General features: G+C 38.2%; 1 protein-coding gene across 1 annotated transcript; it reads left to right on the forward strand.

The window, feature by feature from the left end:
* Positions 1 to 549: 549 nt before the first annotated feature.
* On the forward strand, positions 550 to 28,794 carry kcnj3a (potassium inwardly rectifying channel subfamily J member 3a). Its single transcript, XM_042495109.1, has 3 exons — positions 550 to 2,056; positions 3,771 to 3,987; positions 27,697 to 28,794. Exons 1-3 carry the CDS (start codon positions 1,379 to 1,381, stop codon positions 28,287 to 28,289), a joined length of 1,488 nt encoding a protein of 495 aa, XP_042351043.1. The 5' UTR covers positions 550 to 1,378; the 3' UTR covers positions 28,290 to 28,794.
* Positions 28,795 to 72,089: the final 43,295 nt, after the last annotated feature.

The raw sequence follows: 72,089 nt of genomic DNA on the forward strand, positions 1-72,089 counted from the left end.
TGCAGTCACCCATGGGATGAAAGCTGGGTCATCACTGACTGTTAGCACAGGTGACCCAGAAAACAAGCAGTAAACAAGGTACATTTGTAAATGTCCAGTACAGATGGAAGGACTTTTCCTCGAACTGCAGATATAATGGAGAGAAAATTAGATGAACTAGTGAAAATATTTGCTCAGCATTATGAAATTAGTATGCATTCTCGCAGTGTCATTGCAACACAGAGAAAGATGCACAGTATTTTTTATTTGTATTATTATTTCCATTTTATGATCATATTTAGTGTCATATTAACCAATTTAGTAATGCTACAAAGAGGCAGAGGCCCATTTATTCTCTTGTTAAAGGCTAAATGTGGCTTTCAGTGTGATCATTTAAAAGTCACAATGACATTTTGGCTGCAGTTTCACATATTTGATCACTTGGAGAGAAAAAAAAACCTGTCAAATCAGGCGAACCCACTTCCCTCCTCCTCCTCTCTTCCTCCTCCTCCTCCTCCAAATTGTCTGTCTTTGTAGTACCACTAGGCAACAGTGAGTGCATCACTGGAAACGTGGAAGTGCGCAGGAGCCGCGCAGAGAAATCGACGGGAAAGAAGGATCTAAGCAGCCAAAAGAGCATCTGGTGGATCTCTACCGCTGAACCATGAGCATCCAGTCGACATTTCTCTAAGAGAGGGGGGGAAAGGTGGCCGCAAAGAGCCTGGCAATCAGCGTCGATGCGCGCAGCCAAAAATGACGACAGTGGGACAGTGATTTTCTTCCTCCATCTCGTCATTTTTTACACTCATATGCTTGGATGCAATTCATCTCCTATGTATACAGACCACAAAGGGAGGACTGGAAACCGACTAATCTCAGACGCAAGTGCGCACAGAGACGTTTCATCCTGGGAACCGCTTCCAGCGACTAATTACGCAGAGATATTGGTGTTTTATGGGCCGTTAGAGGATTTTGAACTTTCGCATGAGAACTTACTCTGTGAGTACAGTTTTGAACAGGTCGATATAGCCCCAACCTTCACGGGCGATGAGTAATCCACGACGCAGTAACTGATAAACCTGTAAAACCTGGACTGCGACTGGCGCGTTTGGATACCTTATCCTGTGCGTCGTTTATTTTTTTTCTTTTTCATATGGCTTCTATCTTTATAAAGTACTCGTACATTATTGATATTTCATGGCTGTAGAGTGTAGCAACAGTAGTGTGTGGCGAAAGAGGACGGTGCAAGACTAACTGGGGCGAAGACAGCGCACTTTTATCGCCTTATTTCCAAAGAGGAGACATTGCGCACGGGCATTGACGACTGCAGCAACTACAACCCAGACTTTTTTTATACAATTGAATCCTTTGTTATTTCTTTCGCTGCTGTCATCGTAGTATGTCTGCACTTCGAAAGAAATTTGGGGACGATTATCAGGTAGTGACCACCTCATCTAGCGGGTCTGGATTCAATCAGCCTCCCCCAGAGAAAAAGAGGAAGAGGCAGCGATTCGTGGACAAGAACGGGCGATGTAACGTCCAGCATGGGAACCTGGGTGGTGAAACCAGCAGATACCTCTCAGACTTATTCACAACACTAGTAGATTTGAAATGGCGCTGGAATCTATTTATTTTCATCCTCACCTACACGGTGGCTTGGCTCTTCATGGCCTCTATGTGGTGGTTCATCGCGTACATCAGAGGAGACCTCAACAAAGCCCATAATGACAAGTATACTCCATGTGTGGCCAACGTCTATAACTTTCCCTCCGCCTTTCTCTTCTTCATAGAAACCGAGGCCACTATAGGATATGGTTACAGATACATCACAGACAAATGCCCCGAGGGGATCATTCTCTTTCTTTTCCAGTCGATCCTCGGATCGATCGTCGATGCCTTTCTGATCGGCTGCATGTTCATCAAAATGTCTCAGCCCAAAAAGAGGGCCGAGACTTTGATGTTCAGTGAACATGCGGCGATTTCTATGCGAGACGGGAAACTAACTCTCATGTTCAGGGTCGGCAACCTGCGTAACAGCCATATGGTCTCTGCACAGATCCGCTGCAAATTGCTGAAAGTAAGTGATGCTACTTTGAGTCGGGAGGCATCAAATATTTTACTTCTTTTGCCATTAATATCATGGTCCAGTCCATGTTTTTTTTTTTTTTTTTTTTTGAGAAAACTGAAGCTTAAAGGCCTACACTCTGACATTTAAGCCTACTCTTCACATAAAGCCATAAAAGCTTCAAAGATGATGCAAATAGATACAAATAGACAGTACAGTAAGTCACTAAGACCAGTAGCTAAAAAGCAAGCGATAGCACAGCGGGACTTTTATCTATTTCACAAATGACACATTTTGCATAAATGAAAAATTTATCCATCAAGTTAGCCAAGAGACCTTCACTTCCCTTCATCAGCCCTCGAGAAGAACATGTTGTTCATTAGAGCTGCAATGATCAATCAATTAGTTGTCAACTATTAGATTAATTTCCAACTAATTTGTTAATTAGAATTAGTAATTTTTTCAGATACAAAGTCAAAATTCACTTATTTCAGTTTATTAAATTCAGCAGAATATCTTTGGGCTGTGGTGATTTGAGAACATCATCTTGGGCTTTGGGAAACAACTAATCATAATTTTCCAACATTTTATAAACTGAATAACTAATCAATTCAGTTTGAGTTTGAGTTTGAGTATATTTTTTTTTAAATAAAAAAGTTAAAATTCTCTTATTCCAACTTCTTAAATGTAAACTATATTTCTTTGGGTTTTGGACAAAACAAGTCATTAAAGGGCATAATCTTGGGCTTTGGGAAACCATTTTCAGAAATTTTATATACCAAACAACTAAGCTTTTAATTAGTCTGAGTTATTTCTAAAGAAAAAAAAAGTTTATATTCTCTGATTTCAGCTTCTTATATGTGAATATTTTCTTGTTTCCTCTACTCCTCTATGACAGCAAACTGAATATATTCAGATTGTTGACAAAACAAGACATTTGTAGCCTTGGGCTTTACAGGGATCAACATTTTTCACTCTTTTGACATTTTATAGATCAAACAACTAATTGAATAATCAAGAAAATAATCATTATTTGCGACCCTATTGTTCATATGCTAATTTGAAACAGTTTTAAAGCGGCGGTGTGTTACAGCTTGGTGTGAATGTGCTGCTGTCCCTTCATTAGGTGAATATCATCTTTGGATGTCCCTGCTGTCCACCTCCTGGCTTCACAAAAGTCTAAAGCAAACCTATAAAAACATTTAAATGCTCTAAAATGCAGATATCCAACAATTATGTAATAAAAAAGACATACTATAGGAGATTAAATGTAAGGCTGCCATAAAGTTAAAGGTAAGTATAAACTCATATTTTACCAAAGACACACTGCAACCTTATCCATTGTAGCAAATTGATAAAACTGTTATTTAATCAAGATGATTAAATGTTATTTCTAGTTTCCATGTGTTGTCCCAGCAGATGACTGTAAGGCGGATGAATCCAACATTATGATCCAAATCAGTCTGATTCAGTTGTTTTAAGTCCCAGTGGTACATTAAATCACACGCTGAGATGGATATTCTTGCAGTATAGATGCTTCTTTAGATGTAATTTAAGAAAATTATAGCAATTTCTCCTGATAGACTGATGATTGGTTGCTCTGATTGCGTTTACGACATGAACAGCTCCCACAAAGGCTTGTGATGTGCTGTAGATAAGTCTGTCTTACCCCTTCCTTCCCCCACCAAACATCTCTGTCTCTGTCTCTTCCTGTACGCTTCCTTAGTCTCGTCAGACGCCCGAGGGCGAGTTTCTTCCGCTGGATCAGTTGGAGCTGGACGTGGGTTTCAGTACCGGGGCAGACCAGCTCTTTCTCGTCTCACCACTCACGATCTGCCATGTGATTGACACCAAAAGCCCCTTCTACGACCTCTCCCAGAGGTCCATGCAAACAGAGCAGTTTGAAATTGTGGTGATACTAGAAGGGATAGTAGAGACTACAGGTGAGTAACTGCAAAAACATGCATTTTTATAGGCCTGCTGTTGTTTTGCTGCATGTTGTGGCTGCAGGCGAAGTAGCTGGAGATGTTGTCTTTACAGTGGTTTTTGAGGTTGCTGTGATATCTATTTCTGGAATATGAATTGCATTGAGTGCTATAGGTGTTGATAGCTGGCATCCAGGTACACTCACTGCTGACCCCTTTATTGCATTTATTGATTTTTGTTTCTGTGTCAAACATACAGAGAAGCTTGTAATATTAGGAAACATCATAGATGATTAATTTTGTGTTGCAGGCATTAAGTTGAACCAGTTTTAATCGGTGCATTAAAACACCTTCTGGATTTCGGAGGAGTAGAGCCAAGTTTTAAGCCGAACACTTTCAAACTCTAGCAGGGTCACTTTTGGGCGACATACATTTTCTTTCTCTCATCTGAAATAAATTCTATCCCTCCGACTTTGTGCCTGTGCAGCACTTACCTCATGGCTGCTATTCTCAGAGGGGATAATAATTTGCTTTCTAAGGTCCCGTTGGAATTAGGGAATTCCATTTCCACGAGATGAGTAATGCCCCAAGTAAAATTCTCCACTGTGGTCATTTTGAATTCAGCCGTTTATTTGACACAGCTGATATAGTGTGGGGAGAGCTCCTTGGGTGTTTCAGAGTGAGCAGAGGAGCGGTTGTAAAAAGGGTCGGTTCAGAGAAAAACAGCATATGGAGATGTGACAGGGAGGCTGACACTGCAGACAGCAGTTAGCAAAGATACTCACTTCCTATTGATCATTTAGTGCAATTTTATTAAAGTCTGTTTGCAACTGAGAGGGATTCGACATGTAGTTCTTAAGTTCATGACATGAAGCATTTATGTCATGTTGATGAGACTTGACATGTTCTGAAGCATAGTGTGCATAGATGTTAATATATTACAGTATTAGTATAGCCTGGGTACAGTGGTAGATATGTCCCTCAAAATTTGGTCGGAACACCTTTGTTTCTTCTCTCTGAGTACATTATTTATGCATTCTATTAATAACCAATAAACCCGTAATGTCAAAATGATGTTTTTATGGGAGGAATTGTGATATTGCTGCTGTGCATTGGTCGCTTTAGTTTTAAGGTATGAAAATATTCAGTGTGGCGATACAACTGAATTATCATTGACAAATTTATTAATAGTATTACAGAGACTGTCACAGAGGTATGTGTCATCGTATCATTTATATCAGTCACAGTCTTAGTTTGAATTCATGTTTCGGGTTTGTTGTGCTCACGTCTTTGACGTAACAGACATTTCTGCACGTACGAACAGCTGTGGTCATGTGAAGTCGGTGGGAAAGGCTGATGTAGAAACAATCTATGGTTAAAAATTTATGTACAGTGAAAGTCTAAATCCTCAGACGCTTTCATTTCTGGCCAATGTAACTCTGTTTCCATGGCAACCTCTCCTTGAGTATTCAGGATTGCAGCACTGCACCTAAACTTAGGTTTTTTATTCCTATGGTATAGGAATCATAACACAATTTCAGCAATAAAACAGGCAAACATGCGATGCTGAACGTTAGATGAAATTGCTTTTGTTGACAACGTCGCCTGCTATTGAGCAGGATCTCTTCTGAAATGTGAAAAGCACACGGAGGCGTTACTGTACCATGAAGTGCTTGCCAGAACAGGTGTTACAGCAGGGAAAGAATAAAATGAAATATTTATGAGGCTTGGTGTTTACTAGTGGAGAAGCTGCCCAGCTCCCCAAGATCTGTGTTGTTGTTTTTTTTGAGGTTATGTGTGGAAAAACTGTCATCTGGAACACAAGTTAAAATACTCTCCGCTGCAGATTAAAGGGATAGTGTGGAATTTTTGAGGTGGGGTTGTATGAAGTACCTAGTCATTGTTAGTGTATTACATACCATAAATGTCAGTCGGCACACCCCCAGTTAGGAGAAGCAGGCAGGAGTCTTACGTGGGAGCTAAGCAATGTACTGCTGTGGATGGGGGTCAGCAACAAAATGTATTTTAGCCACTTAAAAAAAGTCCCACCTAAAAATATCTAAAAGTTTAAGTGTAGGCTATGGAGGGCCTCAGGGATGACATTTTTCTGTAGGCCAGCCCAGAGGCTAGCATCACCCTGGTTTCCTAGTCAAAAAGCCTATGGGATTTTTCCTTTGAGGCAGCGGTAGACCAGTGGCTCCTGTGTTCAGACATATTAAATCACAGTTTATTTTAATGGAGTGGAAATCACTGTCTGAAATTGAGGTTAAGCAGTGAAATTACTCTGGATATAACATAAACTTAAACAGATTTTTTTTAGGTGGGACTTTTTTAGATGGCTAAAATACATTTTGTTGCTGGTCCTTCTCCGCAGCAGTACATTGCTTTGCTTCCAGACTGCTTCTCCAAACTGGGGATGTGGCAACTAACATCTACTGTTTGTAATACAGACTATTGGTAAGTACCATATACAACCCCACTTCAAAACATCTGAACTATCCCTTTGAAGCTACACAATGACTGGCTCTTTGTCCTTTATACTACATAATAACAGACACTCTTTTTGACATAGTAACCTTTTGTTTCCAGAGATCACAGCAAAATGTTTTGACTGACCTAAGTTCTCTTTAATGTTCAAGAAAAGTAAAAATGGAAGAAGTAGGAGCTAAGAATTGCTCCATTTTGCTGTAACCTCTGACGACCTCTACATTGTATAAAAAGGCATGAGCTATTTCTTATTCCTTTTGAATAGGAGCCCAAGGGGTTTTTGATCACCACCTCAGTATGATGCACCATCCAAATGAGACATGTAGGATGTCTGGTAGCAGCAGATTCTCTTTTGGAGTAATGCCAGTTGTGGCTTTGTGGTATCGAGTTTGGTTTTTTTACGCGGCTGAGGGAAGATGCCGCTGAGGTTGAACTGGCTTTACATCATGTTGCAATTAATGCACTGTACACGCAGTCTGACTGCTTGCCCTGCAAAACAGGATAGCTGTACAGAGAAAAAAATGCACAAACAAGATGCCTGTAGTAACACGTTTTGGTTGAGTTAACAGCACTAACAGGGATAATGTCTGACACAATAACAATCAATACGAGCATCACAAACCGCATCACTCACCAACAAGTATCTTTATAGAGTTGCTACAGTAACAATGGCTACAGAGAAAATATGCATGTCAGGCTCTGCATGTGAGCGCGTCATCCCACTGTCACTTTGTTGATGTGAATTTCTGCACAATAACACCAAGCTGAGTTACTCCTGCATTATTTTTGTGTTGCAGCCAGGGCAGGTCTTTGGATAACAAAAGACGAATGTAACACTGCAAGAGTGAATAACAATTTATGACTACAGCTCAGCTGGGATTGAATTGAATTTTGTGTGCGATTCATAATAAATACACTTTATACAAGACATTAAAATTTTGAATGAGATTTTATAGTTGAACATTAGTGTATTAATGCTCACAGAGTCCGCAGTGCAGTAACATCTGCTCACTTGTCATATGATGGAGTCTGCTGATCACAGTTTCTGTTTTATTACCTCCATATTGTATCCTCAAGAAGCTGATATCTATGCACAATACATACGGCGTATTTGTAACAGCAACTTTTTGTAAGAAATGCAATGCTGCCCAAGCTATGCTTTTTATGTACATACTGAAGAAATTGCAAGTTACAAAATGTTTTAAACTTAAAAGCAACATTTTAATTGACACTGTTTTTCATTTGTTTACTCCACAATAACTCCTCCTGTAATACAATATCCTTTTTAAAGAAAGCATCATGTAACTTTTAATTGTTATATTTCAAAACTCAAAGCACTTGACTTTGGTTTAATATTGAAAAGTCAAAAGTAACTTGAAATACAAGACATGACATCTTTACTTTAATAATGTGTGACTCAAAAATAATCCCCTCCTGCCATTAGGCACTGTCTTTGTAGAACTAAAAATAACCCAGCCTGTTTTCACTCCCAACTCGTCAAATACCTCTGCTTTGTCAGTGATCTCAGCATCAGGAACAGATGTAAAGAGGCATGCACTGGGATGCGGGAGTTGTTGACGCAACGGCCTATCAACCAACTTGTCAAGCTTCTTCAGTGGACATTGGCATTAGACACTGATGACCAAAGGCACCTTTTCAAAATGAAAGGCACTAGCTCATGGCAACTAGCGTAGTATAAAAGATGAGTCGTGGACAGGTCAAACAAACTCTGGACTTTTACCTGGGAGGCTGCTGTTCATTCCCTGTGTGAAACTAATAGTCAGTGGAGGTTCATGTGCTAGTTTGTATTATGCTGTGGTAGGAACACATGTCACATGACGGTACATGACACTGATAGCAACTGTAGTTATTTTAAGTCAAGCCATGACTAAACCTAGCCACACGATTTTGTTGGCTAAACTTAAGGACATAAACCTAAAAACGAGGTGTTTTACGTGTGTCGTAAGTTTATTTTGAAAAAGACTGTCTGCACATAATGAGCAGAAACTGCACATGTCCAGTAAAAACAGAAGTGTATTTTGAGAAGACACAATTCATGTAACAAGTGGATATTGACATGCCACCCCTGAATGTCCGAAATTGACGCAAGAGGGTACGTAGTCCGTTGTCCACTGACAAAGCAGCAGCATTTGACGAGTTGGATCAAGAACACTGATGCTTACTACCCTGAAAAAACAAAGAAGTAAACTTGAAACTTAATTGGCAAAACAAATTAGTAGTACACTCTGTAAATGTAATTTTTAGAGTTGATTTGTGGTTAGCCAAGAAGCTCCCTCTAAAGGGTGTTGAGGTGGTTTCAACATTCTCATTGGTCCATAGAGTTTTGTGACATGATAGGATTTCCAGCATAGCTCCACCTGTGTAGTGGTCTAATCAGACAGGGACTGAAAACACCTGTGGGTGTACAGGGCCTTTGATTATCTGTGTAGCTGTGTAACAAGCGGTCATGTGTCTGAAATCAATTCATTCACTCTCTGCTCACTACCTAAGGAGTTCTATGTTAGAGGACCTTATAGTGAGCTCACCGGCAAAATGTTTTTCTCTGCGCCAGATCAACGTTCATAATAAATACTAAGATGCATTTTTGTGATAAATACATGACATTGTAATGAGAATATTTACCTAAATTAATTTATACTAAGTAGTTCGCTATCTTCTCTCATCCCTCAGGGATTTTTCTTAATTTTATACTAAAAGTGATCAGTACACTGATTTTCACGATAAATTATGGGATACTTTAAGTCCATTATATACAAAATGGCAGATAATATATATAGTTGAACATATAATGAGAAGTGAGTGATTTTGGACTCAGCCCACATGCTTTTTTTACAGACCAAATTCCATTGTATTTAGATAAAAGGTGGGCAAATGGTGGGAGTTTGTGTGTTCTTGTATTGAAATGCTGCATACATCTTAACGGCTGGACAAGTGTGTGTTTGTCTCACTCCTTTAGACAGAACTAAACAAGCTGCAGTAACTTTGCTCAGCTTTGTGAAGCCCAAAAGCCAATTGAGCTGTTTCCTCCCCTTGGCGAGAAAGGGCTTGAATCTGTGTATTGCTGCTTGTGGCTATATTTTTCATTTTATTTTTCATTTTGAAATAGTGAAGCTAACCAACAGAGGCTGGTAGCGAGTGAGGCGACAAAATCCAAAATGTAAACTTTGTATGCAAATATAGTTTATCTTAATTGATTTTAATGATACTGAATTGACAAGAATACCATCAACATATGACACCTTTTATCCTGTCTGTGTATAGTTATGTGTTTTTGCAGACAGACAAGAAATAGTTAACATGCCTTTTTCTTTTCGGGAGTTTGGCATAATATTTTCCACAAGCAGCAGGATGAGAAAAAAATTCAAAAGGAATCTAGTCATAGTCTTGCATGATCTCAAGTCTTTGCACAGTCTTGTAGTGTGTGACTAAAAGCGAACAATGTCTTTAGATGTGACAGGATGTCAGACTTTGGTCTTTTCAAAGTTTTCCGGTGTATGGTTCTAAAATCACAGCTAACCACAGCTGTATGTGGCTTATAGCTTAAAACTATAGACACCGTCTGTGAAAAAGGTATCTACCTAAAATGTAAAATTGATCTTGCACATGTGAAAAAACAAACAGTTTGAGATACAATGTCATATTAATAGCATTGTGGGGTCACTTTCATTGAACCACCACAGAGCTCGAAGATGACCCGACTTTGAATCAGCTGATTCAGAACTATTACATGCAGTCTTAAAATACGTCACAAGTTTAGATAAGTGTCCCATTAACACCAGTAATGCTGCTCAACACTGCAAAGGCTTAAATACCAAGCCAGAGGCAATCTGTTCATTAGTGGAGCTGATTCTGGAGAACCCAAAATAAACTGTAGCTGCCAGTAACAGACGTTTAGGTTCCTCCATCCATGAAACTAATCAGTGTATTGCAACTAAATTCATTTTATGATTTTTAGTGTTGTATTTGTGCATGATGCAGTTACCCCACGACAGTCCTATCTGACTGGTGCAGCTCCTATATGCTGAAGATCTAATATTTACATAATTCAAGAGCAGGCAGTTTTCAGATTAGAGAAATAATAACTGACAAAGATAAACAAGCTGATTTATTTCATGGGGACCTCATTTTCATTACAAAACAGAAAGAGGTCTGTCAGCACATCAGTCAATCCCTGAAATTCTGTATAGTATTTGGGGTTTAACGTGATGGCAGATCTTCACAAAATGTGCAAAGTGTTTTTAAATTTGCTCATCAGCTACGAAAAGCAATAATTCATGAGCATAAACTGAATCATCAGCATGAACCATTTTTTATATTCAGAGTGATACGACTATCATGCAAATGTGTGCTGTGTGATCATTACATTTGCCGCTGAAATGCATGAAATTCAGAATATAAGTCACATTTAGACATGTTTTTTTTTGTTTATTTTTTTTAAAGTTGACAACATTCTTTAGGAAGTTTACTTCATGATAAACTCCACTGTCTTGGTGCTCATTTAAATGTTTGTATTTGTTTACTTTCAGTTATACTTTTTTAAGTTAGACTTTATTTCAATCTTTTGGTGGCACAGCACATTTATACTGCAGGCAAACACTCTCTGCTTACCCAACTAACTAATAACCACCATGTTTGTAAATGGTTTTCTACTGAGCGTGTGATGTACATGAAACACAGCGTCACACTTCATCTCTTGATTTGGTTATGAAGTAGATGATGGCAAAAAGATCAAAAGCTTTCTCTCTTCTCTTCGATAAAGTCGTGTGTTGATTTCAATTGTTTTCAGAGATTTCTTCCAGCCCCCTCTTTTTCATACTGCTACAAGGCTTTCCTGTGATTCACTGTGGTGGGATAAAAAATAGAAAATCCCGGCTATCAGCTCATTTTAAAATGAGTGTGGGTGGCAGGGGTTTAGTTGCATATAGACTGGATCAACTGGTAATGTATATTCATGTGTGCATAAATGCGGTAGGCTACGTGACCGGAGAGAACAGCTCTATAGCTCTTTTTACTAACATTGTTTATTTTGGAAAAAGATGCATGTTACATGTATAAACTGTATTTATGTGAATGCATTTTCCGTGTAAAATGGCATACCATCCCTGAAAATTGGATGGAGCAGGGTACTTAGCATGTTATGTTTTGACATATAGGTCCACGGACAAAGTGATAATTGTTGAGGTGGGATAGGAATGTGTTGGTAATTAATATACAGATAACAATTTGGAAGTCACATACTTCTTCAAAGAGAGTCTTGAGAGTCAGCTTAGGTAAATACAAATGTAATTACATGGCCTAACAATAATTGTATTTAATAATAATTATTGTAACTTAAGTTAGGGTATTGTTGTGCAAATAATACATATATTTAGAAGTGAAATGAAGGGTAATAGTTGAACTGATGCAGAGCCTTTCTCATTGTAAAGCCAGCCAGCATAATAAATTGGAAGCATCTATTGCCGCTGATTAGCAGGGCAGCCAATGTCATGGCCAGATTTGTGTTTTATCATCAGCAGCAGTGAATGAAAACAAAAAGTGGAGAGCTTTCTCTTGCCAGATGCCTAATAGTTTCAATCTTATGAGTAGAAGACAGTAGCTCCAGAGGTGTGGGCGCACGTGACGTCATCCACACTAGAGCTTAGGTAAATACCGGCGCAAGTGAACCTTGGATACAAGCCAAGACTATGCTGGCCTCTGGAGAAACTGACCATAATTCATTCTGAGTCATTACATCCAGAGCGTGTCCTTTCGTCGAGGTGTCGTGCTCCCTGCGGGTCAAAGGGTTAAAGTGAGTTCAGTGGGGAAGTTAATGCTGCAAATCAGGTGAGAGAGGGAGTTTCCAATTAAATCTAATGTGCTCAGGGTGAGAACTCAGGAGAGAAGTGGCTGTCCCTGCTTAGCTCCACTTGTGTAGCGATAAGCCACGTGTTGGATACCTTACAGCTCTTTAGTTAAGATGTATTCCATGGTTTTAGGTTATTTGACTTTATTTATATTCCAAATACCTGCCTTGAATATTTCAACACCACAAATATGAGTAATATTTGCAGCGTCACAAATAAGGTGTAGTGACACATTAAGTCTGGACCTGAATGCAATGATACAGTTTCCCGGTGATCTTCCTGGTAAAATACAGGATGTCTAAAGTGCAGGACTTTCACTTATAATAAAGTATTTTTTACAATATAAGTACAGTATGAAAAGTAAAAGCAGCATCGGTAGATTTAACTGACTTGGGAGGCTTGCTGATGTAATACTTTTTCCAGGCTGCCGTACATACTTAAGTACATTAGCAAGGAATAGAAGCAAAATCATGAAGGTCAATATAATCTAATGCTTTCTATTTTACTAGTCCAGCAAAGTTAGTCCTGCCTCTCTAAATTACATTTATATGTAACTAATTTAAAACAGCAAACATGTTCTAGAAATACTAAGCAAATTACATATACATCATGAGAAATGTTGCTAATTAACATACCTGGCAAGTAACAAAAATGTCGATACTAGACGCATCAGCAAAATGTTCACTGACAAGGTGTTTCATTTGTTTTCTGCCAGAATTGGCAATCTAGCAATACACTATCCACTTATAGTGACGACAACATTATTTTTTCATATTACCTTTTTTATTAATATTTAACCGAAATGATCATCTTTTTCCTCTGTCACCCTAGTTTTTTCAGTGTGTCGTGCACCATAGGTCCTAGTTGGCTGTTTTTGGGCCGGTTCAGCATGCTGTATCAGTGTCAGAGACAGTGGAGCACATCGGTGAGTGACATCACTCTGATGGAAGTTCGGCTAAACGCACAAGAAAAGAAACTGAAGTAAGGAAAGTAAACAAACAGCTAATGCCTAAGAGCATTAAATCGAAGCAAACTTGTTATATTAGCTTATTTTTTAATTTTTAGTCATTTAGCTCTTAAGTAGAAACGGTTTGAAATTGTTTGTAGTACTGCTCACTATTAAACACCCTTTGTTCTTTTAACACTGGACTGTGTCGTTTATTTGCTAAGTGGCTGTTGTGAATCCATCCTGTTGGATTTCCGGTTTCCCTTTTTAATGCAGTTTATAGACTACCGCTACCTGCTTGTATGGAGAGCTGTTTCCTCTCATGCAGGCACAAAACGTGCATGCTAGTTGGCCTTTGGTTATAGCGTTTGTGGTGTGTTTTGGGTGTAACTTTTTGCCTGAGACGCTGGTGTCGGAGATGAAGCACTTAACAGTCTCTCTTCTAGTTATTAGTAGTAGTATTGGTAGTTATCTAGTTATTTGATGTTGGTTTGGTGTGTCTGGGCCTGCTCTTTGTATATTTCCCAGCAGGGTGCATATATGTAGTTTCACTGAAGGCATCAATTACGTAGTCACCGCAACATATTCATGGAATCAGTTTATTGATAAACCAACATAATTTCTAGGAGCCAGGGTTCCCAATGAAAAGTAGGTTCTGTTTTATCAGACAGTAAGAGAGGGGTTGTAGGTGTTGTTGTAGACTTCTAAGTCTTTATTACGGTGTTGTTGTACTGGATTAAAGTGGACTGCATACTGCACAGACTGTACTTTGGGGTTTTATTTATAATGTTCGTAATTCGTTACCACAACAAGAAAAATAGCACCCTCAAAATCCCCATAGAGACTTGTCTCGCAGTCTGCAAACTAACTGAACTGTATAAGCTTCACTAAAGATTTTCTGCAGAGCTGATGCATTTGATGACATTATAAAGGTGTTCCTGGTATTTTTTCTATCCTTTGTATATTTGTAACTGATGAACAACTCACTCTGAAGGGCTGCTCTGTTTGGCTTGCATGCCGTATTGATTAATACTAAAGTTAGCTTTACTAATTTTAGATAACTAAACAGATTTATTGTAGGAATAAATCTGTGATATTTGCTTCTTCTGTCTACTGTACATACAGTAATTGCACAGGGTATGAACTTCACATAATGGGCATTGCAGTGAACTGGCTATGACATCCAGGATTCATTATCCCTTTTAGATGAACTGTGCTGGCTTCCCAAGGGGTAGCACGATAATTGTGTCTTTAGGGATTTGTCAAGTCCCTGTTGGATGGCAATAAATCACTAGCGGAAGAGGTGTGGTGGCAGACCTGGGATGAACTGTTGTGACGAAAGCACCAGAAATGCATTCACCAATAATGCCTCAGTCTTCTCGTCACGCTGCGAAGACTTCGAAATAATTGACTAGGTCTCAGTTGTCTGTATCTCAGAAGACGAGCCCGCTGTGCTGTTTCGAGAAGGACTCTTTTTTTTTTTTTTTTTTTAGTAATTAACAACACAAACTGTAGACCCCAGTATTAACCCCAGTCTAGACGAAGGATGGACACTTGGGGGCAAAGTGTTACGTGGCAATAATTGAGATAAGATTGTGGCTCCACTTGTCTCAGAGGTTATGAGGAAGGTTGGAATGCACGTGCAGTGTTGGTCACTGGCAATATTGATTGGTTGGGTTGCAACTGTCCCTGAAGTGCAGATGAATCAATCCTGCGGCCTAAACACAAAGCCACATGAACATGTTCTTAAGGCTCGTCCTCTAGCAAGACTCTCCTCTGGGACTCCTGTCTTTCTGTTTCTGTTTTTGTCACTCAGATATTCTCGAGTTTCCTTGAATAATCTTTTTTGAGGTTAAAGGGGTTGTTTGGATTTTTTGAAGTGGGGTTGTACAGGGTATTATGAGTAGTTTGCTGTGGCATGAGTGCTCTTAACTTTCCCACTACTTGTTGGTACAGAGAGCTGTGGACATGCAGGCAGACACACAGAGGAGCAGAGAGGAGACACTTTCTGCTAAGAGGTGGTGAATTTACATCTCACAGCAACTTAATGTCTCTGGCTTTTGTTTGATATCTTGTGTCAGCAAGAGATTTGTAGTGCAGTTACCTTGTTTACTATGTTAGGTGACTTCTGCCATCACACTGAACGTCCTGTTCAAACTTTAAAACTCGTATATAAAAAACAAAACAAATTCTCAAATATTCATATTGAACAGTCACATCTGATTCAACTGGCATAATTCTGATTCACGTACTAAATCATTGTTTTTCTGAATGGAGGCTGGCTCTGATGAGACGATATAACGGCTTCAGTTCCCCATCAAAAATTGCTGCCTGACATGAAGGTAAAGCACTGAAAATATTCTACACTTAAACTGATATTAATTATTTCAGATTGGATTTCTTTTATGTAGCTAAAACTGGGCACATGCTAACTGCCATCTACTGTAGGTAATACACTATGGATAAGTACCTCATACAACCCCACTTCAAAATATCCAAACTATCCCCTTAAGCGACAAACTTGAAAACAATAGGAACACTTTCTTACCAGAAAGTTCCTCCTCTTTAGCACCACATAAGTCTGGGATCTCTTAAGGCTTGAAAATCCTTCTTTTGTGTCACCCCCTTTCAGCTTTAACTCCTCTTCATGACTTAAGTAGATTTAACCACTGAGATCAATATGAGATTACAGCTTTCACTCATTCAGTCTGTTTTATGGATAGAAAATGGTTTTCTGATCATTTCTGCACTCGACATATAATGAGGAGAAAATCATTCATAGCCCCATTTGGTTTGGACACCTCCCCAGTGAAATTTCTCCTATATGACCCATAATGGTTGTTTAGCCTAAAGGAAATCCATCAATTGCCGTTTTGCTCAACTGGTTCCCTTTACGGCAGTATTGAGATTGCCTTCACTTGGTAATATGTGCTCTCCTGGCTGTGTTAATGGCCTACAGCCATATGTTCCTCTAGCCTGCCTGACACCCCACCTTGTGTGGAGATGGTTGGCAGCCCCTGCTCCCATTCCCTTCCCTTCCTTCCCTTTCCAACAGCCTCCACACTCAAGCAATTGCCTCAGCATCCAGGCTCTCCCCTCCCCCACAGCCATGCACTTTCTCTGCCTTTTCCCTCCATCAGCTTCTTCCTTGTTCTCATTGCTCAGCCGGCGCTATGCGTAGAATCAACATCATCGCGGCTAACAACTGGAAAGCCACCTTTGCAAATGGATCACGCATGAAAACAGTATTTAACAGAAGGAGGGGACTTATTTCCATCTTAGAAAAGTCAAACTGTGAAAACAGGTCACTGAATGCTTGAAGATTTCTCTACACTTTACCACTTGATGGTGGTCACCATAGAAACAGATGAGCAGACAGGACTTGTGGCCACAATAGCAGTATCTGTATCAAAATGAGCTTTTTTTAAAAACTCTATAAAAAGGTACAATTTGTTCTATCCTTTGTAACATTCCACTGAAAAGAGTAACAAGTCAGTCGTGAAAAGCCGAACTACAAAGAACCACATTATTCAGACCTGTGAAATGAACTTTCCTGTCTTTGCTTAAACACACCACCCGGCATCCCTATATTCTCCTCTTCTTCAGCTTTCCAGTATTCAGTGCAGCAGCTTAATATGTTGCAACATGGATCCTAATAAAGACAAAGGGGAATTCTGCTTCCTGTTTGTGAAATGAAGATAATTGTCTAGAATTAATTGCTGCTCCTCGCCATCCAGCGATGCAGCAAAGGCATTTTGTCGACAGCCTTGGCCGCTGCGAGCGCCCGACAATGAGAGCAGGATGAATCTTGGATAGTGTTGTGTGGCCGTGCTCTGTGTGTGTGCACCGTCCAGATTCTCATGCTTGTTTTTGCTAGCATTTTTCTCATACATAACACTTGAGCTGTTTCCACAGCCGTGATAGACTGTCAGGGGACTTTGCTGACAGCACTGCACTGGTGAGTGAGTTTGTGTGAGTGTGCTAGTGTGTATGGGTGTGTGACCATTTGAGTGACTTAGTGATGGAGAGAGGCAGACAGCAAGAGAGAGAGAGGGAGGTTATTTGTGATTTTGTCACTAAAGAGGTTGCGAAGAACGTTCACCTCTCTTTTTTCATCGAGAGAAGTCATTTAATTAGGGTAAAGTCAGGTAATTTGGGACTCTTTTTGGTAGATTTCGGAGAAAACCACCAAAAACTGCACACTACCTCAAGTGTTCTTCTATAACTTGTTCAGGTAAAATGGAACAGCTGGTTAGGTAAAATGGGACAATCATATATGTTTTTTTAATCATTCAGTCCATTAATGATTTCTGTCATTTTGTAAAAAAAGATTGTCCAACTTTTCTGCCATACTTTCCCGTTTCTGTCTGCTGGCTGTTTCTCTGGAGCCATATTGTCTACAATGGACATGCACATGTCTATAACAATTATGGCTAAGTGGCAACAAGACTAAAAATGTCAGAAATTATGCTAGAGTGGCCCACTCTAGCATAAATCAGGATTTTACAGCCTCTGGTAGCCTAAAAACATGCTGCTTTCATTAAGTGAAATGTCCCAATTTAACCAGATTTTTTTTTTGTCAGATTTTACCTGATTACATTATGTACTCACATAAAACCCTTTCTAAAAAAAGTGTACTGTGAATTGTTTATAAAATGCAACATCCTAAAACTTTGTTGTTATAACATTATTGTTTTAGCCACAGTACTCTTATTACCAACTCTTGTTGGCTTTCCTGGTAAGTTTTGGTCCAGTTATTTGGTCTAGTTATTTGCTCTGCTCATCCTAGTTATCTCAGACCAATAAATAATATTGCTACATGTAAAGGACATTTTTTGGAACAGTGCATTGTGTTTTGTGAGTGGCTGTTAACATTTAAGAGCCCAAGATGTTAAAACTTATTTGTCCCATTTTACCTGATGTTGCAAATTACCTAAACCTCCATTTTCAACATCAGTTTTCAGTGTTTGGTGCCTTCCCGTTGTTGAATTATATAATAGTGCTGATTTTTTTTTTCCAACAATCTAGATTGAGACCCTTGATGGTTTGACAGCGCTGTAATAAATAGATCTGCTCTCTCAGGTCTGGCCCTTGACTTTACTTTGTCCTTAGTGTGCAGATCTGCAACTGAGAATTTGACTGAGCCAGGCACCAAAGGATATGATCCCTCCACAACCTGGATGAGCTTCTTTTAGACGGGAGTCTGCGAATACCACTTAGATTTTTTTTAAGCTACTATCAAGAAACACTGGCAGGCTGCCTCCAAGTTTACAGTGCTTTTCTATTCCAGCCCCCAAAGAACCCATTTTATCTTCACTGTCACTCCACTGACTGCGCGGCTGCTTCACTTTGTTAGACCAGAGAAGCAGCCAGCTCTGTGTTATCGAGGGAAAGTGCATTTATTTAGAGTCTCAAACTGAGATGGCTTTTGGGCATCTAAATCTCAAAGTTTATTCTTGACACTTCCTGCCTCTTTGCCTTTTTTTTTTTTTTTTTACCTCGATCCATAATGGAATCAGCTGGGAGTCTGTGAAATATTGCATACACTGTATGGTGCGGATAGCACACTTGTAATCTCCAGACATCCTATCTCAGTGCAGACATTCCCAAAGTCCACTTTTTTTTATTCCATTTGATTTTCATATTTGAGTCATGGCTGGAGATTTCATTTGAAAACATGATTGCTGCTGAGATGACAGAAAAATCTCAGCACACCTGCTTACATCATGAAGGAATATTTCTTATTTTCTGTGTTTATACCCTTTGAAATTTACCTTTAATGAGATGCATTTTTTTTTTACATCTGTCTTGAATTCGTGGATTCAGCAGAGGATTATTCTAATGCCGCTCATGCTGTCACATGGATATTGCATACAGTATGAAAGCAGTAAACTGCCTGGTGAATTTCAGCGATGAGGGACTTCTGAAGGGATTTCACACTTGTGAAGAATTAAGATTTGCATTGGCTAGTCAGAGAAGATCATATATCCTGCAACCTCTATACTGAAGGTACAGTTTTAGGAAATATTGGATGGAGATGGCATGAAAAATGGATTGTTATGATACCAACATTTTTGATGACACGAAAAAATGGGGGGAAAAAAGTCCTCAGCACACAAAAATATTCAACCCTTCAAAACATGAGCAAACTGGCTTGATTTCTTTCAAAACATGAAAAGAAGTTAATAAGCAACAAGAAATTAGCAAAATGACACAAGAAAATTACCTGAAGAAAAAAAAAGAAAAGACAGGAAAAATAAAAATAAACAAGAAAACAAGAAAAATATTTTATATAACATAATCTTAGATATAAAGTTATATGAATTAAAATTGTAGTTGACATTTTGCCTATTTTTTTTTTTTTTTTGGACATTTCTATCAGTTCTCTCTTTTTCTTTCGAACTCTCTCCCTTCCTCTCTCTCTCTCTCTCTCTCTTTCTCTTTCTAGCAAAATTTCAGTTTATTTTCTTGTCACCTCATGCTAATTCCTTCCAATTTGCAGGATATTTCTTTGCCAGGTTGCCCATGCCTCTTCCCCCATGTTTTCAAAAGAAATCAACCAATTTACTCAGGTTTAAATGATTGCAATGCCTTTGAAAGGTGTCTGAACACAGCACAAGAAAACCGATGTCTATTCAGGTTTCAAATGGGTTAATCTAAAAACCTGCACAAAGTGCAGCCACAAAAAACGTCACTGAACTCAAGGGCATAGGTTTCATTTCAACACTGGGGGTTAAAACATGAAATGTGTTTGGGGTCAAACACTTAATTTCCTGCAGGATTCTAGTGAAGTTTTGTGCATCCATTTTTGCTTTTTCTGCATCATTTATGGGGTCATTTATGACTTTAATTTTGTCAAAATAAAAGTCCACTGCTACTTTCATGTTTATATTGCAAATGTTCAAAATATTGAGGGGGATCTGTCCCCTGCATCCCTCCAAAATCTAAACCAGTGACTGAACACACTCCTCCACTAACGTGGTGGGCTCACTGCTGGAGTTGATTTTCTTCCCTGTTATTTTATTGGTGCGGCCTTGAGTCAAAAATCTGATTGTAGATTGGATTTTTTTTTTTAATAGCTTCAGAGCTTCTGATTCTATGAAAAGACAAATTTAACAGATTTTATCTTTTTAAACATCAAGTACACACAAGTTTCAATAGTGATGAGCTTTTGTTAGTGTTGTTTTTAAGTAAATTTTACTCCAGTATTGTGCCTTATAAGGTTGTTATAGCAAATGTGTTTGCAAATAGCTTATTGTATCTCTAGGTCGCACTGAACAACATCAGCATTCCTTCAAAGTTGTGTTTCTGGCCACCTTGGAAATAGAGGTCCACTATTCACTCTGATTTCTGGTTTCCAGCAACTCTTGAGGAGAAATATCTGTCTCTTAATTGGCTTAAAGCTTCGCTATGTTCACCACCTAGTCGCTCTTTGGTACTGGGCAGGTAGTGCACAGTGGGGTTTTATAGCTTTTTCCCTCCTGCTGCTGCTGGAGATGACACTGATGAGTGTGCGAGTAATTTGAAAAAGAAAAGTTGTGGGCCGTAAAACCAAAACAAAGAGCTGAAAGATGTTAAAATGCGCTACAGAGCTTAGGGTAACTCCAGACACGTGACCCCTTTCACACATTTTATACATTTAATACAAATTATTGATTACTGCAGCTTTAACCATTTGAAAGCTAGACCAACATTCCCATCCTCCTGCTTTCAGACGCCATGCTCAAGTATCTAAACTTTCGAATCAAGAGCACGCTGATGGGATTTCTTTAAAAAAACATGGGGGAAAAAGGCAATGAGCAATTTGGTAATAAATGTTTCACAAATTGCAAGAAATTAGTAGATATAAAAAAATATTTTCAAAAACCTAGGGAAAATACCTAGGGAGAAAAACTATTAATAATTATCATAACTGCATATTTAAAATTAGGTTACAGTATTACTTTAATTTTAAGCACTTTTCCCAGGTGTTTATTTATTTTTTATTTTGTTATAATTATTTTTTTAAACAAATTTCAGATAATTTTCTTGTACTTTTTACTAAATTTCTACCAATTTTTTGGGTCATTTCTTTTTTTGCTGCTCATTGCCTTTTTCCCATGTTTTTGAGCGAAATAAAGCCAATTTGCTCAATTTTCTAAGGGTTAAGTAATTTCTGAATGCAGATTATCACTTGTAAGAGATTAATAATTATTAGGGGGTTTGGGGGGCACTTCTTAGCACACAGAAACTGATAGCAGGTAGTAATTGAACTGAGCCTTCAAATCCCCTCACATGTAGCAACACTGCAAGCATGAGATACAGAATAGTTGTTTAGTTTTAATCATTGTACAACTGATTAGGAACGTGATGTAAGTAGATGTATAATACAAAGCACCATTAAAAATGTAGCATAATATTGGTAAAATGAACAGAACATTACTGTTTATTGTGACAGAGATTCTGTGTAAAGGTGTTACAAAATCTCCTATTGGCAAGAACCTCCCCACTGAGGATTTGAGATGTACTGGTATTGGCTTATACTGAGTCACAGAGGGGAACAGATAACCATTTACTGAAATTAGAAGTGTAATAGATCCACAGACTTACAAATTTCTCTCCTAATGAGCTGAGTGAGGAATTGTCTCTTCATCGATTCCAGTGATTTTTTCCCCTCCTGGTTTCTTCTGCCCTCCTCTTTCCCCAAACAGAGCTAGTGTAGTTTCAGTATATTTTTTAATTGAAATTATTTGAAGAATGAATTAATCTTATATGTGTTGATTTGTGTTAGATTTTATAAGTGTGAAATCTGGTTAGGGCTGCAATAAAATATTATTTTAATCACCATTTAATGTCACAGTTACTTCTTCTGTAAACCAATTTGTTTTTTTTATCAGAAAAGATTTTTAAAAATTCCCTTAGAGCCCAAGTTAACATATTGAAATTGTTTTGGGCTTTTTTTTTTTCAACAAAACCCCCCAAATATATTCACTTACAGTCATTTAAGAAAAATAGCAGAAGATAATCGAAAATCAGCCAATCTGAAAATCAAAAAATTCCTATGGCCTTCCAGTGGGATGCACACATGGGGACTCATATGGGTTCACGGCTGAACCTTTCACTACATCAAAGAACAGATAATCTCTGATTAAAACACACAGTGTTTCTCTGCTCAAGACGGCATTACATCACTATATCAAACATAGCAAGTATTTGTTTGTTGCTATATTAATGCTCTGAATAGTGTAGATGGCACCTTTCCAAGACAAGAAAACAGCAAGAAAAACATCTTTTTTTCATAGTTTATTTCAAGTTGACATACAGTAAGTAATTATGTAATTTCAGGTCAGTATGTTCTGTGTAAATTTGCTTTTACACTGAAAATAGCAAGGTGGATATTTTTTGGTGTTTCGGTGGTTAAAGAAGACACAGACATTTTTACTGCAACACTCCTGGTATGATTTTGGAAAAATGCCACTAAAGGCAAAAACAACAACAACACAAAAGGTCCAAAAAAAAAAAGATATAGCCAGGTTTACCTAGTAAACAGTATAAAAATATGTACAGCAAATAGCTGTGTGTGCGTGTGTGTGTGTGTGTGTGTGTGTGTGTTTGGTTTCACTTTTTTGACATACTGTATGTTAACTGATGTTACCAACACCTCTAACAGGCTGTGACAACACTGCACACCACACATCTGAAGTGTTTCTTTCTCACTGCTGAGATTTCCTGCAGTTGCATGTTCCCAGCAGCAAATCACTGCAGAGATAGGATGGGATTTGTTTTTTCTCCCTGCTTTGTGTGTGTGTGTGTGTGTTTATATGATACTGATTTTGGTGCCATGAGGCTGACACAGATATAAAACAATATACTGTAAGAGTGATGGATGATAGAGTAAGAGAAAATCATTTTGTCCTTTAGTAAAGATGACATTTGTAATATGAGCTCTGGCCTTCACTGATGAGAAGTCACCAAAATATATGACTTACCTCTTGTGTTGTAAAAGGTCACATTTCAGAGACAGTAAAACCATTTTGGTCTGACTCTGGAGCTGTATAGATGATTTGACCCTGCCCTAAACAAGAAAATCCATTCTGAGCAGTTTGGATGTCTTCATCTAAGAGGGAGACTTTAGTGTTTTGTTGTCACTGTTACTTTTGACCAAACTCAGCAGTGAAGAGGTTTATGGCTGTCGCATGCACACATTCCTACAGTTTTGTTTCCATAGAAACACTGAGTCCCGGGCAGGCGTGTATTTTCGAGTTACATAAGCCTTTTCCAGTAATACGAAATACACACCGATATGGGTATTTTCATTTGACTGGATTCCTATTTTTAGGAATGTTATATTCAGTACCTAGACATTTAAAAAATAGGTTTTATTGTTTTATACTAATGCTATTTTTAGTTTTTTATTAACTGCACTTTGTTTGATCTTGAGGTTTAACATGTTTCTCCACATAATTTGCAAGCTAAAATGTGTGTCGTGGCCTGAATGAAAGTCAAAGCACACAGTTCATGTTTCTGTGTCTGTTCCACTGCATGCCATATGAACGTGGGTGTTGCAGAACAGCTGGTCTTTATCAGCACAATTGTACATATGTGATGCAACCGTGTCTATAATTATGCAACAGCTCAGGCATTAGCCCTTGAATAATGTATGGAAATTAAATGCATATTAACAGCCATGATTAAGTCTAGTGCCATTGTTGGTTTTTGAAGAAGGGTATAGTTAATTAGACTACCACATCAGTGAGATTTCCTCTCTTTTTTGTGGTCTGGTCTTGGTTTAGAGGAGGGGGAACAGGTTGAAGAGGGATTCAGCCCGAGGCCGGCAGGGTTCATGTGTTTGCAGAGACCGAGGTCTTACAGTAACTCCTACACCATCTGCAGGAAGAATAGAGCATTATTAATAGATGTAAGATGAAGCTATTTAGGTCTGTAGCAACCTCTTGCCTCAAGCACAATTTCATTTCACTTGTTCCAACCTTTTTCCTCATAATGCACCAGCAAAGTTGCTATTGATGTTCGAGTCCTGTGTTTACTGTATGGATGTCAAGTTAACACTGCAGCATCAACGCTATGCTCAATAAAGCAGGTGCGACTGACTGCTGGTGGTGATTAAGTGGCTGTTATAAAACCAAAACAGAACACGTTTTACACCACAGTTTTCTCAGGATCACTTGATAATCAAGTGGTGACTGTGTTTTGGCTGGAGGCAATTTAAAAGGCTCACAATGCAATAAGATCTCCATTCACACTTAACTCTCAATCGCTTTGGCCCTAAAGTTCTCATTAGCTTTGCCAGCTTTATTCACTGCAGCAAACTTCCATATGCCTAAAGGCTCCGGGACACTGAAGCAATAGTGCAGAAGTAATACTTTGAATACCCCAAATGCACTTGATGTTCAGTCTCTTGCACATCTGCGATTGTGTACAGAGCTGTTATCAGTGAATTATTTTATGACCTTGGGAATCAGGCGGAATCACAGATGCCTCCAGTTTCGATGATGACATCCCCACAATCAGCAGCGGTGTCTCACTGTGAGCGAGCGCTTAGTCTTCGTTTGGACCCAACTGTCGCTGCTAGAACAATATTAAGCTGGTAATTAAAACATGTGATAATAACCTACTGCCGTCGCTGATTTCCTAATGGATTTCAACAAGTCTTAACATGAGTGCCCCAAGCCATTCGTTAAAATGAGGGCTTTTTAAGACTGATATAACCAATTTGGTGTTTTGTTTCAGATGTAAACATAATTATGGATTTTCTATGCTCACGTTCAGTAAGAAATAAAAGTTGTATTTTCAGCAGAATATTAACTATGCCAAGATGGATGGGGCTTTGCTGTGAGCAGTGTAGTATGATATAATGCACAGGCAGCTATGATAGCAGCTGCTGAATAGTGGTGATGAGTAATCACTAATAGGCGTCCAATAACTGCATGAAAATAAAATAAAGAAAATGTTGTTGATCATTAATTCAAAGCTCATGATTTTGCTAATTGCATTAATTTGTTTCCGAGGACGTGAGGGGAGTTTTTAAGCAGGGTTTTAATTCAGAGTCCCCTGTGAGGGAACATTTAGTCTAAGTGTATCATATTCTGCTATCTTGTGCCAAATTTGCAGAGCATAGTTTACGGGGACACACATATAAGCCCAGAGCATGTGAAATGGGATATTTCGTTTTAATTTGTCGTCTCCCAAATGACAGAATTTAACGCTTTTAACTAAATTGTCACACTCATTTTGGCTTTTCTGCAGCTGAACAATGTTATGTAACAGTTACTCTATGTAACTTTTTGTGCTTTGGATTAGATTGGATTCCCTTTCTTGTGTCAGAAAGCTCAAAAGAAATTTTCAGTGTGAGCTAGACCTCCTGAAGCCTTTGCTTGCAGCTGTTACTCCTATGGGCTCCAACAATTTGATTATCTTAATCCTCTATCTTGTGGAGCTACAAGCCAAGCTTAAGGTGTGGACTGAACTGTTAAGTAGCATAACTGGAAATGTTAAAGAGGACCAGTTTTTTTTGTGGGGGGAGGGGTAAACAAGAAGCTGTTTTTTCTTCCTCATGAAATTTTAGTTTTTCCTCCACCTCCAACAAATACATACGTTCTATAACAGACTGTTCTGTGTTGTTGTCTGTCCTGCTGTCACAAGAAAATGTTGGCATTGTATGTTTCTGCAAACTACAAATATGTTGCATTTGCTTGTTTGCATATGTATCATATCGCTGTTTCCAAAGTGATGAAGTATATGAGCTGACTTTGTCATTGAGAAGTCGAGGGAGGGGATAGTGGACCACATGAGAATGAGGCAAGACGTCAGTCAAGCTGCAGACCACAGTTCAAGACCAACAAACAATGAAACCAGTTGTATTTCAATGTTGTTTCCAGTGGCTTTAAAGCTCCAAATGTGGGTGTTTTATTTTGACCAGTCTGAGTGTTTCCATTGTTTTTGGGTCTTCAAATGTGGATGTTTTGTAGAAAATAATGTTTTTCCAGTGGGTTTTTAGGCTCAAAATGTGGGTGTTTTGATGCCACCCATCTGCGTTTTTCCAGCATGTTTTTAGGCTGCAAACATAGGTCTTTTGTAGCAACCCATCTATGTTTTTGTTGCTTTATAGGTTCAACATGGGTGTCTTGTATAGGAACCAATCTGTGTTTTTCCAGCAGATTTTTAGGCTCGAAACATGGATATTTTGTAACCACCCATCTGCGCGTTTCCATCGGCTTTTGGGGTTCCAAATGTTGGTGTTTTGGCGCGACCCCTTGGTCTGTTTCCATTAGCTTTTTAGACACCAAACAAGGGTGTTTTGTAGAAACCTATTGTTTTTCAAGTAGCTTTTTGGGCTCCAGGCGTGGGTGTTTTGTATCAACCCATTAGTCAGAATCAGAATCAGAATCAGAAATACTTTATTGATCCCCGAGGGGAAATTGCCTTTAGTTACAGATGCTCCCATTCTAAAGTCTTAAAAGGGTAGGAAAGTGTAGAATATATCAATAAAATTTAAACATAGGTACTACTGTAAAATAAATATATCTAAACACCAAACTATAATATAAATGTACATTTGTTCTTGTTACTACAAGAACTATCCTCTAGTGAGGATAGTTTCACCAAAAGCAGGTTTTTTTCAACCAACATATCGCTGCTTTTCCTGCTGGCTCATAAAAATGGATATTTTAAAATAATTCTAAACATAACCATGTGTTAACCACAGTATTGTTGAAACATATCTGCTAGATAGCAACATGCAAATGTAACATCTCCATGGTTTGCAGAAACATACAATGAAAACTTTTTTTCTTTCAGGGGGATTGGGTTGTGTCTGTTCTGGGTCAGCTTTAACCTGTTTGGAATGCTTTACAGTGGAACGTCATTTTTTTCCTGCTAACTCAGAACAGAAAAGAAAACTACTGTAAAGATTATACTGATATCAAATTTACAAGTGCATTGGCAGTTCCTTATGAACTGTAATTTCAGTATGAGCAGGGGCTTTTTGATTAAATAGTTAGCTATACCTATAAAACACACACAAAAATAACCTCACTTTTAATTATCTTTCAAATCAGGGCAGAGATAGCTCATAAACATCATGTTTGGAAACTGAAAATCAATTAGGCTTTTTATTGAGGCAGCTGGCTCTGTAATACATTAAGTGCTTATTCACTGAGGCACTTTTGTTTGCTGTATTGTTTGTTTTGCGGTGTGAAAGTGGCAAGAATCCTGGTGAATACCGTGGCGTTGATTCTTACAGAGCAGTGCCAAGCATATAATTAAATCATGGCTCTGTTGTTTGACACTGGAGTCATGAAACATTTCATCAAAAATGTACTGTGGCAAGAATTACATAATTTGACATCATTTCTTAAAATACATTTATAGAAATACAATTGACAGTTCATCTAGTTGATGGTCTTTTCCTCTTTTATTTTTTGTCTTTGACAGGGATGACCTGCCAAGCGAGGACGTCCTATACCGAGGACGAGGTTCTGTGGGGACACCGCTTCTTCCCGGTTATCTCCTTGGAGGAAGGCTTCTTTAAGGTGGACTACTCTCAGTTCCATGCCACATTCGAGGTGCCAACCCCTCCGTACAGCGTGAAGGAGCAGGAGGAGGCCCTGCTCCTCTCCTCGCCCCTCATGGCTCCGTCTCTGTGCAACAGTGGGGAGAAGAACAGCTCTCTGGACTGCCTTGAGACCCTGGAGGACAATGACAGCACCACCAAGCTGCCCACCAAGCTCCAGAAGATCACAGGACGGGACGGCCTGCCCAAGAAGCTCCTGAGGATGAGCTCCACCACCTCAGAGATGACTTACAGCTTTGGAGACCTGCCCATGAAGCTGCAGCGAATCAGCTCTGTTCCTGGCGTCTCTGATGATAAGCAGGCTGGTAAGGTCAAGATCAGCACAGAGCCCATGAGTAAGTCAGTGGCGGACTTACCTCCCAAGCTGCAGCGACTGGCTGGGGGAGGAGGGGGCAGGATGGACGGACACCTGCCGCCCAAACTCAGAAAGATGAATTCAGATCGCTTTACATAGAGCAGGCAACATATTTTAACTTATGCCATTCACCTTTATTTCCCTACCTGAAGCCCCTTGTACTATCCCCGATTTATTAATGGACAATATTCTTATATTAAAAGAAATGTAGAATATGTGCACAAATACCTTATATAAAGTAGGGTGATGGAATTGAGCACATTTGTCCCTGGATGTAAGTGTACATGCTATGACGAAAGACCTCTGATATTTTTTTTTAGGATGATGTACAATTAGCACAATCTGGCATGTAAGAAACAGCGCATGTAGAACAGAATCTCAATAATTTCTGGCATGACATTTATTGATATATTATTTTACAAAAACAATTTCATTAGTGAATTTTACTGACAGTGGAAAAATTGCACAAAGCCATATGATTTACGACGTGGAAAACCTACATTACATGGTTCTAATTTGTGGTGACGAAAGGCACATACATTTGTTTTGAGTTGATTGCTTTTGTTGTTTAATGTAAAATTGTGGCAATGTTATGTTGATTGCATGCTCCTCTTATTGACTTAGCTATACAAAGGTAATAGACAAAGATGTTTAGCCTTAACTATATTACCTTGTTTCCATTTTCATGTTTGTTCACAGCTGGATTTTTGGTATTTCATATATAGACTATTTTACCATGTGCGATTTTATGACTTTATTAGTTGATCCAATACAGAATATGTTGCTAGATTATGCATTTTTTTACATTTGAAAATGCATTTTTGGCATCATATGACCTGTCAGAACTGGGCACGATGCTACGCAATTTTCACTTGCTTATTAAAGTAACACTTAAGTTGAAAGAGTCAATCAATACTTTTACTTGATAAGCACAAAGCAATCGTTATTTAGGCTAATACCCTGTGATATTAGAAGGCATTTATGGGACATAAATTAACTGCTTAGGACAGTAGTTCAGTACTGTGCAATCACATTGTTTCATTATATAACAAAATAAACTTACAGTAGGCCTGTGTGGTCATACAGAACACTCCATTAGAATTTCAACTTAGGTGTTACTGGTTAGATTTAGAGGTGGGCCTGTAAGGAAATCATAACCTTTGTCTTAAGGGCCCATAATCTCCCTCCTCTGTGATGAAAGCAATAATATTATAATGACTATAATCTTTATATAGCCACAGGGTCTACCACAGCCCCATATTCATTCTGTTTACTGAGTCCATGCCATGAAATCTGGTTTCCTCTAAATGCATCAAAGACATTGTATGATACCCAATCTCTTCAGGAATAAAAATCTAACATAACTGTTTAGCATCTTGCTACTTTGACTAGATGTAATGCATGCTTTACCCGTTCGAATAAAATGTTTTTAATATTTTTATTACAGGGGTGGTCAAAATGATGGAAGAGCAACAACACCTTACTCACTTACCTCACTGTAAAGAGCTGGCATGGGCTTGTGCGGGTGCTTCTACCACCGTATAATGAGTCTGATCTTCGCCCAAAGCTAACCATATTCAAATTACTGTGCACATAGAAATTTTGACTGTTCAGCTTAAAAGCATACTTCACCCACAAAATGATCATTTTTATATTGATTACCCATCTTGTGTTACCTTGGATTCATGTAGAAAGCCTATTTCTTCTCGTATGCCTCCACAATAAAAGATGAACTGGACTAAAAGGTGGCCACAATTAACAACAGCAACTCAAAACATGCGTTTGCAAACTCACACAACTCGTGCAGTATAATCTAGGTATTGTTTCTCAAGTTGTTTGTTCAGTATTTCCTGAACACATGCAATTTCACTAAAATCTTACTATTTGAAATGGACCTTCATTCGTGTAGCACTTCTCTAGTCGTTTGACCTCTCAAAGTGCTTTCACACTACGAGTCACATTCACCTATTCCCACATACATTCATATGGTCGATGCTGCCACACAAGGTGTCACCTGCTAATCAGTTTTTAACCATTCGTACACAGTCACAAACCAATAGAACAGCCATCAGGAGCGATTTGGGGTTCATTATCTTGCCAAAGGATACTTTGGCATGACATGTTGATCTCAAGAACCAAAGATCGAATCGCCAGCCTTCCAATTAGAGGACGAACTGCTCTACCACCTGAGCTGCAGCTGCCCCAACACCTTTGAGTAGCATACCTGGGCAAACACTTGCATTTCAGCTCTGTCCATGCACTCCAAAGTTCAAACCCACGTGCTTGCCCAGCCCTACTACTCGTCAGTGTATGAGCAGTTTTATGCAGAAGTGTAAGGCTAAGGCTTTAGGAAAAATGTCTGTGTTTGGGAAGCGTTGAGTGTCTATACAACTGGATAAATGAGACTTGCATTATACTGCATGAGTTTTGTGCAAGTTTGTAAACTGATGTTTTGGGATTCCTCATTCACCTTGGAGGCATGTATGAAAAACAAGTTGTTTTTTTTTAACTCAACACAGTGTGAGAAATTAATATACAAAAGGTCATTCTTGGGATGACGTATTCCTTTAAAGCAATAGTTTGACATACGGCCAATACACTTATTTGCTTTCTTGCCCAGACGTAAATCTTTTTTTTTTAAAGTTTGATGTAGCTACAGCCAACAGCCAGACCACAAACAGCTAGCCTGGCTCCGTCCATAGGGAAAGAAAATACATGTTATAATGTGTTTGTCTAATCAGTTTGTTTAATCAGATTTTTAATCTGCAATTAAAACAATGTGTGAAAACAACTTATTTTATTACCTTTAGACAGAGCCAAGCTAGCTGTTTCCCCCTGTTTCCAGTGTTTATGCTAAGCTAAGCTAATCAGCTACTGGCTGTAGCTTCAAGCTTGCTGTACAGATATAAGAGTGGTATCAATCTACTCCTAATGTCAAAATGTAGACAATTCTTTCATGGAAAGCAACAATGTCTAAATACCCAGTGCATACATCAGAAGAAAATGTTGGCATTGTAGCCTTTGTTTCTGCAAACCATTTATACATTAGATTTGTATGTTTCCTATAAGTGATATAGTGTTTCTAAAGTGATGTAATTCTGATTACATGTTACATATAAGAAACTCATCGGGGGGTGGAGGGGATGATCGCATGATTCATAGGTCAGACAGCTGCAAAGGTGCCGACCGCCACAGACCACAATTCATGGTCAACAAATAACAAAATGGTAGTTTTTTTGCGACCTGTTACTGCGTTTCCAGTGGCATCTTTGTCAACAAAAATAAAAATGTTCACTGAGACATACAGTAGCTATGTCTCCACCATGGAGTGTACCACCAAAAGCAGTTATTTTTAACCAAGACATTGATGCATTTCCACTAGGGATTGTGGCACCAGAACCAGGCATTTTAAGCCAAAACAAGATTTCTTCCTTATCATAACCAAGTGGTTTTTGTACCTTAACATGTTAATCACAGCAATGTTAAAACATAAAGAAACCTGAAATTTAAACATAGCTTATGCACTATAGTGTATAAAGATTAAGATATCAGTGGTTTGCAGTACAGTGCCAACATTTACTCTATCAATTGGGTTGACATACTGGGTAATACATATAATTTCAATAACATATTTTTTTGTTTAAGAATTTTTTTCTTTGTTAATGTCTTAAAGCACATGCGCTTTATACAATTCATAAGCTGAGAAAAAAAGCCCTGGTAAAAATTATATATCTCCAAATATTTATGCTTACTGATACTGAACATGTGCTGTAATAGATAACTGGACCAAAACTCTGTCAGAAATCTCAGGGGCAGAGATGCAAATGATTGTTTCATTTTAAAGTCATTGGTACAGTCTGCAGACCTTTTTTGTTTTTGTTTCAAACAGCACGAAAGCATTCACACTGCATTGCTTGTGCTATTTTTGTAAGTTTATCTTGCCTTATTGACAACACATGCATGGCTGCAAATTGACGTGATCTGTTTCTAAATCTGGCCCAAAACTGTGCCAGATAAAGGATCCCACATCGATACAGAGCCAGTGTCACTGTGAGAAGCCTTTTCTTCTTGTGCTTTCATTGTTTTGATCATACCCTGTGTAATCACCGCTGCTGTTCATATTTCACAGTACACCCTTTGTTGCTGTCAAACACACTGTGTAAATAATAACTGTGTTTTAAGAGATACCTTAAAGGACTTGTGGCGATAACGTCAGTGCCATGACTGTAGGTATCACAGGCAGTTAGGTTAATTCTGTCTTTATCTTGAGAAAACCCTTTCTTCTGAATCTCTCAAATAAACCCATGGGATGGATCAGAATATCAAAACTGCTGACGGTATTATCCTCTGACTTCTTGGAGATTGGGTGCAAATCCCTTAAGGCCACTTTAAATCAACACTTGCTCTGCTAGAAAATAATCACCCTTTATCACCAAGGAGATCTTTGCCCTAGATGTCACTTTGCTTTTTTTGTGTGTGTCTTGTCACGTGAGGTCTATCCAGCAGGGTCATTAATGTGTCTCCACAGAAATAACATTTCAATACTAAAATTATTGATTCAAGTGTATTTGGAAGATGTGGGAGGATTGACGTAGGAGGCAAGAATAGGGTTATTCAGAGGTTAAAATCTTGATAAAATTCCATAAAGATGTAATTCTTCGAGAGACGTTTTGATAATTTCCATTATCAGGTTTATGGACAAATAATATCTCACACAGACTCAGCCTGTGGCAAAGAAAACAGCTGCCAGTGCTTGCTAATTACACAACAAATGAAACACAATTTTGCACTGGAATATCAGCATTTTCTATTTCCTTTCCTCCAAATACATCACAATCGCATCAGTTCACTTCCCAAGAAACAGTTTTCCAAGTTAGCAAATGTGCAAAACTAACTTTAAAAAGACAAGTGAAATTGAAATTTCATTGAACATTCAATATTAAATATGGCACACTGACTTGCTGTTTAAACACTTCTGTCACTTTTCTAACAACATCACTATGTGTCAGCGTCAAGATGGGATGATCTGTGATGCATCACATGGGAAGAATGGTGCCAAACTGTTGGTGACTTTGCACTGCACAACGCACTGTTAAACAAGACAAATGTCTTCCCACCTTTACAATGGCTTGCTGTGTTTACCTTGTAGCTTGGTCTACCATTTCAGATGTGAATGTCTATCATCATGTAATTTTGAAAAAAGAAAAAAAAGCCTTCTTTCATGGATAAAGTGTGGCATGGAAAATTCAATTCAGAGTACACAATGCATTAGCCTATGTTTACTAAAGGCTTTTTACATTTTAGCCATCCAGTTGGTTGTTTGCTAAGCCTTTCCAATTGAACAGTGATGGTCCAATCATCAATCAATCAGCTTAGCAACCACAATGAGGTACAGCAGGCCTGTCAAGGTTTAGATAAGGGGTGAAAAACTGTGGTCCAGGGACCAGCTGTTGCCCGCGACCTGTTTTTAAATGGCTCACTGCAAATATTTGAAAATAAACTATAATATGGCTTCAGCATATTTCTAATAGACTGCACTTCACATTTGACAGCCTAGTTTAAAATACAATGTCGCGCTCATCTCGAATCACTACTAGCGTGTCCTGCCACTGCAGTTCTTAATTTGAACTCTAGATGTCCCTACTTCACATGCAATGATTGATTACTAGTTGATTAACATTTACCTCAGTAAACATGGTGGCGAACCTAAATAGACGAAGAATAGAGAAATACATTTTCAAAATATGTGGGCACACCAATAAACCACTGTTAATTCAAACTAGGAAAAAAATTCCATGGCAATGGGCTTTTCTGTTCCAGAAACAGTGGTTTTCTTGCCATATTTTTGTAACTAGTTGAAAACCATGCAATTATTATTGTTTGACCCATGTCTCATATTTTTCTGTATACCGCTGTTTTATATGGTGGTTCCTTTTAGTTTACGCCTTTCCATAAGAGAATAACATTAGCCTCTGTCCAGGATGTTCACAATCTGTGCTCAACAACTTGAAACAAACTTATGTGAGATAACAGCTCACCACAATATTTAAGTTAGTTCTCATCCTAAAAGATTTTCACCTGTGATGTTAAAAGTGACACATACTGAAAATATGGACGCATGAATCTGTCATCTGTTTGTCAACATGCTGAGTAGCCAATCTGACTTATAAAAAAGACACTCCATGAATTTTTCCTGATTGTATGATTAAACAGTACTGTATTTATGTATATACTGCAATACTCAGACTAACAAGCTCTAAACTGTCTACCACATGGATCATCAAGTGGGAAGGTTACTGCCTTGGACATAACATTTTAAAGAGATGAATCACTGAACAATACAATTGTGGTTAATTCGATTTTCTGCCTTTGACAAGATATGACACTGCAATCAAATTTGATATCCATCTAGATTTGCTAGAAAACTAGATTGTATTTCACATTTAGCCAGTAGGTTGCAGCCATCTTTCAACACACTAGTCGGTTACTTTATGAATATGGTTCATCGCTGTTGTCCACCTGTTTGCCAGAAGGAGTTGTTAAGCAAGGCTTCGTAAACTTGGTACTGTAAAGCATCTTTTTTTCATCCTGGTGGCGGTACAGGATCACCTTACCTGCTGTTATGACAGAAGAATTAGAGGTTGGGTTACTTATTATAGACGAGAGGGAGAGGAGCCATTCACAAAAGTTGTGAGTAAAACTCACTCTTATTGCTGCGTTCAAATTGAACTCATAAGCTTCTTGTTACGACATATGAAGTTGTGTACTCAAAGTTGTGAAGTGGGAGCTCTCTGAAAATTTCTATTTATGAAGTCATGAATACCACAACAGGGGAGCATTCATGTGGACTCTTCTCACTAACATGGTTAACACAACCCTATTTGAACGCAGCATAGGATCTAAGGTGAAATTAACATTGAGAACCACCCTTAATGTTGTAACAGTTCTGTCGCTGAGGAGGTAGCTCTTTGTTTCCAAGTTATTACAGAGGAATCAAGATAGTGGTGGTGTCTTGGGCTGGGCGATAAGGCTTTAAAATAACATCATGATATTTTTAGGTTATATAGCAGTACACAATATTTATTACAACATTTATCACAACATTTTTAAATCTCTAAATTACTGTAAACTACTAAAATGCAAAATAAACTAGTTAAGTAGCTAGACTACTGCTATAAAATAAAGTTACATAAACTGCTGTTATAATGAAGTTCAATAAAATACTGTTATAATGTTAAATAACATAAAGTAAAAGGTTAAATAAAAGTACGATGTAGTAAAGTTAAATAACGTATTGTTATAATTAAATAAATCAAAGTGGAACCCATTTTGCTTTTATTTTGAAGGACCCAATTTGTCTTGGGCCGGAAGTGTTGAAGTTTTTGCTGTTGATTTGAAGTTCCGGTAAACAACTGGATTAGGGTTAGCAAAAAAATTAAACTGTGATCGCGGTACGAGGATTCATCCACTCCGAGCTGGAAACAAACAAAAACTCTCCAGTTCATATATTAATAGTGTTTGCAAGTCATTGTGGTGCTTTATGGTTGCAAAATGCGGCTAAATAGTGACGGTCTGGAGCGCTGCAAAAGCCCTGTTTTTTGTTTGTGTTTGTTAGAGGCGGAGAGCCGTAGGAGCGAGAGGGAAAAACGAAACCGGTGACAGTGTCTTGTGCTGGGTTGAATCCCCACCTTCAGTATGGCTTTCCGGCTGCTCCATGTCCGTTTGTTTTGGTGCCCTGCATGGTGTAAACGCCCCCTCGGTCACGCGGATAGACACAGAGTATTATCAGATGATGTAAGCGAAATAAACCATAGGGCATAATAAGAAACAATATATTGTAAATCGTCAGACGATATATTTCGTCATATCGCACCACTCTAGTTAGGGATAAAAATCTCATGTGTGCCCCGAAGAGCATGGCGCACAAACACAAATTCGAGCTGCCACCAAACCAACACACACAAGGAAATGGGACAAGTTCAAGTGGCCCTCAACCCTCCAGTCCTTCAGATGGTAAGTCATATCGTTTGTTTATTTTACGGATGTGTTAAGCAGAAAATGCCACATATGAATGAGATTGATGTTGATCATGTTATTTGGTGGACCCAGTACATGACTGCTGTGTTACGCTATAAGCAGCTTGCATTGTTGTTGTGGTATAACGATCATATGAGAACTTGATGGAGACAGTGAAGCACATATGTGGTGTGGAGAGGAGGTTAGCGGGTTTGTCAGCTGCAGCAACCTGACATTGACTGTAAGGTTATTTTTGTTCAGGCAGCTCTTCACTCCCACTTTGCCCACTGTCATTGACTCAATGGGAACAGGTGTTACCACTATTGTTAGTCTTATTGGCTCAAAAAGCACAGGTAATTGTTGTTGGGTTTAGGATTTTTTGGATTATTTTTTCAGGATTTTCTCTTTATTGGATAGGACAGATTGCGTGAAAAAGGAAGAGAGGGGATAACTTACGGTTATGGGCCGAGGGTGGAATCGTGCCAGGGCCCGCTGCAGCAAGGACATAGCCTTTGTACATGAGGTGCCCGCTTTACCTGGTGATCTTGTGGGCACCCCATGGGTAATTGTTTGTTTTTTAAAACTTTGTCCTTAGTTCTTTGTATCTCATTAAAACTCTTAAACTGCATCGACACTTAACTACTGTGAAGTGCAGCGTTGTACTCAGCGCTAATAATAAAACCATTCTCGTGATGTCACCAGCTTGTTGAAAGATGGCTGTGCCCTGCTTGTGAACAAGTTAAATAATATCTGCTTTTCTTGCAAATGTAAGTGGATATCAGGTTTGGCTGCAGTGTCATATCTCGCCTAGGTAAAAATCAAAAGAATAAAATTTGTGTTGTTCAGTGTTTCATCTCCACTTTAAAGTTGGTTTCTGCTAAAAATAAATTGTTTGACATTTCAGCCAACTATGATGGAAAGCAAAGAATTCATAACTCCAGCCTCAAATGCTCTCATAGGCTACCATCTGATAAGCGCTTCTGTTTAAGTATACTGTCGCCTTTGGCCTCAGTCTTTCAGCATGGTGTAATTAATTCAAGTCATGTTAAACCTTATTATCCCACCAAGGTAAATTTTGGTTTCAGTCAGGTAAACAAACACATTCATCGTAAAGAAAACATAACCGCTTACTGGAACAATCAGATAGACAGATGAAGGACAAACGGTACAAATGTGTAGCAAACGCGAGATCACTTCAAATGAAGCATCAGAAAGTTGAATGCTGAACAACAGATGTTAATGTTACTGTTAATTAAAGCTGGGTTGTGCAGTTTTCTGGAAAAAGGCCCCCAAAAAGGTAGAATTTATAATTTCACCCTCTTACTGCAGCTTTTTCTGAGGCCCTCCCACCGTACGAGCACAGGTATATGCACATGCTTCATACAGTAACCCAGTGTTTCCCAAATATTGATTTATCTCTTTAATCTTATTTTAAGATTATCTTAGCCATTAGGGCTGCCCTCATTCAGAAACGACGTGTCATTGGTCCAAGTCTCCTGTCACGGGCTAGATTTTAAGCTTAAAAACAATTTGCTTAAAGATCAGTGTGAGATGTTTGCCCCATGACACCAAAAAAGAACGGTCTACCCAGTGTTTATAGCATATTTCTTGCAGTTTGGTGACATAAAAGGCAGTGGAAGCCAGCGTTACAACCAACTCAAGAAGCTGGGCACAATCTCTTGGCGACATTTCAGCTGACAAAATTAATAGTTGCTGTTTACCTCTGCCTGAATTCAGGGACCTATTGTTTCAAAAATTACTGAGAGTTCAAGTGGTGAATCTCCTTCCATTATCATTAGCTTCCTGCAGTGTGAGCTGAAAACAGGCATAGCAACAATTACTAAGGGAGTGGGACAATTCAGTAAATAATTTTGTCTATTTTCATGCTACACCCTTACCCATTGATGAATGCATGTTGTTCTTTCTTTTAAAAAATGTTCTTTGCCTCCTCCAAGATCCCCAGTGTTGGCAGGGAACTTCAGATATCATTCTTCATGTTTCATCACATATTGAAATCCAGTAGATATTATTCATCTGTCAGTCTGAACCCTGCTGCTGGGTATAAATGTAACCTTACTGGACGGGCAGTCAGATTTTGTCACTGCCACATACTTTGGATTGTCAAGATTAGTCCATCTGACTGGAGAGTGAATCAACTTTTCAAGGCCTCTGTAGTGATTTCCAATTCATTTTTATTGCAGTAGCTCCTGACTCATGAGCTCTGGGTGTGATTTACTGAGGTGCAGGTTGGGCTGGGAAGCTTACCACTCGCTCCAGCTCGATGTGATCGTGATGGTGATTAGACAATATCTGCACCATGAAACAAATACGAGGGTGGTATTACTGTTTGTTGTTCAACATGCGTTTTGACACTGAACATAAACTGAAGCAAAATTACTAGAGGGGGCACTACATGTGGGAAGGAAATGAAGAAATTCTCAGTATGCAGTTGTATCTTCACTAAATGATGTACTTACCTGTAATATATAATCACTGTGTTCTTTAAAGGTCCAGTGTGTAGGTTTTAGGAGGATATATTGACAAAAATAGAAAATGATACAAGTATGTTTTCTTTAGTGTTCCATCACCTGAAAATAAGACTCACTGTGTTTTTGCAAGACTGAGCTGTTCGTATCTACATAGGGAGTGGGTCCACCTGATTATGTTGCACTGGCATGTTTCTACAGTAGTAGCCTAGAACAAACAAACAAAACACAAGCTCTAGCAATGGCTGTTAGTGTTTTGCGAAAGTCAGCGTAGTTAACAGCCTCCCACGATAAGCAGTGTCGGGAAAACTCAGATTATTTTAACGTGACACTGCTTTATTTAGTGTTTTTGCTGGTTAAAGTCCCGTGGTCCCTTAGTTTTGGAGAGGAAGAGAGACCTCTGTGGATAATTTGGCTCCTGATAGCAACCCATTGAACATCTGGATCTTAAGTTATCACAGAAAGGTGAACACAGATAAGCAGGTGCTGCGATAGATTTGTAATGTGTAACTAATTTATTTAGTGTTTTTTTTTAAAAAATGTTTTAATTGATTTTAATCACCTGGTCTGTTTATTTTGGACAGAAGGAGACCTCTGTGGATAATTTGGCTCCTGGTAAAAACTCCCTTTTCAATGAACACCAAAGGAAGTCTAACCGGGAGAAGTTTCAGCTGGTTGCAATCTGCAGTCCTCATAACTAGATGTTGCTTAATCCCCCTAAATCTTACACACTTTAAAGACTAACTAGCCAATTTTTTAAATATAATATTACAAATTTTAATTGTAATATTTCTTCAAATTCTATTAAGTAGTGTAATTCTGTGATATTTTCTGTTGGCTTAAACTTTGCAGTCCATTACATATCTCCAAAGATCAGTGCCGTCCTCCGACAGAGCAAACTGAACAAAAGACAAAAGTGACAGGGAGATGAGAGAAGTGCATTACAGACAGCAGAGGAGACCCAAATTGGTGTGTGGGATGAATAATGCATTTGTCTCAATCCTTCCAATCCTGTAAGTTTGCAAAATGACAGTGATCAAAGTTGAGTCTGGAAGGGATGGTATTAAAGGGGGAGATTAAAATGGTTGAGAGAGTGTAAAGGAGAACACCAGAGGGGGAGAGAGGAAATTTCTGTCTCTTGTCAGATTCTGTCATGACTTGTTTTACATTTACACTGTTCCCTCTTTATCCCTTAGCCCCCTATCCTGGCAATACAAATAGGTTGGATAATTTGGTGAGGAAACAGCTGCCACAGCCTAATGCAACTGCCATCAAGACAGCACACTGCAGTGTTTGTGACTTTCACACAGGCGTCAATCCCTCCCCTTCATATTTAAATTTATTTCTCTATGTATTTTTAGACGTTTGCATTATATAGGGTAACAGAAAGCGATGCAAAAAAAAAAAAAAATCCATCATCTGTTTGTCTTTCATGCACATACTCACAGACGCAGAAAAACACATCCCTGCATACTTTTGCATCCTCACACCCACACATACGCATACACGCACACACACACACACACACATACACACACACACACACACACACACAGCCACAACAGATGCCTTGTCTCTGGTGTATTGTATTTGTAAGATAACGGGCTGGTGTGGGCGTCTGCAAAACAGCTCAGTTTGCACCTGAGTCAAAATCTATCTCTGCTTTAGTCGCCAACAGCGCAGGGAAAAAGGAGCTGAGGAGGACACATCACACCGAGCCCACTCTCTCTGTAGAATACTGAGCCTGTTTGCCTGATGCTCGCTTTATCTGCTCCTTTCTATTTCATGTTTGCTTTAAGATCAGTAAGCAACTGTCGCCCTCCTTTGCCAAAAAAATATGTTTTTGAGTGCATGGGCAGCACATGATCTGAGTGTTTTTTCAGCCACTGTATGTCATCTAGTTGAGAATTTGATCCTCAGCAAAAAAATGATTTGAAACTCAGTAGTATAGTAATTTTTTGAGTGATTTATGATTTAATCTAACTACTTGTGTGTATTGATTTTGTACCTTTTGCTCCTTTATGCATTTGAACAAAAAATCGGATGAAAAAAGAAGGATATTTGTGAAATAGTTCACTTCCAGTTATGCCAAATTACCCCATCATTAACTCACTGATGTGATCTTAAAGGATGAGCAAAAACCAGGCTCATCCATGGCCACGAGGAACGTTTCTGTGAGCCGCAGTGAACCTTCATAAATCCTGCCACCTTTTGTTCATCCATGTGGTGGATGTACGCTTGAGGAAAATGACTCTGCATACTCGAAGGGCACCATATAATTGTGGTGCTTCAGGCAGAGCCAGTAGGACTGAAATAAAACAAGTGCTCTCTCACAATCCATGCCTGCTAAAAATAAGCCTGTTCAGACGAGGGTGGCGGATTCTCGGCTGCATCCCCAGTTCTGGCTGTGGAGGCAACTGTTTGATAAGTGTGGAGCTATGAGAGAGATTGGACGTAACTGTGTGCCTCTGTTCCTCTGCGAGCGTGACACACTACATGAAGGCTTTTGATCTGCGATACAGTGCCCCATCCAGCTGTTTGTACGCATCCTACATGCAAAAATAGATCGTTCAGAGCGTCAATTCCCGAGCGATGCCTTGTATTAGAAAAAGATCAGAACTACGCGAAGAAATTAAATGCACCCAAGCTAATGTGGGCACTCGTATTTAAGATAAGTACTCAAATACTTCTATCTGCAAATTAGCAATTAATGACGCGTTTTAAATACTTCATAATGAGGGCTTCCCCCTGAAGCACTTGTTACCTAGCAACTGCAACCAGAATACATGTGTTGCCAGGACTTAACATGTTTTAATTTAAATGTAGATTTGTGTGCTGTATGTTTGCTATAGGGGGGAGGTTTTTGATTCATGACTCCTCTCTGTATTTTGAGCAGCAGGAGTAAAGCCCATAGTAGATTCAAAGGTGGTTTCACTTGGCTGGGCAAAGCCCCTGTCCCGCTGTTGGTCATTCACTTCATCATTGTCTTTTCACTGCCATTTGAGTGCCTGCTGTGGCACTGGGATGAATATTTCAGGAGTCTACATTGTGTTCCATTTGTTACCTTGGTTGTAAACAGGGTTGGACTCATCCCCAGGTAGTCAGGTGTTAACTTGCTGCCAAAAAACTCTGTTCACTGTTCACAAAACACTTGGCTGCTAGCTAATATGCAATTACAACAGGACTTTGGCACCTTTACCTGTTTCTTAAACTGCGGTTATTACAGTAACAAAGAAAATTTTAAAATATGTGAATCTAAAGGAGTCACAATGTAAAATCACTATTAAAGAATCTGTACTACTTGTGCATGAATTGTTATCAAGCAACCGGACATGTACATAAGAATTAAAGGCAGATTTTTGTACCTGTTAGGTTGAATTTTTCAAAACAGACCATTAATAATCTATCCAACAATAAACAGCCGTGTGCTTAAAGGCTATATGGAATTGTCAGCCCTGCATGTAATTCATAATGCACTTCACCCACATGCATTTTTGATGCTATAGAAAATAGAGCAAGCTCACAGCCTCCACTTTCCTTCACCACAGGAGCCGAGCCTCCCGTCGGCGTTCAGCCTCAGGGAGCTGATTGGACTAAATGTTGCAGAGTGAAGCACTGTTTTCTTTCCCTCTCTGTCTTACTCTTTTTGTCGGGGTCACATAAGCACAAAGGAGCTTAATTTCCTCCCCCTGCTGCTGTTTTGAAGGACCTGTAAGATCAATAGGTGACAGGGGCTAGGACAATGAAGATAAGAGATAAATGGAGGAAGGTAAGGTCAGTTTTGACACGAGGTTCCTGTACGTGTTAGATGCTTTAAAAGGAAACTTGCCTCAGATAAGTGTTTTAATTTAACTTAAACACTGTTGTATCTCTTAAAAAGAATGATAGTTTCCCAATTGAAAAGGCTAATTGCTTTTCTTCCACCGACAGAGTGAGTAAGATCTCCACAGAAGTGGAACAAACACTTCATCTGTTTAAGTCCAGACATCTGAATGACTGGCCTGCCCATCTATTAAAAACAAAAGCTCTCATGAGAAGTGTTGCTGAATAAAAAACACCACCTAATTGGTTCCCTCAAACTTGCATTTGACCCTTCTTCTCCTCCTTCTTCCCCGTATTTCATTATTAGAGAGTCATACTGAAAGTAATAACAGAGAAACAATCTTAATTGGGGTAGAATGGGGGAGTAGGCTTCCTGGAGGCAATGAAGTCGAACGTGGGTGAGTGTGATAGCTTTCACAGCATTGCGTTTGAAGGCTACATTCAATTATGGGCTACTTGTCAGATGGAATAAATCATTCAGCAACTGTAATGCATAATGCAGTCAAACAAAACTTTACTGCAAAGAATATTCCCACGCTGGAGAAATAATGACCACGGTGGTTTGGTGGGGTTGCCTTAATATCAAATGTCAAAGTCCATCATCATTGAGATAGAGGGGAAAAGAACAGTAAACAGTGTGCTGTGTGCAAACAAAAAGTGTTGATGCTTGACGTGCAGCTAACTAAAGTGTAATTTATTGACAGTAATTGGTCAACAGTACATTGTACAATAGTCGGGTTTCCATCCAAATGGAGAGCAAATTTTAACCAAATTTTCAGACATTTTGTAAAAGTAAATGCTATGCTTTTCCATCCACTATGCAAATATTGGGAGTTGGTTCATTGAGATCAGCAGTAGATGGCACTAATTCTCCAATCAGATACCATTATATCACTGCAGCAGGAGAGGGGAAAACAATGCATGTATGATAAAGGAAAGCACATCGGACAATTGAAATAGTCTGTTAAAAGCATAGGCTCTAAAAAATAATGTACATAGCTACTGTAATGTCAACCATTGGTTTGTGGACTCCCATTTTGAAACCTTGATTTTGGCATTTTCTTTGTTGCCATCTTGTTTCTTTGGAGCCTGAAGGGAGCATATTTCGGGGGAGAGGTTAGAGATGTGGAGGAGCGACGGGTTGATCTGACTGAGAAGCTGAGGACACTATCATCCGACAGCCTGTCACTCAAAGTTGCCTGCCCTTACTATGCATAATGTAAACAGGTTAATTATATAAAATTAGGAAAACTTATCCCCTGTACAGTTGTCATGCAAGTTAAAATTAGCTATAGATATCAATTTTGTATCAGCTTGTAAACATATTTTACTTTTGCTGTAAAGTTGGGTGCTTTGGCATGAAGGTCCATGGGGATTGACTGCCTTCTTGAGTCAGCCTCAAGTGGCCATTAGAGGAGCTGCAGTTTTTGACACTTTTGTGTTTGCTTCATTTTTCAGCCCCAGAGGTTGCCGTTTAGTTCCCACTTGACAAGAGGTAGCTCAGAGTTCAGTTCACATAGATTTAAATGAACAAGTTAATGTTCAGAGTTTCCATTGAAAAAGAACAAGCTTATGTTCAGTTTTTCCTCTTTTTTTGTTTTTGATGAATCTTGCAGTCATCGTTCACTCAGACATTTCCCAAGACTGTTCCGATGCCTTAACTCGATCTGTTGTTGAGATTTTGTTGTTTCAATTCAATGCTGATGTAGTTGACATTCAGACTTGAGTTTTCAAACCAAACAGCACAATTTGCATAAACATTTTATTTTTTTTTCATGGAATCTGTACCTATTTGTTCATAAAATGCTTTCAACTGCCTATTGCAATTTCCACTTGCACAAGCCATGCTAGTAGTGTGTCATAGTCTTTTCTCCCACTAAATCCTGTTAAAATGTGTAGTTTGTGCTGTAAAACACAGTGTGTTAACTGTCCGCCAGTTACCGACCCTGACGTTTATTGGTTGCACTTGAATATGTTAATTTCACTGTCCACCAAAAACATGAGCGTGTTCAACTGATGTGCTCTTTAGGCGATCATGTACAACTCTGTCCCTGAACATGTGATCTGATGTTGAAAAAATGTGACCCAACACATGCTTGACCATTTCACTGACTCTTGATGAGTGCATGTAGAGGCCATTCGTCAAAGCATTAGTTTGAAAATAGTTTTATGTAAAATTTGGAGGAAAACAGTAACCTCACTTTGCAGAAAAATATTCTATTAAGGCATATTACCCTTTTGAAATGGATTATACCCTGAGTCCTTCAAGGAAATGTACCAAAAAATGCTCTGCCACTTCTTATTTAAACTGACAGGTAGGTCTGAGGGCAGCTGTCCCCTCAAGGACAAACATCCAGCTTCTGAACCTGGAAAGCTAAGCTGCTGTAAAAGCAGAATGTCACACACAGCAACAGCTTGTTTACAAAGGTAAACCAAAGATCATCACAGAGTGAGGGGGGTGCAAACTAAAGGGATTATATTTAAGGAGGAGCTTGTGATTTTCTTTATGTGTTCTCTTCTTTATATTTTTCATACTTTTACATGTTTTTACATTTTGGTTGTTATTTAAAAAAAAAAAAACCATCTCTAAAGATGTGTCATTCCATGTTTGTGACATTGAGACAAAAGAAGATGATTTAAATACACAAAATTTTGCTCACAACAAATTGGGAGTTTTCAAAGCTGTTGCTGGCGTTGCTGTGTCATCAGTTGGGGGAATTATTCATTCTGGCTCAGCTCAAAATATGCTTACCATCTGTTCCATTTTTATTCTAGTCCCGGCTCATGGCTCATGTTTAATGTATCTGTGCTAATGGCATCATCTACGTATAGTACAATAGCCATCTCACCATGAGGAAATCAGTGAAAGCAATGAAGGAGGGAAACCTCGGCTGTATGAACGCCTTCAAAACAACCTTTTGTCTGAATCATTTGCTCCATCGCTTCTAACATTGACAATGGCTATGAATAATTGTCCTTCTAATATACTATAGAGTAAAGGCCATTAAGGTATCAACACTTTTCAATCCAAACAGCACATTAGTAAACATACATGTCACATGTTAGCAACATATCAGTAATTTGACCACACTGCAGCAGTATTTATGATCTATTTAAATCCTCTGTAAGTGAGGTCAAGTGTGACTCACTCTAATATGATTACCCCCCTGAGAAATATATGAGGAACATATGGAAAAGAAATATGTAATAGGCCTTTCAGCCACATTTACTCGTACATGCACTCATTCAATATAAAACATGCACATCAACACATACACCCACGCACGCTGTACTGTACACACAGAGTACATGTTCACATACACATTTTATGACCAAAAATCCAACACGCAACAGAATTTCACAAACAAGCTGTCTGAAGAAGCTGCCTGTGTGAGTTTCTGAGCAGGCTCTGACCTTGCTCTGATAAGGTACAAATTATCACCATATAGGGAAAAGGCTTTCAACGGACGGATTAAAATATTAAGTCCTTAAGGCCTGTCACCCCAGGAACTGTGTGTATTAGAGATAAAGCAAGCAAAGTCGAGAGGGAAGAGCCAAACAAAAGGCTCAAACTAAGTTTGTGGGGTCAGGATGGTTTCAGCTTTGTCTGCCATCTCATCCAAATTTGATTTTTCTCATCATTCGTTATTGCTTTTTCAGTTGATCAAGTAATCGCTTATAAAGGCTGATCTTATGCATTGTTCGTATTTAGACTTTGAAAAAGTAATGCAATATGTAAGTAAACAACATAATGGGGAACCATGGGGTATGGGAATCACAAGACCAATGTGCTGATGGGAGTAAATAAGGAAGTAGTATAAAGACTAAAAGTCTGTGTAGGAGGCAGGTTGCTGGTTGGTTCACAGGACTTTACCCCAGGAGACCTGTTTTTCGGGGACTCAAAACCAAGTGAAATTTGAGTTATTATAAGGTTCATTGTCACAATGTTTCCTTTCCTAAACCTTATCTATACAGTTTTACTTGCCTAAACCTAACTTTTGTAACTTTATGTAAAGTATCTAACATCATTTGCGGGGCGCTACTTTGATAGATATCATACACACCATTGTATGTGCTTTTTCATGAGATCTTATATGAACCATTGTATAAGAAATTGTTGGTTTAAACTATACAATGCAGTCCCTAGAGCCAAAAGCTGTGTCTTCAAACTGCTTTTGCCCAACCAAGAGTTCAAAACCCAAAGGTATTACATTTATAATTATGTTAAAACAAATACGCACCTCCCATTAGTGCTCCTTTAGAAACTCCGCCCCCCAAATTCATGGACGCATATTGCCAATGATGGCCTTTTCTGTGCATTAGTCCAAACTCTCCTGTTTGCTGTCTGTTGCCTTGCCGGAATAGTCTTGCGTGACGCTGTGTGGGCCTTGCTTATTTTTGTTTGCAGAGCCACAGCTGTGTATGAACACCAGATTTTTTTTCCACGAACATGCAGAACAGACAGCAAGTGGACCGTGAGGTAATATCCACTGAATTGGACACAAATGGCTGACTGTGTCTTTAAGAGGCATACCATGTAATTTCAGTGCCTTCGATTTAATTCCTGTCATGGACCTTTGTTGTATGTCATCCCCTTCTTTCCTCCTCTTTCATGTCTGTCTCTTACCCTTAATTAACCCGAGGCTTTGTTTACTTTCTTCATTTACAGCCTTTTAGCAGGGTCACTACATGTCTTAGTCAGGCCTGCTGCAAATTGTTATGTTTGAAATAAACTGGAAGATTTAGAAATGTCATCAGTTTGCTTGTCAGTTATACTGTACATGTTCTAGGACAAATTATACTTAAGAAACAAGTTTTTAAGTTTTACCATCAAGTTTTTTGTCTGTATGTCCGCAGGTTTTAAAGGTATGATTTAGTGGCATCTACCCATAAGGTTACAGAACTTCTTTTGTGTGCCAACCTTGTAGAAGAACTACAGTGGCTGATGTCTGGAGCCAGTGTTTGGTTTGTCCATTCTGGGCTACTGTAGTATTATATGTCAGACTTAGTGGAAGTATGTTGACATAAACGGCTCCTTCTTAGATAACCAAAATACAACAATTCCAGGTAATTATAAAAACTAAAAACATATTTATGAATATTAGATACATTTCCTGCCAATTGGTGCCTCTAAATCTTACAAACTGGACCTTTTAAACAGAGGGGAAATGTCTGTAAGTGAATGAATCGAGGAGATTGTCAGTGCTTAAGGGTTATAAGACTCATGTTGTAAGGACATTCTTAGTCTTGTTAAATTTACAAGAGAAACTTGAAAGTGCAGAAGTGAAAAAACAAACAAACAAACAAACAAAAAAACAAAACAAATCTAAATCATATAAAGGCAAAATGCAATTTTAAAATAACAGCAGAAAAGGGACAAAGCTGCAAATCTTCTCATTTTAGAGGTGGAATCCAGAGAATATGTGACTTATTTTCTTGCTAAATGACATAATGACTGATCAAAAATTGTTGCAAGTTGATATTCTGTCTATCTGCTGAGTGATACATCAACTAATCATTTCAGTTCTAATGACGTGTTTTCTGCTTTCACTGTCACTGGAGTAATAAATGCTCATTCTGCACAAATGTCCAGAGTCAGAAAACTATGTTACTATATATATTTGCCAATGTTTGGCTTCGGACACACAAAATCCTCTCCGTCGCCAGATCCTCAGCAGGAGGAATTTCAAATGCACTCTGTGATGTGCCAAGCCAATCTTTCAATTTATCGTCTAATGATAGCCACTCTCATCAAAAACATATTTGAATATGTGTATTTCCATTTGTGAACTGCTGCCGAGAAATGCTGGCTCTGGACGAGCAGCCTGTAGGGGCCACATCAAATGGCTCAGGCTTTAAGGAAGATGATAGAGTAGCATCGTCTTAATCTTTTGCTCCCAGAAAGGGCCTTCGCTACTACCTTTAATCACCTCGCTGAGAATTCTCACTGCTGACTCATGCTTTCTCATTTCATTTTATCCTCGCCCAAACAGAGCCACATGGCCTTGAAAGTAACCACAGTGGACAGCCGAGGTGGCTCATTAACAGCAGACACATCCAGGTCTAGGAAATGTGCCTCCTAATGGCTTAATTAAGACATACTGCAGAGTTGCAAAGTATAATCCTGCATATCTACTTTAATATTTTGACCTGCAATTGTTAATATGGAACATAATCTACACTCAAACAAAATATGTTTCATTTTCCAATTCTTCTAATAAGATCAGGCCAAAAACACAACAAACAACATCAAGTTGTTGCAATAAAAAACAAGTATTAAAAGAAAATGCATTTCGAAAATGTATAAGGCAAACATTTACCAGTGCTGGAAGCCATAAGCTTAGCCATTATTCACAGGATTTCAGAGCCCCTTGTAAAACTGTGGCTCCAAATGTGATGTTGAGGGGGGAAACAAATTAAATATAGGCACAGATTTGAAGAGAATCTTATCTCAGTGGGGTAATATCAGTGTCACATTTCTTCCCTGCAGTCACTGACGCTAAAGAGCGATTAAGCATGCAAGATGACTGTCGATTCAAAGGGAGGAAAAAACTCCACTGCACACTTAGTTAACATCTTTTATTATCCCAGACGCTTAATAAAATTTTCCATTCAGATACAGTCAGCAAGTATATTGGATAAAGAAGGATCTTTTGTCCTTATACAACACATTATTTCCCCCCAAAATTTTACTAGGTGTCTGTCAGTGGTTGCATTAAAAGAATATGCCTGGATTAATTCAGTGGGGCTTCTGGCAGTGGTCTGAACACTATGCACCAGGGAGCCACAAGAGGACTGCAACAGACTGTCAGTCTGCTGTGAAGTCAGCCAGATGGGAGACAACATCTTCCTCACCTCGGGGAAAAGCACTGGACAGAAACAGGTGAATAAAAGAGAGAGAAAGAAAACAAGAAGCGAAACAGAATTAGAGGAGCTAACTCTGGGATGCTGCAGTCAAGCAGCAATCACGGGTCTAGTTTAGCTGTGGATGATGGGAGAGGAAGTTCAATATGAGACATGAATAAAACAAAACAATAGACAAGCAGGAAGGTGAACGCGATGCGGGGAAACATGTTGCGCTCCAGGGAGGCTTCCTGCTGTACGCTGAGAAGCTGTGGACCCTAATATTTATACATGTTGAGTTAGTTTGAGACTGTAGGGACTGATATGGCAAAACCACGAAGAATATGTTTGTGCATGGAGAGATGGGTCAGGGTACTTTGAATAACTGTGGTGGGATTCCAAACAGGATAAAGGTGATGGAGGTGAGGGGCTGAAAAAACAAAACAAACACAGGGGTAAACATATTGCAATCCCATGCCAAGACCTGAGCTTTGATTTTTACATGCCAGCCCACATGTAGACAGATTCCCCTGCGTGGTGATTCAGTTGCAATTTCTCAAGGCAGCAGAAGTCATGATCTCCTGTCGTGGAGAATATATACTGTCTGTCAGCCACATGATGAGGAGCCTTTATGTGGGCCATAAATTTCACAGCCAGACTCAGGCAACAACAATACATGTAATGTCAGGATTCATCACTTGCAAACAGATAACCTTTCCCAATTCCTTATGCCCTCACCTCACAGCTTTCCAGTGCACTCCTGCTTTATATAGACTGCTATTGTGAATCCTGGACTATTATGATTATTGCTATAGAAATGTGCTACATTTTTCTAACAGGATACACGTGATTGAGGCCAGTTGCATTGTGTAAGACCATGATGTATGCAATCAGCCTGCTTTGTCATGACAACGAGGTCGCCCAGTGAAATTATCCTCACTTATTAAAACTGCCTATCAGGAGTGTGGTACAGTTAATGAAATTGCCCAGGTCAAAGCCATTCTTCAGCAGAACACTGCTATCGCTGCGGAACGATTCATTTAAAGCTTTGGTCAGCATTTTCTCTCCTCATTGTGAAAACTGGAGTCCTCACATTCTTGCATCATGTTAAATCTCTTGTCATAGACAGGTACACATGGAAAAGCCATGCTGTAAACTACATTTTATCCCATGAATGTACACTGTAAAACTGCCATGCACTGAAAGAACAACAGAAAAAAAGCACAGTTTCAAATGCACCATAAATCTTTTAACAAAGCTTACATGGAAATAGCAAAGCAGATTATTAAAGGCGCCCATGAGATGGGGAAGTACTGTACAGTACATTCAAGAGGCGTTGCTAGGAAACGCTACTGCTGGGTGAGTCAATGAGCAATCCACAGGCTCTAAGAGGAGCTACAATAGAACAGACAGCCGAGCAGCCACACAATAATCTCAGTCCACATGGTCATTGCAATTATGCTAATTAATATCATCCTTACAGCCACTCCAATGGAAAACGTGGTACTTGCTCACATTCCCAAGCCACCTATTTTAAATTGGAAAAGTGCGGGGCAGGTTTTAACAGAGATGGTTTCAGAGCCTGATAGAGTTATATGCCTGAGAACATAAAGAAGAGGAGAGTTTAAGGGAAAAGAGGGGTTGTCACGTCTTTTGTGAAGATGTGAGGATGTGTGTGAGTTACAACAGCGGACATGCAGTAAAGGTCAGACGACCGTCACATTTAGTAAAACGCCGACCTCCCTGTTGTCACTTTTTCTGTGCAATTCATGAAACTTGCCTCCGCTTTGACGGTCACAGCGTGTTTGGATAAGACATGATGCCTTCGTTTGCCTTGTCATGTAAGCTCAAAGGGAAAATGTCATCATACAGACGTGCACACATGCTGAAGCACAGGCAAACACACACACACACACACACACACACACACACACACACACACACACCCACATGCTAGCACACACACAGAGTGGAGCAGATAATGAGTCACCTATAATGAGACACAGCTCTCCTGTCAGACGAGCTCTGTCAGGTGTAGAAGATTTTCCATTTTGATGTGGAGTGCGGGACACCTTGCTCTGTAGGGGTTGTGAGAAAGAGTTTCCCTCCCTCTCTCTCCTGCATAATACCCCATGCTGTTCAAACTGTACACCTGAAACAGATCTCAGTTTGTGGAGAAATCATTCAGACCACATTGTCCCAAGAGGACATCCATCGTGTGGTAAGAACCTACCTTTCTATGGTAGACTTAACAGCAGGCACTGCTATTATACAACCTGTATTAACAATGTTGTTGTCATTTTGGATATGCTGTGAACTCCTAATGTAGTGTGCATAGATTTCATGTGGCCCTAGTTTATTTATTTTAGAACGAGCAAATAGTATACAGAAACACACATTACAATGTGATAACATGAAAAAATAATTAATAAAAAAAGACTGCTAACAAAATAATAATAATGAAAACAAATGAAAAAATAGAATCACTAATTACAACTTCAATTGTATATACACACATATACATATATGTAACCAATTTCATCCAGAGCAGGGTGCTTAAAAGTGTTATTTCAAAACATAAGTCAAATTTTATTTCAGATTGATTATTTTGCATATCATTTAAGTTGTTTCTACAATTGCATTGTTCATCTAACCAGCTGTCTTCACATAATGTCTTCACATGAAATGTAATAAGGGCTCGTTGTAGTTTTTAAGGTACATCAAAGAGATGTATATGTATTTCTGTGCTTCTTCTATTATATATATTCCTGTGTGTTGCACATCATCTTCCTGTGGCACTCTTTACAAAATATGTCACTTCTCCTGCTGTCTAAATCATTTATAATGAGGCTGTCTTGACACTTTGATTCACCTTCACAGATATTTCCAAGCAAATAGGATTAACACAATCTGCTCTTTCAAAGTCTTATCCTCTGCGATCGAATTATATCAAATAATTCATGAGCTCAATCAAGACACTCTGTTTACAATTGCTGCTCTTGACAGCAATTGTAAACAGTGGCAACCTAAAGCATGTATGATGTAAGAAAGGGAATACAAGGTAATCTTTCAGTGTGACAAGAACACATGAAGGCAAAGTGGCAGCAGGATGTAAGCCTGTTAGCATCATGCATCTTCATTTAAAATGACAACAGCTGGCTTGTGCGATATTAACTCCAGGTACATGAAGAAAATCAACCAGCCTTTACCGAGCTGGGAGGTATCACAAGAAAAGAGGCTAGAAAAGAAAAGTAAATTCTATACATCAGTAAAAACTATGCAGGTGCCTCCTTAATGGGTTTTGCAGCTGAGTGAATTATGAACATAAAAAAATCACGATCTACTGATATCTCTTTCATAATCTTCACAAGAGGATTTGCTGTTTTAATTACTCTAATTACGATTTGTTAATTTGCTGCAACAATCTGTGGTACCCAGTTTCCAGACCAGTTTTTTCAGTTGTTCCTCCTGGTGTTGGATGCATTTTTCTCTTGCTCTGCAGTGGAGTTATTATATGATCACCCATCAATACTAAAGCTTGCAAATATATTATACAACAATAAGCATCATGCAGCATATTTTAGATGCAAAATAAAAACAAAAAACATGTTTAACTTGTTTATAACAGGTATGCTAAGTGCATGTCTCAGTAATGCTGACTAATGGATTCTGTTCTGATTGCAGGCTAACCTCCACATTATGAGGACAATGGTGCCATCTAATGACCAGAAGGAGAATTGTCAACATATTTGCACAGTTCAAACTAAAAACGTATTCTTTTCAGTTTCTTCTTGGAAGCATTAATGATAGAAACATTACTGGCAGTGGCACTTCATCTTAGGTAGTCTTTCTCTAGCGAGCCTTGAAGTGGTGCAGTCTATGGCTGAAAGTAAGCAGGTGGCGTCTACCTGCTCTCTGCAGAATTACCACTTCAGTTGGAGATGCCCAGCTGGTGACCTCAGCCTGATGTCCCCCTGCAGTCCTCCAGAGTCTCTTCTCAAATCTCATTCCCCCAGCCACTTTCATGTTGAAGAGGAAGCAGGCTCATGTAGTCTGCTGGATGCAGTCCTAGTAAGCTTCAGATCATGTGTCGCCCTTCATTATTTGCCTTTCATCAGTCCAGACAGGCAGTAGTATGACTGATAGCACCCTCCTATCCACTTAAATGTTGCCCGGTACTCTATATAGAGACGTAGAAAACTTTTTTTCAGATATAATAGACTTTACATTTGCCTCAATTCAGAAATGTTTAGCTGTGGCTGGGGGGTTGTATGAGGTGCTTATCTATAGTCAGTGTATCACCTACAGTAGATGTCAGTCAGTCAAGCCCCCAGTTTGGAAGTAGCTTAGCAATGTACCACTGTAGTGGGGTCAGCAACAAAACTCAATACCTTAAAAAGTCCCACCTAAAAAAATCAATATTAGTTTAAGTGTATGCTAAATTTAGAATATTTTCACTGCTTTATCATGATGTTAGACAGTGATTTCCAACTGGGAACTGAAGCCTTTATATAGTTCTCTTCAAAGTCAGACTCCATTGAAAAAAAAAAACAGAGATTTAACATCATTGAACACAGTAGCTGCTTGTCTACCACTGTCTAAATTAATCAGTTTCTCTGTGTTATTATGTTACCTTTCTGTTTCAAATGGGAAGTGTGGATTTACCAAAGTCACATAATAACACAAGCAATTATTGCTGCAGTGGGAAACCAGTAGTTTTGTGTGCAGCAAGCAAAAATGACTTTTTGTCATTGGAGTCTGGTGGCTTTGAGGAGGGCATTGATGGGGAACTGAGGCTGGCGCCCCCTGGTGACTGACTGCAGTATAGGTCCTAGATCCCGACCCTCCATGTTAGTGAATGGGCCAAACTAAAAACTCAAAATAAACGCCAAATAAATTTTTCCCAAAGATGGTTTCAGTGCAGGTAGAGCTCATCGCCCTGATGTTTTTTCAAGTGTTTGTTTTTTTTGATAAGTTCAGTATTAGTCAGTTATTCAATTACAAAAAGGGGGCTTTTCCGTACGCTCGCATTCAATGGAGCTGATCACGATTGGTTGGATGGGTGATTTGGTGGGAACTCCCCCACTGCGGATATCACTACTGTGCTCTGGCTCTCAATGACATCACCCTCGTAAGATGGCAGTGTCTGTATCTTGGGTATTTTAACGTCACTTCAGCATAGTGGGGTTAAGTGGGGGCGTGTCATCCATCTTTATGTAGGCTATGGTCTGAACAGGCTGTCTGACAGTGAGGTAAAGTTAAAAAAAATACTCTCAACATAATGTACATGTAAACTGCTGTAGTTTTTTTAGAGTTTTAGGTGGCTAAAATCGATCTTGCTGCTGCCCCCATCCATTATAGCTTCTGTGGCAATAACGGGAGGCGTGCTGACTGACATTGACTGTATGTAATATAGAACTGACTATAGATGAGTTCCCCACACAACCCACTTCAAAAAATTTTAACTATTCTTTTATAAGAGACAGGCAACAGAGATGATAATGAGTTGTTTGTAGTAACTTCCTCATTATCTGGTTGACATTTTTAAAAACTTGTTTCCTTGACAACTCACTGGACACACATACTGGACTGAGCAAAGCCAAACACAGCACACATCAAACTATTAAACTGAAATCAATTTTATAACTCATTAGATGGTACTCGCTAATCACCATCTTAGACATCATCCTCCACCCGTTTCAAATTTTATCAGCCTATTAAATGGCCGTTATCAGTTGTTATCACCACCATTATAATCCCTCACACAGGGCAAACTTGGACTGATAGTTCCTGTGTTCACAGCTCCGGCTCATTTGTTTGCCAGGCTCCCGTCCTTGTTTAGTGAAAAGGTCCGTACTGTATGTATTAGTTGTCCCCTTGTTCACTGCTTTCTCTCTGTCTGACCTGCTGTAATAGCACCTTTACTGTAATGCCCGATACAATACATGACCCAGATGGTTTTGGCACCACAGTAACCAATGTGTTGCCATGGGACCATTTTGAACTACAGAATTATGTAACGCTATTATTTGTGCAGGGCAAAAATTGAGCCTTGCAGTTACTGTAAGAGATACAAAGGCAGGAAAAGGTGACTTACCACTTGTTTATCTCTCAGTTTTATGAGACTCATTTGGTCATTTTGATAGTCTTTCTCATAGCGGCACCTGAAGAGCAAATGGTAAATTTTGCACTAAAAATAGGTTTGACATGCCACTTCGAACTGCACATAAAGCTGCAGTACAATTGGTACTGAAACTTTAATAATGTACCAATTACCGTAAAGCTACGCCTCCACTTCCTCTCGTGCACATTGACAGGTTGCCATGCAGTTAACAAAAAAACAATGGTGAAAGTAGTTGAAGGGTCAGTTAATGTGAAAGCAGTTGAAATTGACTCTCTGTATGACTCTCCTGTAGGCCAAAATTAACAAACAATACGTTATATCACTTAAATAGTGACACTGTGTGAGCTAGGACAAGCTCGTCAGCATTTTATTGTATAAACTCTGTGGGAACAGTGGAAATTGTGGGAGTAACAACGGCTGAAGGGCTCTGAAAATAGAATTAAAGTCCAACTGCGACATTTCAAAAACTGCAAAGGTATGAAATGACTGAGGCTGAGTGAAGCCTCACACACAAGCAAACCAAAATGGTATAAAAAGCAGAAGAATGAAATTTAAAGAAAGTAAATAATACAAAGTAGCCTAAAACAAAGCAAGATGTATAAGATCATAATATGGATAGCTCCTGGTGCTGAAATGAGGTCTTTACACTGTAACAATTATGGCGACACATATTGTTATATAATTGTTTTCTGTACAAATGATAAGTAAACTATGTTGATGATGTGTATATAGATGTGGCCATAGTCTCTTTGTTGATACATATATGTCCTGTACCTTTTTCTTTTGCCAAAATTGCATTCCAGTACAGCATAAATCAAAAAGTACACTTTTATGTGATTGAAATCGTATGTTCAAACATGTTCACTGACCTGCTGTCAAACCCTCTTGAACTGTAGGAAGGCTATAATGTAATTTTAAAAGCAAAAGAATGTCATGGACATTTAGGCTTCTGCTTTTTATTGAATCAACTTTATCAAGTCTCCTGCATCCAGTGGTGGAGGAAGTACTTAGATCTTTTACTCAAGGAAATGTATACAAATATGGAATAGACTACTGAAAGTACCAAAAATAAAAGTACTCATAATACAGAATAGTAGGCTATATGTGTAAGCTCATATTGTTGTATAATGATAATCTATGCATTAAATTGCTCATCACTTAACATGCAGCTGGTAGTAGTGGCTCTCATTTTAATGCTTTTATATATTGCTGGTTAATCTATAATAATGCATCATCATCTAGTATTGATTCATATTTTGCTTTAATAATCAAAATCTGCAAAGTAGCTAGTAACTTAAATTATCAGATAAATGTAGAGGAGTAAAAAGTACAAGATTAGCCTCCAAAATGTAGTGGAGAAAAAATATAAAATAGCATGAAACAGAAATACTTAAGTGGGCTACAGTACATGTACCTAAAAATTGTAATTTGGTACAATACTTTAGTACATGTAGGCTAATTACTTACTTCCCACCACTGCTGACGTCTGAAAACAAAACAAACAAACAAACAAAAAACAAGCAATATATACCACTGGGCAGCACACTGAAGATTGTATTTTCTAATTCTACACACAGTAGATTGTATACTACAAACTAATTACCATGATGACCTTGTATTGTTATTAGTGTGCAAAAAATGTATACGTTTCCTAAAGTAAATAAAGATACACAGTAGGAGTTATCTCAACTGCTTTTCCGCACGCAATATGTAAATTAACCTTACCATTGAATTTCCATTTTGATGACGCACTTCACGAGCTAGGCAAGGTTAAATGTCACTTCCGGTTTTAATCGCTGGGTGCTAGGAACTCGGGTACGGATATAAACGCGTCTCAACGGGTCAAAGTCGGTCAAAATCAGTTTTCGAGTATTATTTTCGCAACCTGGATGGGAAATTTCGACAGAAGAGTCCTTTGAGGAGCTTGGATATGTGTTTCAAATACCTGTAAGTGTCTTAAACGTCCTGCTTTTGGTTTCAAAGAACTTCTTTGACACTGTGATTCATGAAGCACGCGCGCGCTCAGGTAACGTAAATTAACTTTCACGCTAGCGTTAGCTTGATTAGCCTAGCTAGTTATGTGAAGGCGAGGTGGATGTTACACCAAACTCACATAACTGTTACCCGTTTGTGCAAAGTCTACAGGTGACCTAGATATTTTTGGTAACTATTATTATCTAATGTGAGAATGTTTATTTTTAGTGTTTGTTTGGATATCAATATACAACAACTTCGATGGGTGTTACCAGTATACCTGTTGTCATATTGACAATTCCAGTCACAATATTATTATTATATAATAATTACTAAATTATTTCCATCTTTTCTGGCACTGTGAATACATCTCGTACCCAGATAAGTTAGTAATTTATTTTTTTTTAGAGTTTAAATATAATACCACCACTACTACTACTAATATTAATGTTGTCCCTTTCAAAATTAAAGTTACAAAGTGCTTTACGAAATTAAATAAAGCAACAGACTGTGGTAAAAAAATAAAATAAAAGCAATTTAGGCCTACAACTTATATGACATGGGACAAAAGGAGCCACAAAGAGAGAGTAAAATAAGTCAGCTAAAACTTAATAAATAAAGAATAAAAAGGGAAGTTAAGAGTATGCCTTTGAATAGGTTTTAAGAGATGACTAACAGTTAAAAATGAGTTCAACCCATTAAACCTTTGAAATAATATTTATAAAAATGTGTTTTTAAGAGGGCTTTAAAATATTATAGTATTGAAATGTCTTTTTTTTCCCCTAACTCTAAAGACTTGTACAACTTCTAAAACTCAACTAGCCTGCTTGAGTTTGATGGTCAAAGTGTATTGTCAGTAAGGCAGCAGTTAACTATTATTTTTTTTATTATTGAGTCATACATTTTTTTCTCAAGTAATTGTTTGTCTGTTAAATATAAAAAAGTGGGCAAAAAGCCATTCAATACAACAACACAACCCGTGGTGTGCTGTGACCTGTCTGACAAATGTCTCTGTTAATAGTCCCAAACTAGTTTCCCCGCTGGGATTAACAAAGTTATCTATTTCCATACAGGGGCACAGAAATATTTTGCATCAGCTTAGCCCAAGTATGGGTGTTATCCCCAAAATGTGCTGGATGTTCTGTAATAATAGATCATTCCTGTTTTTCTTGGATTGTCACTGCAGCCGTGTTTATTCACATATACAGATAGGCAAGATAGTCATTACTTTTTCAAGGCAAGCTAGTCTTTTTTGTTTTTTTAAATGTAGCTCTGCACACATGTTTTTAGTCATCTATGGAACTGTTGTGAGACTTTTTGTGTCTTTATGTGAGTCTCATAGGTGTGAATGCTTCTTCATGTTGTTGGAGCCTCCAACTGAAGGCAATTTTCTGTCACTATGTGATAGACATGGATGGGTCGGGGGGATTTTTTATCTTTATTACAGAAAGAGGCAGAGTGAGAGGAAACTGGAGGGAGAGAAAGGAACATGAAGCAAAGGGCCACATGTTAGAACTGAACCAGGGCCTCTGCCAAGGACTAGGCCTACCTGGGGTGCACACTTTGCCCGGTGAGCCAGAGATTGCCCCAATGTAGACAATTTTAACTGTATACATTACCAATATAACAAATGGTATGATCAACATAACTCCTGATGTGGTAAACCACTTTTGAACCACTTTTAAACTTAGATAAAAAGATTGTGTTAAGCAGCTGTGAAGAGACACATTTGAAACCTATTGAATTGAAATAAAAAGGTCTATCTTCAACTTGAAAACTTTTAGTAATCTCACCGCAAGGACCTTGTAGTAGACATACGGCTTTTAGTGATGATGCTGTGTTTCTTTGAACAATAGCGATCCCATTTTAGTGTAAAGCTTTAGATTGCATTAACAAACGCACAGCTGCACAGCTGAGTGTGGCTGAGCAGCAAAGTATCCCATTATGTTCTACTGTTAGCCAATTGGCTAATTTTCAAACTTTTTTGCAAGATATTTTAAGAACAATTTTTTTTCTCTTCTATAAGAAGAATAGGATGAAGCGAGGATGGGTTCAGATGTTTTCAGATCAGTTCTTATACAATACTCACATGCACATATTGTATTTATTTGTTCACTGTAATCATTCCTGCTTTCCATACTGTCCCTGAAGATGTTTCTTATAAATTGACTCATTGAAGTTTCCCAAGGAAGAGAAATGAGGGTTCAAAATCCATATTAAAAATAATAAAAAGCAAACCCTTCTTAAATTCATCTGAAGTTTAACAGTATGAGGCTTCAGCTGTCTTCAGAGCTAGCCAAATCAAATGTGTATTTTCACAAAGTTACAGTCCTTTTAGAGTGAAATTTTCTCTTTGCATTACTATCTATTCACTGGAATAGAAATCAAGAAACCACTGTTTGGATAGACACAAAACCTGGATCTTATAGAAAAATGACCCACTTGATTTGTTTAACTCTGGGCTGGCTGATATGGAGAAAAATTAAATATGAGGAAATTTTTGACCAAATACCTAGATAAACATATTAAAACAATATTGTTTGTCGGCTATTGGTGCTTTCACAAAATATTAACGCAATGAGACGCAATAAAGTATCAATATTAATGTGAATATAATGTCTTAAGTGTGTAAAGGAAGATAATAGAACAGCTAGAACAGTCTTGTAAGTTCAGAAAATTACATCACGTCACTGTGATGCAACATATAAAACCAGGGAAAGAAAATACTTATGATATTATGACATCCAAAATCAAGGGATGCACGATAATATTGGCATGTCATTGTAATCGGCAGATATTGGCTTTAAAATGGAATATCGAAATTGGCCGACATGACGATTTTTACAGATATCACAAACTGATATATTTTTTTTACTGACAAATTGAACATGTATAAAAGATCAACCCTAAGTTTTTAAATATTTTTCTTTTTTTGCACATTGAATGAATATTAAATACACTGAAAAGCATTGTATTTTATGTCTCCATCTGCTGGTGGGCCATCATGATAAGAGTATACATAATATAATGTTAATTTCACTACAGAAGAGACCTGGTGATCATTTGAATTAGGTGGGGAAAAAAAGTGGGTATATCGATATCAGCCAATTGAGTTGTTATATAGCGACATATCAGATATTGGCAAAAAATCCAATATCCTGCATCCCTACCAAAATCTGGGATATTTAGTCTCATATCATGATGTAATATTTATACTGTATATCGCCCAACCCTAACTTTAACTTAATATAATAAAATGCATTTCAGCACCAAAAGCCCGTCGATTTTGTTACCCCATCTCTCACACTGGAGTTGCGTTGGAAGGGATTGCTTTAAAGCCAGCAAACGAGTCATGATAATAACGGTTTTAATGTGCATATGGTATGAGTGTTGTATTAAAATGGATTTGAATTTTTTTTTATCTTATCCTTGTATAAAAGCGTTAATGATAGACATACAATATCTTCCACTTTAAAGTGGCAGTAGGCCCTGTGTTGTTTGTGTTGTAAGTCATGTATGACAGTTCATCAGTATTTCCTTATATAACAAAAACGCCTTTTCACCTCAGTATTAAATATGAACTGATTACGTAAATATGACACTTTATTCCCACTGCCTACGAGACTCTTGCTTCTGCTTACACGATATCCAAGACCTTCACCTGCTGCCTTGATACTGTGCTTTTTGAAAATATGTTTTTATATGCTTGGCAGCCAACAGGCCTGCTCCCCTTTTCTCAGGTAATTTTCCAGGCTGTGAAAGCAACATTTATTAAGCCTATAACCTGGATGTCAGGGTAATTAACAATTATTGGCCCATACTGTATAAACCAACCTCTATTTAGCAACTTCTTGGCCTCAATTACTTTCACAATATTCAATCTTGAATTCGGTCCCATAAAACTGAGAATAAGTATTGATTTTTTGTAAGCTCTCAGTTCTGGGTCTACCAGCTTTAGTACTATGTTCAACATTGTTTTATTTTTTTAAGATTTTGGGGCATTTTTGCCTCTATTTGACGGGACAAAATGTAAGCATGAAAGGGGGAGAGATGGGTATGACATGCAGCAAAGGGAACCTGTAGCCATCTGGCCACGTGGCCAGATTTGGGCTTTCTGCCTCTGTCCTTAATTAGTTTATGTCTACTTGAGAGAAATATTTCTGCAGAAGAACTATCTATGTAAGGCAGGGCAGTCAAATGATTATTTTTTAAAACTGCGATTAATCGCAGAATTTCAATAGTTAATTACTATTAATGGCACTGTTTTATAACATGTTTTCAAGTCTGTTATTTTGCATTTCGAAACCGTTAGGTAGTTCATTTTGACAAAGGGTAAAGCAGTTCTATCCGATCTTCTTAAGAATCAAATGACAGCAAAAAACTGAATGGGACTAACATAGTGGTCATGTCTGGAAGGGGGAGACTCATGGGTACCCATACAGTCCATTTTTAGGTAGATATTTTGAGGTCAGAGTTCAAGGGACCCCTGTGGAGTGGCCATGCTGTTTTTCCATCACCAAAATTTAGCCTAACACAGCTGAGACCAGTTTCCTGAGGTCTTCTAGTTTCATATGATACCAGTATCATCATTTACTTTTTAAAGCTCAGCCCAGTACAGCCACTTAAAGACAGGAATAATGGCTGATGATTAACATGATTTAATACAAAAAAAATGTTATGAATGGACCTAAATCACACTGTAATTAACACATTTACTATTACAGCCTCAATGTAAAGCCTATACTGTCAAATTTTATTTTTGGGGTGAAGTATTCCTTTAACACAAAGCACAACCATTTTCTCTTTGAAGTGATGTTGATACTGGAATTTGTAACTTCCATACAATACCTTAAAAACAGAGATGTTTGATACCATAATTGATACCATTTTTAAGACCTATGTTTACTTAAAATTCAAATTTTATATGGCCTTTTATACTTTGCTGTTGCAATGCGGCTGGCCTTTGCTGCTCCAGAAACAGTCTGCATTTTGTCCACTAGATGTCAGGGAGCTCCCAGATTTGAGAATGAACTTACTAGTATTCAGGTCTCAGTGACATCATACCTTTAACTTTACTTTAATTAAATATGATTAAACCAAAGAAACAATTCAGCACGTCTTAAATTAAAATGCCTCAGATATGTCCTTGTGATTTAACATAACAAAGAAATGATTAAATTCAGTGTCCATACACTCACAATGATACATAAACTACTCAGTGGAAAATAACTCAAATGGATGGTTTTCAACAAAAATACAATAAAAAGGGTGTAATGTTCAAAATTTTCCTTATTTTATATCCTGTGCTGGTGACTGTTTATTGTTGCTAGTAATTGCTGTCTCCTGCTTTTTTTTCTGCAGCAGTGACCAAAAGAGGGAGACATTACATTAGAAATAATGAACACTGTTAGCTCCACATATAAAACCTCCACATATTGTATGTGTCTCAGTCAGCGGCGCAGCTCTCACATTAACCTCTGCATGCCATTAAGTTCATAGACCAAATCAGTCGGCAGGTTGTTATATAGATTGTTTTTTTTTGTTTTGTTGCTGTTTATTGCAGAATACACTTGACCATGGCCATAACTTCCTTAAATTTTGTCTTTGCTTTGTGGTCTTGTCAATCTGTGAACAAATGTAATGCTTCTTAACTTGAGTATGAAGCTGACACAAGTCATGTGTGACTCTAGTCAGAAGATGGCAATGGTGTCAGGTTATTGCTTGGCTGCGAGTGTTGGTGGGCTGGACAGGCAGCGGCTCCGCGGTGAGCACAGCTCCTTTCTGCCTGCTGGAGATCTTGTACTGGCTGCTTGAGTCAGCCCTAAGCCGCTCTCCCCACGCAGGGCTCCCTTCACCAGCGTTCACCTAAATCTGTCACACAGATTTGACACTGCGTCACTTGGAGTGCACTCTGAAATGACATGTATATAATGTGGAATATTGTGCACATTTACAGCCTGGGCTTCCCTTAGAGCATTAACGCATTTCTTGTTTTTTTCAGATTTCTTTTCTTTTGGGGAAAATAAGACTCAAGTTAAACTCAATTTTTAAATACTACCATAATTAATACAAATTATTATTTTATGTCTAGGCCGAGCATGTTAAAATGCGGTTTACTATTATAACTTTTTTTTGCTTTTAAGATTGATATTAAATGTTAAATAAAAACATTAAATGATAAAAACATCTGCTTTTTCTAATCGGGGGGAGGGCAAATTAAAAGGGTAAATATATGTTTCAATTAAATTAGATTTTAAAGACTAGTTCACTGTGCTACCAAATGGGGACTTTTACTTAGTGAATGGTGTCTTTACATTTCTGTGGCCACCCAAAATCCAATATTCGGCATATTTAGGCCATAAACCTAACAACCCAAATGAACTCAAATTAGGCTCATAGTTATTTATGCGTGGAAAATTACTCTAAATGCTGTCTTGTAATGTTTTTTTTCCTGTGAGAAGACAATTTGCTCTGATCCTGATTTTAGTACAAATCAATTTCAACTTCCTATTTCAGATTATTACTGTTAAGAAATGTATGAAACTGAAATGGTAAGGGAACCAAATTAAAAATAAAAATCCATTTATACTGAGCATTTTCCTGACAGTTATGTTAAATGTTGTTAATGTTTAATGCCACATACACTTTTCTATTTTCTCTGTTTTGTTAAATCACATAATGTCATAGTTAATATACAGATGTAATATTAATTTTATGTACTTAATTTTATTATTTGACTGTGTCAGTTTCAGCGAAATATATTTACACATTGTTTCCCTTTTAAAGCAAACTATTAAAAAAAAATAAAGATATTTGCATAGCAATTTTCTATACATGAAAAGCTCTTTACTTATTCGGGCTTAGGTTATGTATCCAACCATCTGCCTCTGTCCGTCATCAGTGGGTTTCCTCGATAAGAAACTCCAGCCTAGAGAAAGTTCTGCATTAGGAACAGAGACCAGACAGTGGACTGAATGTCCAACACCCCGAGTTCACATCTTTCCCTCATACGGCTTTTGCCTTGTGGCTTTCTTCTGCAGTATTTAGCGGATAAAGTGGTAACAACTGGCCTTGGCGGCCAGTAAGACGGATTTTCCTTCCCCAGCTGGTGTGGCTTTGCCTGTTTGTATTGGACAAAGTGGCTTGAAACTGGGTTGTGATTTAGGGTTCTTGATGCATAAATTCTCAGGTTTAAAAATAAGTAATGCAGTATTTAACCAAGTACTGCATGATATAATCACATTTGTCTCTGAGTTTACATGTTTTGTTGCTTCTGTTTTTAAAATCTGTAATGTTTGTGTCTCCAGAAACAGGCCTTGGAGGATCATTATGATTCACTTATCCAATTGTAAATGAGACGCCATGGACGTCTGCTCCTTTGGGAATCTCCGCCCCTCTGAAAAGAAAATAGAGGTTAAAAATCTGCTAAACGAGTTAGCAGCAACCAGGATCCTTCTCTTGCACAGGTAATGAGTTTGATTAATTTTTAACCTTTGCAGACTTTTCACTACTTCTCAAGCCCCCTTTTTAATTTTTTTTTTCCCACACCGGGATAATAAGGGTCCGTGATCTACAGGGTTTTTCACTGAGGACTCAAAAGGAGCGCACTGTTTGCACATAAAATTGTATAGGTATATAGAAGCTATAGTGAATGTGGGAATTATATTGTATATCATCAGCATTTTTCTGTATATTTTAAAGCATTTATCAAACATTAATGCACTGGGTGAAAATCTAAATACATTATAAAAACATATGTGCAATGTTTTTGATACTTTCTAAGCTTAAAGAAGGACTAAAAAAACTTTTTGGCCTATAAATAACAATGCATGGGATGCTTATTTTCTCACACAGGTGTTTAGAGATCCTCTCTCTGATAAATCATGATTTGTAAACTTTCCCATAGACAGCAGTGACAGGTTTCCTCTGATAATGTAGAAAAATGGGGAAAGAGAGGGCTGGGCTTAAGTAGAGCTGTGATTTAGAGCAGAGAGATGCAGCATCTCTCCTTTCCAGTGGAGGCCCTCCTGGGTTTGATTTAATTCTCTCCTTGCACTATTAAAAAGGCCTTCTACTCTCTTCACTGCATGCACCTTGCTGTCATAACTGGCACAAAATCATTTATCAATGCCGCTTGTAGGCAGTGCGACTAAGGCCTTTCGCAGTGTATATTTTTCCATTATTGATTGTGTACGTAATGCATGAAGAAGTACAAAGATGGGTCTCCTCCTGTGTTGGAATGACCATATTAGGCCGGTAGATGAGGGAACTTTTTCTGCATCATCTACGAATCCATAGAACAATCATCATTCCTGCTGGGAAGGAAACTTTGTTGTTAAAAGACTTTTTTCATTTCACTGTTGTCTTACTGGCCGACGAGCAGTTATTTGGTGCAATAAACTGAAAGGCAGTGAATGTCAGTGTCACCCTTTGTTGTTTAATTTATTTTCTTTTCAAAGTGAAGGGAGGTGTCCTTGCTGTGAGAGTTAGTCATTGATGTGGCTATAGTTAGTCCAGCCCCTGCTGCGACTGTCTGTAGGAGATGTGACTTCCTCTCTCCTGCTCGCTCATGGCTTCCTTTGCTCGGGATGATCACCTCGCTCTGTCTGTTTGGCTGCATTTTGTATCGGAGTTGGTGCACTTGATAGAGAACAAAGGATATAAATGTGAAGTACAGCAGAGAGTCGCAGTGCTCTGGGGTCACACAAAGTCCCGTAACCTCCTTAACAATGCCGACTCTCTTGAGTCAAACTGTTGGGAGATATCTGAGATCTGTGTGCTGAGTTAAGTGTTGTGTACCATACAGTCCTTAAACCCAGAATATTTTCAGGCATTTAGTAATGCATGTATGTATGGATGTAATACTTTCATTGGCTTAACAATATAAAAAAGTTGACAGTGATATCTGTGACTCTATCAGATTTTAGACTAGTATGCTGAGGACGGTAACTCAGTGTCTAATGGCTATTCCCTTTTTGCATTGAGCTTACAAATTTTGCTGTATATCATACACTATATATGCTTAAATCTTTCTGATGGTGGTCTACAGGAATAATATTAAAGTTAATGTCAACGGGAATTGCAAAGAAAGGAACACACTGTAAAAAAAAGAAAAGGCAGTTTAATTGCTGGATGTTGATTTTATCTGTATAACAACCTCCGTTTATTATATTTAGCGTCATAATGATACTAAATTGTTTTATCAACAACTAACTAATGGTCTTATCAGCAATTGAGGAACCCTCTGCTCGATAAGCTTAAGGTAAATGGGAAGAATGTATTACAGGCTGAGAGCCCTTTATCTCAGCTGTCTTAAGTATTGACACTTACAGTAATTTGTCCCCATTTTCTATTGATTTCTTGTTTTGCTTTCGGGTTACGCTGTAAACAGGGTAAATAATGACAGATTTGATAAGAGCTCCCTGAAGAGATGATCCACACCTCGCCGGCTGTCTTGCGGACATAGTCCACTCATCAGCTGTGTAACTAATGAAGCTTCTGTAGAGTGGCAGTCGCAGTCATTTCGGCTTTTCGATGAAGGCTGGGTCAGTGGTGACATCTCTCAGAAACAGATAAGGCACGTTGTCAATGCTGCAGAAAGTCTGGTTGAAACCTGAAGATGTTGATCGGAACTGGCAGGGGATGTGTTAGTTTGCTAATTAGAATTCGGACGACCGAAGGGGTGGCTTTTTAGCAGTTTGTTGGATTCGGAGAAACAAGCACTTGCATGAACAGGAAGCAAAGCGCTGAAAGTACAGAGAAATGTTTGCAGAATTTCACAAAGGCAGTAAACTGACTTGTTAGCTGTGGTCACTTATCACCCTCTTATGTCTCTTATTATTGCAAGTCGATGTAGTCCATCAAAAATATTTTTTGATCATGCATACACTGCAAAAGAATTACTGTTTAGAGTCAACCTGGAAAGTTTTCCATCCTCCTATTTATTTTGAAGATCTGTGCCGAAAACTATGATGCCTTTCCTCGGTTTTATCACTTCTATATCACCTTCTGGAATGCATTGGTAAGCCCGGCCTCCAAGGGCTAGCATATAGCTCTCACCGCAGGCTTTGTACAGGATGAAGAAGTCATAATCCTCAAACAGACTTAAATTCCTCCAGAAAGGCTCTTGATCCTGAATCCACTCATTTTCTTCAAACAACTTGGCCCAAAAGAGAAGGGATATTTGGGCATGGCTGAAATCCTTGATTGAAATCTGCTACAAGTGGGCACAGATACACATGTGCGTCGATAACACACACATGTGCACGCACGCACACAAATAACGGCCAATACACGCACACACACCTCCCCAGCCGTCGCCCGCTGTCGGTGAGAGCCTGGACCAGGTTGTTGAGAGGGCCTCTCTGAGCTCTTATTAAAAGGTAAACTTCTCTAAGGCCAGGGAATCATGTCAATCACAGGTTGTGTTTTCGCACCGAGCCCAAAGCCTGCTCTCTCCACCCTGACAGACGCTGTTATCACCCTCAAAGCCATATCAGAATGCTGTTTGTTCTGCGCTTTAGTTTCACCCACACAGCGGATTCAAAAAGGTACAGGTCTATTTGATAGTGTATATTTCATTGCCGGAGAGAGACTGTGTTTGTCTTGCTGTGTTTGTCAGCTCATATTTGAGCTGAGGGTTCCTATTAAAACTAAACACCATATCAGAGGAATATTGCAACCGCCAGGCTCTTTTAAATCACATATTGAGCCCATGGAGTGTGGAGGCAATTTGGTTGTAGCATAGTTTATAAGTATGTCTGAGCTTGTGATGTTTCTATTTACTCTTCATTCTCATTTATTTACACAGAGTAGCCTCCCTCTAGATATTTCATATGCTGTAATAATTACTTAAGTCATATTGTCGTTTCTAATTTTCTGAAAATATTACCTTGTTTGCAGTTTCACTTATTTAATGAATCTCTGCAAGAATGTGGATATTTTCATTGAGCAGCATTGATAAAGTCTTCTAAGACTTGAGAACTTCATGTGCCTCTACCATTATGCTTCATGTTGAGTAAACATTTATGAGATGATGTACCAGTGAGATAAGATGCAGGTGAGATAGCACAACCAAAAGTGTCTGGTGTTGTGTTTTTTTTTTGTGTGGAGAACTCTGAATCCCCACCACTTAACTGCTTACTGTGATATGACTTGTTTTGTTTAAGTTGCTAGGATACTCGCCTTCAATCTGCACCGTATCATATTATGAGGTTGTCTTTCACTGGAAGTATGTCATGATGGTTTGGTCATATCATGTTATGCTTAACTGTACTCTGTTGTCCACACGGACTCCAGACAAACTGTAGATTAAAAAAAGAAAACAGCATCAGAAGGATTAAGTTTAACACCTGTGAAATTAGTGGCCATACACACACACATTCAGCTGCCATGCAATGTTCTTAATATCTATCTCCAATATTTTTATTTTTATCACAGTTTCATGTATCACCTGTGTGGATTAATGACAATGTTCTCTGCTATTATTCACTAATGTCCAGATTTGTATTTATGAAATGCAAAGTTAGTTTTGAAATTACAGGAACTAATTTATTGATATTTTCTGCTTTTCAAAATACCACATAATGGAGAAGAACACTCAGGTTTTTCCAAAATAATCTACTATCTACTGTCATTTTTTGTGAAAAAAATCCATCAATGCCATATTTTGTGAATAAGTTAAAGCTTCATCTGGGAACCTTTTTAAACTATTTAATCTACTTTAGAGATACAATGATTGATCAATTAATTGAATAGTGGTCAACTATTCAGTTGCCAACTAATTTGATCGGCGATTAATTGGAACATTTTTTTTCAAACTTCTATTTATTCAATTTTATGACAAAAGTACAAACAGTAAACAAAGAAAAACAGTCAAAAATTACAAAAATGCAACAAGACTGGTTTATGTAAAATATACTTGTGCAGCATCAATAGCACACTGAAGTTATATGTTTCGCTTGTACCACAGCTCATATTGTGTAGTAAACAGTTAGTATGTGAGTGAAGAATATTATTCCTTTTCAATTAGAGAAAAAGGGAAGACAGGCAGAAAAAAGCAAACAAAAATTGGAACATTTTTGATGGAACATTTTTGACCATTGTCTGACATTTTATAGACCAAATAACTACTCAATCAATTGAGAAAAAATCTGCATATTCATTGACAATGAAAATAGTAATTAATAGCAGCCCTACTTACCTATTAAATAAATGTTTAGACTGATGGAATAAATGTCTTTGGATTTTTTTTGTGGTTTAGATTTTTGGGTCTTTTGGATAGGCTTTAGAGCTTTGTAGGTTTTAAATGTTACTGTTTAAAACACGTTTTCTTTTTTCAAATCTTGCAAATGTGTTAGTAAATGCATTTTAAATGCTATCCGCTTCGTGTTGCTGCAGATAGCTTATCAGGATGTACCGTATCACATCTCCCGTATGTCTGATGAATTGTACTTGTATTTTAACTTTTTTTGTGAATAAACAGAAACAGAATTGAGCTGAAAACCTGGCCTGAAATAGGGAAATGTCACAGTTTCCAAGACTCGTTAAATTTAGCCTATATATTGATTTTTTAAAATCTAAATTTCCTTTATCCACATAATAAGCTACAGATCATCTATGTTTTCTAATATAAGCACCATTTAATTACTGTGCATATATCTACTATATCCATCTGATTCACCCACCTGAGGATAAGCAAAACAATAGTGAAGCAGTGAGGCTATTCCAGTTATTAGTAAGTTTACTGGACTAACTGCAGGATCTAACACTGTGGGTGGCTGGGGAAATGAAAAGGTACTTACGCTAGTATTGACCTTGTTGCTGGACCAACTGCTGTTTGCTCTGTGGCCAGCCTTCCACAACAGACACACAGGCACATCCACACATACATTATATGATTTTGCATGCATGTCAGTGAGAAATACAGTGGGTGATGAAGTATGAAAACATTATTGGGTTTCCAATATTGTCAGGCGGTCTTGGCGGGAGTTGTCTTACATATTTGTGTAACAACAACAAAAACAGGCAGGCAGTAATTAGAAACGCATAAACAAACTCAGTTAATTTTTCATTGAAGACACATTTTATTTTATAAATGCATTTTTAGTTGTTCCTACGCTGCTGGAAAACAAACACAGTAAAACAAAAAACTTAAATCTGTTCATTAGTATTGCAAGTGTAGTGTACTCCTGTCTGTTCAAGAATACGTATCTGTATATGAGAAAACAGTCCAAGAAGGTTTTGTGATGGAACGCCGTGTAAACAACCCATTACTGCAACTCCGGCTGATTAACATATGATTGTAATTCATCATATCATGTGCAGCTGGTGACATCTTGCAGTAGCATTTATTCCATGTTGATACATGCCTTTGGTTCCTTTTTGACAACTCAAAACAAACAGATTGCAAGCTGTCGCTACATTTGCTCAAGATGAATGGAGAAAATGAATCGGGAAATCAGGTGTGTCAGGTGATTAGCACAATCATGCCTGAGATCCTTGAGGAATCATAGTAATATATATTTATATTATTTGGATAAACACTGACACTGCAGACAGACTGTAGCAGTGGCTGTGCAATGTAAACAATCTACTGTATCTTTTTTAAGAACTCCTTACATCCATTTTAAAACTATTTCACAGTATAAAATCTGCTGTGTATAGCCAAGAATTGCTCTGACAATATAAACAGTGGCATTAAACCATGCCATTGTGCCCTTGCATAAATAAAAAAAACATGGGATTTGTCAAAATAATAGATGGCCTTTGTAATACACACAGATGAATCTAAATCATTAATAAAATCTAAATGCTGCTAAAGATTTATTTTCATCAGTAATATTTGTAAACGTAGAATCTAAAACTATAGCCCGCTCGCTTTTGGATTTATGAAAATTTGGATATTTAAGAGTTTTAAAAAAACAGCTCATGATATTTCAGTAAACATTTTTGGTTACAACTTTGATTAAATATGATTTTCTATCAAGATATGTACTGAGCGTGTCCTATTTATCAGTTGAAAAATCCGCTAATCATTTCATTGCTCTCTGGTGGACAAAGTATGTAATGGTGACCCTGTTTCTGAATCATTCTAAGTGCTACATCATAGTCTTGAGTTTCTTGAAGATGTTGAAGGAGTTTTAAACCCACACAGGGTTTAAGGCCTGCGAATTACTATGTTTAAGGATTATTATAATTAATTTAGAATTATTATAATTAATTGAATACTTCAAATTACCATGACCTGAATGACTGAGAATCTTCACTAACATGTTTCTGAATCGCCTCAAATATGTACAGTATTTGTCATTTTTGCACTGCAGAATTCTCCAACTTATTGGTCAACATGTAGGCATTTCTGTAATTATATACCTGTGATAAAGTCATATTATTCTCAGTGGAATGTATACAGGACTTTATTTTGCAGGCTGGATGAACTGAGAAAAATGAAAAAAAAAACAAAAAAAAACTTTTGATCCACATAAGTTAAATTCTGGTGATTGTTTTATGAATTGGACTCCTAATTTTAGATTCAAAAACTTGTTTTAGCATTTTTGTAAGATTTTCTTTTAAGAATATTATGGAATTCCTCCTGAAATGAAAGTTAACTTGTATGGTGAGTTGTTAAAATAG

The sequence above is a fragment of the Plectropomus leopardus genome, chromosome 10, assembly GCF_008729295.1.
Source record: "Plectropomus leopardus isolate mb chromosome 10, YSFRI_Pleo_2.0, whole genome shotgun sequence".
Classification (NCBI taxonomy): domain Eukaryota; kingdom Metazoa; phylum Chordata; class Actinopteri; order Perciformes; family Serranidae; genus Plectropomus; species Plectropomus leopardus.

What these genes read in the sequence shown, in the direction of transcription:
- kcnj3a (XM_042495109.1), top strand. Translation starts at nt 1,379, where the DNA reads ATGTCTGCACTTCGAAAGAAATTTGGGGACGATTATCAGGTAGTGACC. An exon ending in TCCGCTGCAAATTGCTGAAA is followed by an intron (nt 2,057 to 3,770) that starts GTAAGTGATGCT and finishes ACGCTTCCTTAG; the next exon opens with TCTCGTCAGACGCCCGAGGG. An exon ending in AGGGATAGTAGAGACTACAG is followed by an intron (nt 3,988 to 27,696) that starts GTGAGTAACTGC and finishes TGTCTTTGACAG; the next exon opens with GGATGACCTGCCAAGCGAGG.